Consider the following 72,089-nt stretch of genomic DNA (forward strand, 5'->3'; position numbering starts at 1 on the left):
AATGTGCCTGACACTCTGGAAACCTGCCTGTGAGGTTTTGGTGACGTGTGCACACTGCGCGCCTGTTAGCCAAATTACCACTACACCGCCGAGAATAGACCAGGTTGGAGCTGGTGGGCTTTCAGCGCACCTTCCGCGAAGTGTTTTGGCACAAAATTGTCACTGCACCAAGCTGAATCTGTCGACTCCTCCCCCTGGTGCACCGCCACACCCATCTTGGCGCAGCCCGGTCTACCAAATTGCCAAATTGGCTGCGCACAGTGGTGCGCTGGACGAAATTACCACTGTGCGGGGTGCGCCACGCTCCGCCACCCTGCGCTGCGCCACGAAATTAGAGCCCAAACTGTCAATCTCACCATGTACCAGTTAAGTCCACGTCCATGTTCATTTTCATTCCAAATCTGGTAGCAACAACTACTTCACTTAAATTACCATTTTCAATAATGTAACACTCTATGCCTGTCTGTTGTATTCCTGTTATGAGAGTGAGTAGTCAACCCACATGACTACAAGAAGTCCAGCTGTCATCATACCTCTAAAGCTTTGATGTGTTGCTCTGCTTGATTGAAATCAAAGTTCAAATTTCTGTTGAAAACATCAATGAAACATCATGATGCAGAGCAGGACCCATGACTGAACCTGATGGCTGCACTCTGAGTTAACAGATGATGTTAAATGTGTAACTGTTCAAATGTAACTTTTAAGACACTGCACTGTAAAACAAGATGAGTTGAGGTTACTTGAAAAATATGAAAAGTCATTGTAAACTACACTTGAATTTAGAGTTTATAAAAAATGTTTATTTTGGTATGCAGTACTTATTCTACATGAACTATTTAAGTATTCACTACTAGTTTAAAATAAATTATTTTTAAGAGCTCAAAACTGAGATTCAACTGTTAATTTAAGTTTGCAGGACTTAGGCTAAATCTACTTTGTGCAATACTTAATATTTTTAGCGGACTGTAAACACTGATAAGTTCACAGCACTCAAAACTTCATTGTTAACTGATTACCTTAGAAAGTTAAGAAGTACTCAATGAAAATGTTTTAAAGATATTGTTTCTCCTAAGGTGGACTAACTTGTGCTACTGTTTGTAACACTGGCTATTAGTCATCCACTGAACGAGTAGTTGATATTTCATTAATGTCAGTGTGCCATCCAACATTCAACACTCTGTTTTAGGTCAAGAACAAAAAATCAAAGTGAAATTTACTTACATTTTCAAGCAGATTCAACAAGACTAATCTTTAACTTAATGTTTTCTTTGAAATACATGTGTACATGTTTCCATTAAACTCAGCTTGTAAATATGACTTTCTTTGCAGTATTATAGAGAGCAGCAGATTCTGATGAATGCAGCAGCATTCATCAGAAACACCAGTAGCAATGCTTGTACAGGAAGTATCTACATTTGTTTTCTTGATTTTCCATTATCAGTGAAGTTATCAGAGAATGGTAACATATTTTTACTTCAATCATAAGTCAGACAATCAACTCATTTTCAGGAAGTCCTCTTTTCACTCATGGTGCAGACGTGTTGACCATCAAAATCAACAATAATCCAATAATCCCAGCAGTGATCTCTGTCCATCATTCAACATCTAAACTCACCTGGTCACATTTAAACACATCTAAATACTTAGAAACACTCTGCCCCAGCGCATCATGGGAAAATTCTGCCGACATATCCCCAGATTTGAATCCCACCAATCTGATCTATCATCACTGCCATGTCTTCAGTTAGCAGTTAATCTATTTCTGATTGTTAGAAAAGCCATTTATCGCTCATTTGAAATACCCACAATGCATCACAGGGGCATTTATTCATGGATAATGTAGTTTTTTTGTAGTTTTGAAACACAGAATGAAACTGTGTAAAGGTAACAAAGTCAGGCTTAGTTATTTGGATAAACTTCGGACGATTGGCTTACATTACCTAAATTATTCTAGTTTAGGAAAAAGAATCACAATGTCTTGTATTTTTAACAAAAGAAACTGACTACAAAATGAGATGTACTTATGTCAAGCTAGAAACTTGGATTTTTATTGTTGATATCGAAGATTAAATTTAGTTAAATAAACTTTTGCCCAGATTCATTTTTTCAGTCTAGCCCCAGATCTGTGCCTTAATACAATCCTGTCTTGGAGATCTACAGACAGTTTCTCTGACTTCATGGCTTGGTTTGTGCTCTGACATGTTCTGTCAACTAAGGGACATTATATAGACAGGTGTCCAATCACCTCAGTTTACCACAGGTGTCACCCTGTCCATCAATGTGTAGAAACATCTGAAGGATGATCAGTGATATCAGGATGACCTGAGCTCCATTCTGAGTTTCATGGCAAAGGCTGAATACTTATGTACATGGGATTTAAAAAAAATAAATAAATAAAAAAAGATTTGCAAAAAACATTCAAACTTTTGTGTGGGTTATTGTTTATAGAAGCTGGAGGTGAAAATGAGTTTAATCCATAATGTCATATGGCTGTAATATAAAATGTGAAAAAAGTGAAGCTCTGTGAATGCTTTCTGGATGCTCAGCCCAGCATAAAGTAAAAAGATATATCAAAATTAACACAGCACATTCAAATTTCCTGCAATCAGTTTTAGCAGGATACACTCCTGCGTCTCTTTTTCATGTTCGCCCCCAGGTTATAGGACAGAAGAACAGGATCAGTCTTTTCATGTGAAACTGGTTTAATGACCTCCTCAGCATCTTTGGGTTGTGGTGTTTCCAGGCTGCTCAGTATAGATGCTGTGGTTGAGACAGAAAATCTATCATGTCTTGAGGGTGTGTTAAATGTAGGGATATTTAAGTCTATGTCTGAACTGACACCTCCCCATCTCTTCAGGATCCTTTCAAAAGTATCTGTCTCTGTCCCTCGTAGAGCCTCGTAACAGCGGGGGAAAAAATGGCAGAAGATGATACCGTATGTGGACACCAGAATGGCTGAAGCCTGCACAGGAGTCCTTTTTTCATCATGGGTGATATACACTGGGATGAAACACACCCAGACAAACAGATACATGAGCATGCTGAAGATGATGTAGCCAGTTTCACTGAACTCTTGAGGAACCTTTCTCCCTTTAAAGGCAAGGAGGAAACAAACCAAAGCCAGCAGAGCAATGTAGCTAAGCATCACGCCAAAACCTATGAATGTGGTTCCTTCGCTGCATTGGATTATCTTCACCATGCTGTGCGGGGACGGAGGAGTGTTGTCAACATGGGGAGAGTCAAATAGCAGCCAGAGGAGACAGATGACACCCTGCAGAGACGTGATGATGAGGACAATCACAGGCGGTTTGTAAAGTTCGTGTAGATACCTGTTTGTGATCTGACCAAAGGGAAGGAAAGCCAGGAAGGTGCGGTAAGCTTTGACAAGGATACAGGATACACACAAGGTGAAGCCCATCGCATACATCACCTGACGGGCCTGGCAGAGGTGCATGCTGGGTCTTCCTATGAAGCATATAACACTTGCAAAGCTTACCATCAGACCGGCCATCATCACACAGGACAGTCTCACCTCTGCTTTCTTCATTGGAGGGCAGTCTCTGTGCACTAAGAAGATAACCAAAACTACAAACAGCAGCAGGATACCAAAGGCTGCGGCCACTACCATGCTGATGGGGTGAGCATCACTCCACCGTAGGAACGACTCCCATCTCGGCTTGCACTCACTCCAACCCTCCAGAGACCAGGTTTCATTGGGACACTTTTTACACACATGAAGATCTGTTGGAGAATATGGTGGTAGAGTCTTAAATGCAAAGACTGTATAATGTTGAATGTTGAGGGTTAATGCCCGACGAGGTGTCCAATTATCAGGAATTAATGGACGACGTGGAGGCCTCCGCAAAGTCCATTAATCCCTGATAATTGGACACCTCATCGGGCATTACCCGCTTATACCATGGTCACTTGCAAACAGAAAAAATAAATAAAACTACTAAGTTATGATTTTATATGTTTTGTGCTGAAAATAGAAAATTTTACTAAAACAACAATTTCTTTCCCCTAGTAACACCTGAGGGCTTGACTGGAATAGCCATTCCAATCCCATAACAATCTTAGGGAATGTAAACATTATTTAGTACTCCAGTAAATAGGACGGGCCATAGATACGAAGTTACAACGGAACAAAAAAACTAGTCCGCTCAGTGCACTTTCTGAACAGATTTATCAATGAAAAGACATGAAGATGAGTGAGACTGAGAGTCATCTGTGGCCACACTATAAACCTGTACGTTAACATGAACAGTCATCTGATAGAAAGCTTAGTTTTAGCAGACCAGCTGTTTGAATAAACAGAATAATTCCTCCTTCTGCACTACGAGGTCACAGATGTGAAATGGAGCTGTCCACGCCCTGCAGCTGCTGATTGTCCGACAGACACGTCAATATTTATCAGATATTATCATGACGGTTTATCATAAGTGTTTCCTTTGGCTCTACAAAGAAATAATGGCTTGTTTTCTTTTGTTTATGTTATTTAAATCTTCTGTCGATAGCAGTTAGAACAGGAGGGGAGTGAGTTTTGTGTGACACCTCTCAGAGTTAAGGCGAGCCTGGAAACAAGACGTACATCGGATATAGAAGATAAGAGCGTCTTACGTTACTGGTCTTAAACCTGGAGTCTGTCATTTTTTTTTTATACCAGTTAAGTGACAGTTGATGCCAGTCTGCAGGCTTCTTAGGCTGGCAGCGCTGTACTCCCTGCTCAGAAAATATGACTGTCTCATGTTGCTATAGTTACTCCCAATAGAGTAACGGCTAATGGCTGCTGTGCATTAATTTGGAACAGTAATGATTTTTTGACCGGAACTACATGTGAAGCTCGAACGGTGTCCATATATCAGAAGTTAATGGACACGAGTGGAAGTTCCAGAGCCAATCAGAATCGGGTGTTCACTAAGACCATGGTATAAACGTAGGTATACGTAGGGACAGGACCTCCCAAACAAGAAGAAAAAACATCTATTACATACGAGTGAAATGGTGATATCAAGAAACAGTGACTTCTGAAACAACTAGCTAAGGTAAGCAAAGATCTGCACCTTGTAACATTCCTTTCGTATCTGTAAAAAGTCCTTTTTTCTTTAAGCTAATGCTGTCAATCAATCTACTGTAAGTTCCTCGTTATTAGGATGACATATTTGTTTCTTCATGGATTCAGTATTTGAGTGTGCCGGTACACACCAGTATGCTGGGTTGCCAATTCTAAATTTTACCCCCTGGCTTACCAGGACTTCCAATCACTTGCAGGTACATTCTCCTGTCCTCTCCGCGGCTGGATGTTACATAATAGCATCTACATGAATGCACTGCCATGGCACACCTGTCATTGTCTCATTAGACGGTCCAGTACTAGCATGACAACACTGCCGCTGAACGAGCTGCCATGGCATCAAGGGCAGTATTTTTGTCCCCAGAGTAACTGGCTTATGGCAGACACAAAAAGTTTGGGGTTAATGTGTTAGCTCACAAACATAGCAGGAGCTCAGGGTGTCAGTGAGTGGGGTCCGCTTTGTTGTCTACATTTTGTTTTTGGAGAGGACAGGACACTGGAGCGAAAGTCAGGAATAATGTTTAAGGTTTTTGTGTTGTAAAAAACAAAACTCTCAACAAAAGACAGTTTACAGAAAAATGGTTCAAATCGTTCAAATGGTTAATCTAATGGGGAAATAGCATTGGTCTTATCCAGTGTTGTAGTTGAGTCCCCAAACCATCAGTCCGTGTAGAAGTCCAAAGTCCTCCAAATCAGGTCTCGAGTCTGAGTCGAGCCCGAGTCCTGGACTCGAGTACTACAACAGTGGTCTTATCTGAAGGAAACTAGTATCATGTTTTGGTCCCCACAAACATGTAGTATATTTAATGTCATTTTGCACATCCATGCTGACAGCTGGTTGTTTATGAAATGCCATGGTGAAATTATTTGATCCATGCAAATCTGACTTGTTTTGGGGATTTCATACTATAAAGAACAGCCAAATACAGATTACATTGGCGTAAAAGTCATATTGGTTGGTTCAGGACCAGATTTGCTCTAAACAAGTGTCCTGTGGGCCACAGCAACATCAGTATGACTAAACATGGATAAATAGTTCCATACAATGATCCTAATTAGAAAATGTTTTAAACAGTGTAATCATTTATTTAAATGCATTTCTTTAGCCTATGTTCATGCTGCTGCAGTGCTTAATCCTTCTCTCTCCTTCATTGTGAGCAGCAGCAGGTGTGACACCTATACACCTCTGCTCATCACAGCCCAATAACTCTTCTTTTCACCATTTCTAGATTTTTGTATTTCTCTAAGAAACATCAAAATCATGTTGTATGTAAAAAGCAGCAGAGAAATTGGGTAAAACTTTAGTCAAACAGTCAACCCAAGGGCCCTAAAGCCTAACAGAGTTTATGTTCCAGAGAGGGAAAAAGATCCCTGTGAAAGCTCAGGCTGAACATTTACATGTTACAAATGTGTTAAAATGCCGTTCATCCATACCCGTATCATCAGAGAAGGTCCCTGCCACACATGGAGTGCAGTTGTAACAGCAGGATACGTTCAAGATCTTCTTTACTGAACCTGGCGCACATCGCTGTGAACACCTGGCCTGAGGAGTCTGAACGAGAAATACAAGGGAACAAAAATTGACGTTGACCAATTATCAGCCTGGCCAGTTATTGATGCCAATATAGGACATTCATATTGATCTTATTTGACAGATAATTGATCAAATTCATTCATTAAAAGGTGTGCAACTGCACCGCCACTAACCTAATGTCCTGTACCCAACTATCACACAACTATCAGCCAATCAGCAATAAGGCCTTGATGGCACTAACGCAGGGATTGTCACTTCCTGTTTCCTGTTGCTGTGTTTCTCTGTGCTGTTTTTCTAATCATATTACAGCAGAGCTAGCAGTGTTTCATATTAAAATCAATAATGATTGTAGAGAATTTAAACCACTTGTTACTCATTACTTTTACAGCCAACAGCTGGAGGATGAAGGTTAGAAAACATTGTCAGATGACGTGAGGGGACTGTAAGCATAGCAGCACCCTGGGGGAAAGAAGAGAGCCGCTGCAGAGACACACAAACAGACACAGGCACTGAAATGCACACACACATCATGGCTGACAATCCAGCATGAGCTCTCTGTCTTGGAAATATGAACATAACTTTAAGATAAAGGATGAAAAAGAATAGGAAAGAAAATTCTTCCACTGCCAAGAACAGTTATTCAAACCTCAGAAAGTACCAAGTTAAACACACGCTTCAGCTAAACTAGTTTCCAGAGAACCGGACGCTACAAACACCGCTAACCCAGGTACAGCTCACGTTAGCTCAGCAGACCAAGGAGGAGCCAGTCAATCCGATTGTGGTAGACAGCACTGAGTTGACAGGTTTCTGCTGCTGAATGCAGCCTCTCACTCAGCCCCATTCCCCTCTGCACTCCCTCAGCCAACCTTATAAACGGCACCTGGAGCAGAGTCTAGACCTCTTGCTCCTGCCTGGCATGCTGGTGGTGTTTGCTGCTGTTGGCTTAAAGGTAAGGACAGAGTCCTATCATTTAATTTTAGATTTAGTGAGTTTACCAAACTTCATGCCTTCTGATTCAGTAGTGGCCCTGATAAATGGTTTTGGTTCCCCATCAGAAGCTTTGGTGTTTCACACCACATAGTGCTGAGTAGGGTGGCTGAATGGATTCGACTTTTAAAAGACATTTTCAAATTATGTTCAAATTTATTTTCCTTCTTTGCAGAATGTGTGCTGCTGTTTTTGCCCTCCTTTAGTGTTTCTTTAGAGTCTCATTTTTGCCCCTCAGTTAGATGTTTTTTTGCCCTTTCCTCCATGTTGATTCTTTCACATTGTCCTTTTGTGACTTTGCGTTATGGTTCTCTTTTGCCTTTAGCTTGCCATATTTACTAGTTTGGTTTTATTATTTGAGTAATTTTATTTCCTTGTTTATTTAGTCATTAAAATTATTTTGCCTTTAACCAGCTGGGTTTCATTTGTTTTAGGTTATGCTTTTTGTTTTTTTCCAGAGTTGGTGTCACTTTGTTGGGAGGCTGGGCACCCAGGGTGAGGGCCTCCACCTACGTGTAGAGCACTGGGGCACAAGTAGGCTACACCTTAGTTTGTTTGAAGATTGTTGTGTTGTTGATGTGCTGCACCAAGGGTAAGGTAGCACATCCCCACACCTTCCTCAGTGTAGTCTGCCTTAGGACAGTAGCTGTGTTTTTACTTAACATTTTAGTACTTCATACTGGATCTTTTTAAATAAAGAATACATTTAGTTCACTTTTCTAAAAAAGTTTTACTTGTTTAATGTTTTTTCTCTTTTGCAGCTGCTCCTCTTTATTGCTTTTTTTCATCTGATTGATTAAAACAAAATTTAATATTTTGTTGAACCACGTCTCTTGCCTTGTCATTCCTTACCTGTGTGCCTTCAATTATGGTTTTGGGCAAGGTTAAATAGTAATTATTTCCTGGGGTGTATCCCCAGGTGGCATTGTCGGTATCTCTCTTTACTTTAATCAATCGTCAAAACGCCGCTTTGCCACATCAACAACCAAGACTGGATTTTAAATCACCGCCAGCTGCATAGTGTGTCACTAAGGAAGCACTAAACAGACTGATAGAGTATTGTTAAAGACACACTTCTGACATAAACTGTAGAGTCGCTGCCTGAGAAATAATGAGAAATAATGAGAAATAAACAGGAAAGACATTTAGAGAGCAGCTGGGATTTAATCTGAACTCTTTCAGTAGAGTGCAGCTATTTTAGACTTCTTAAACAGTGAACAAATGCTTTACAGTGTTAAAAGAAACATTTCTACTGAGTTCCAACATGATAATAATGGCTACAATGTTCTATGACATCAGTTATTTCTGCTCACACTGCCACAACAACACAAATGAATGTGATGTGTACAATAATGAGTACTGAAGGAAAAAGTAACACCTGAGTTACTTTTACAAAGCAGTAATTAGTTACTAACTCAGTTACTTTTTGCTAGCAGTAACTGTAGCTAGATCCTTTTTTTCAGTAACTTGGCCAGCACTGGTTATTGATCTCATGCACTACAAATACTCAGTGTGGAAAAAACATGAGTGGTGAACCTAAACCAAAAAGGAAATGATCCATCTGAACAGACATGGATTGCAGATGTTTAATGAAAGCAGCAAAGTAATACAGCTGTGGCAGATGGCTGCCGAACACGCTCTAGGTTTCTGTTACTAAAACTTTGCTTATTGTGGCTTAGTGCTCAGTGGTTAATGTTGGGTCTGTATAAAGCACGGGTGTCAAACTCAATCCCAGCCAGGGCCAGAATCTTGATTTAGGTCTAACCTGAGGGTCAAACAGGGTCAACATTTAACCAAAAACTTTCAACCTCATTTTCACTAGTGATGAATTATGGGAAGTAAAAAACTACTTAGCTCTGATGATAAACATCAATATAAAAAAGTCAAAATGATAAGTTAAAAGGCTCAAAATCTGAAGTTAAAAGGCCAACTTATTAGTTCAAAAGATCAAAAATGTAAAATATGAGACAAAATTAAAAAATTGTGTATTTAAAAGGCCAAAATTATTGATTGAAAAGGTCAAAATATGAAACAAAAATATGAAATCCTAGTTTAAGTTTTGATTGTATGACGCAAAATTGATAATTGGAAATGAAAACATAAATTAATTTTATCTAATTGTTTTTACTCTTGACTCTGAATTTGATGACTTTAGGATATATATATTTTATGATTTATTTTGGGCATTTTTGAGCCTTTATTTGATCGAAGAGGAAAGTGGATTGAGTCAGAAACAGGGACAAGAGCAGGAGGGAGACATGCAGTAAAGGGCCTCAGGCCGGATTCGAACCTGGGCGTCTGTGTTCATGGGGCGCGCCACCTGCACCCCGACTTAAGGATATTTTTAATCATCAAGGTTTAGTTTACATTTTTATACTTGAGGAAATCTGCAGACCTCATACCAGTGGGCCAGTTATAGTTAAAATGTAATATGATCTTGCGGGCCGTGTACCACAGGCCGGATTTGGCCCCCGGGCCTGGTGTTGACACCCCTGGTGTAAAGCGTCTAAACCTGGCCTTTTTGTGTCTACAAACATTTGTTCTGGATTGGCATTAAGACTGATTGGTTGATCTTTGTGTTGACTTGTGGATCTGTTAGTTCTATAGAGTGCATTAAGAATACACGGACTTTTATAGCAACCAGACGGGCTGCTGCAGTAATCACTGTAATCTTACCGTGCTGTTGCCGGTTGAAAGCCAGTTTAAATTTTTCACATGGAGCTCTATGCGTTCACCGGGAATATGATATTTCCCAATCCTTCTTAATCTTCTGTGCTGGCTGCCCTTTTCCCACATCATCAGATCATAACCATTTAAAAAATCGCCGTTTTCATCGAAGTAGAAAACCTGACCATCAAGCTTGAACTTCACATTCTTTAGTTCAACGAGAAGCTGTAAAACAGAGGATGAGATGTTCAGCTTTAGTTTAGCAAGAAACAACCTCACAGATACTTTCCCCAAATGCCCTTAACAGTAATTCTAATCTGAGAATGTTGATTTTACCTTCCATGGGGGGAAGTTAGTGTCTCCTGAACATGAAGAATTGTCGCACTTCAGTAGCTTTTTGAGAGCGTTTGCCACAGCCCACGCTGCTATTCTGTGAGGAAAGGCCTTACTTGTGTCCAGAGCCTTTACAAGATAGTCATCATTTTGTTCCTGGGGGTTGTTGATGTTGCAGGCTTCATTGGATTTGATCTTTAGCAGTTCATTTGATGGGCAGTAAGATGGAGGCATGCTGGAGAAACACTCTGGGGTGCAATTAAATCTGATGTTTTTGTATTTTTCAATGAAGAGGTTGTGTCCTCCTGGGGTTGCTGTAAGATTCTTGAGGTAGCTATCAAACATTTCACTCTTTCCTTCCACAAAGGTAAAACCCAGGATGTCCCCCAGAGTGTTAATACCGTCCATTTGAGCAAGAGCCCAACTACTGGACCAGGAGTCACTGGCAATCCAGATCCGTGAGGTGTTGGTCCTCATCATTTCTCTGAAGAGGAAATTCACCAGCTCTGCTTTGAGGATTAGGAGAACCACTTGTGCACTGGAGGAGCGGATCTTTTCAGCTACCTGCCTGATACGGCGCTCCCTGTCAGAGTGGTCCAGGTAATGAGGCAGCACCTCCTGGAAGGCCAAACACACACCATTCTCCTCAGTGTGCCTGAGGAAGCTCCGGAAAGCTGCTCTGCCATAATCATCATCCCCGTACACGACGCCAACCCAGTTCCAGTCGTAGTGAAGCATAACTTTGGCCAAAGCTTTGGTCTGATGTACATCACTAGGAATGGTGCGCACAAACACCGGGTAGCGCGTCTTGTCACTCAGCTCTGGTGAAGATGACGTGCTGCTCATCTGATAATGACAGAGGATAAAACCAAAATTTGTTAAAATGCACACAAAAAAACAAACAAACACACGAGGCTAAGTGTAAATTAGGATTAAAGGGAACAGACGCTACTGTGTACCTGGCATAAAGTGCAGGTATCTTTCCTGTTTTACACCCAACACAGAATGAAAATTCCCCCAGGTACACTGTAGAGCCACGGCTTTAATATTTGACATGGAAAATAAAATCTATCATTCAATAAATAAATGGAAAAAAACACACAGGCATTGAAAGACTTAATATAAAAAAATTATGAAAATATGAAGTGTAACATAAACAGATGCACTATTAGCTCCTGTCTAACACAGCCATGCAAATGTCAAGCCTGCACAAGCCAGACATCCATACGACATGCTATCTCTCTGCCACAATAGCATCAGTGCTGGGAACCTCAGGTAACAAACTAAACTGTGGAGGAGCAAAGCATGGTCTGAATAAAAAAAATCACACAACAATCTTCCTGCCTGTGCAGAGATCTGAGGAAATACTTCAAAATGCTAACTACAGCTATTTTAACACTGCAGAGAGGGGGTAATGAGAAGAATTCACAATGGTGGTTTTCAGGCACAAACTAATCAATTATTCTTAAAATCAAACTTTCTTTACTTGGGGGGATTCTAAACTACCTAAATACTGTACAATGGAAGGAAAAACTTGCTGCCAGGAGATACAATTAAAAAATTGTCGTGTGATAGAGAGGGAGGTTATAGTTTAGCTGAAGGTAAAGGAGTGTTTGTACAACACTTAAGGCCTTTGCAACAGCCAATTAACAGTCAACCCAAAAATGCAGAACAGCAAAGTGAAAGAACTTGCTCATCTATACTTCAGCAGACATACTGACATGGAGTCTGCTGCCGCCAGGACCCAAGAAAACCTAAATAAGTGCAAGAAAATGGACTCATCCACTGACTATGATTGTACGATGGTCCCATCCCTAGCAAAGACACTGGAAGTGAATGCACCATCAGCCATCTACAACCAGCCTTAATGAGTTGTTTCAAACATTTTGGTCAACATAATTTGGGACATGCTTTTGACTCTACATAATCTGTAGAGTGAGGTTGTGAGCTAAAAGGGGCAAAGAGATGAGATTAAACAAAGGTGTAATCCTTTTTATTATGTTGGCACCCATGATCGCACCTCCCTAGAGACAACAAGCATTTGTCAACAGAAGGTGGTGAAGTACAGAGATGTCATAAGCATAAGAAGCGTGTTAACTGAAAAAGGAAAAGTGCAATGACTAGATTTTACATAAATATGACTCTGCTAGTGTCTACAGCATGTTTGCTGCTGTTCACATGCTGAGTGTGTATGTGACGCTATAATGTCTGTAGGCTGTAGACAAATGGCTACACTGTCTCCAGTGTACCAGAGGTCTCGAGTCATGCAACTTGGACTCGATTCAGGCTCGGGTCACAATTTTGATGACTTTGGACTCGACTTGACAATATCATCAAAGACTTGCAACTCGACTTGGACTTTGACATCAATGACTCGGGACTTGACTCGGACTTTAGTCCGATGACTTGAAAATACTTGAGATTTTCAGTAAGTGTGCCCCCATTCAATGTATTCCACTAACGCAGTGATACTCAACCTGACCAGTTGCGGCTCTTTTAAGGCTAACTTTAAAAATCCTCCCGAAATCCTCTATAAATATAATTCCACACAAAGAAGACTAACTCTAATGTAGCAAGAGTATGTATGAGTAGGAACAGTGTAATGGGTAGGAATTAGAGGACGGACCGGATGTGTGGACATACAATGAAAGGTGTCAATAAAGGTTCAGACAAAGGCTATGCACGTCTCCCGTCCTGCTCTTCATAGAAAGCCAGAATACAACATACTACATGGTGTCAGAAGTGATGAACCCCGTCTTGTATAGAGAACGGAAGAAGTTGTCAGGTGAGAATAAATAAACAAATGACCGTTACGAGCAAGTAACGTCTGTCCCGCTCGGCGAGAAACAGGAGCTAACTGGACTAGTAAGGCTGCAGCTTCGTCCACTAACGCCACGAGAGAGCACGGTGAGGATTGTTTACAGTCAAGATGGAATCCCTGTTCTCTATAAACCCACCTGAAAATTTCGACTTCTCAGACTACTCAAATTTGCCAAACTGGATTCGTCCCTTTGAAAAGTTTCGGATGGCGGCAGGACTGGACAGTAAAGAGGAAGGATACCAGGTTAACGCATTAGTTTACACCATGGGTGATAAAGCTGACGACATTTTGAACACGCTAGGGCTAAGAACAGAGGACAGAAAGAAGTACAAGGCAGTAAAGGAAGCTTTTGATAAATACTTTGTTGGGAGGCACAATGTGATTTATGAAAGAGCTCGTTTTAACAAAAGATGCCAAGAACCAGGAGATTCAGCAGAATCCTTCATATCTGCAGTGTATAAACTAGCAGAGAACTGTCAGTATGGCCCACTGCAGGACGAAATGATAAGAGATAGGCATGAAGAAAGAAAGAAACAGCAACCTGTTGTGTGGGAGATGAGTAGCACTGAACGGAAAGAGGCTAATGTGGATATGCTGAAATTCAAGAAAAAGAATAATAAAGAAAACCAGATTGGGAAAACAGCCTATGGAAAGGGACACAAGGAGTACCAAAAAGGACAGAAACACTGCGACGGTGTGGAAAAGTACCCACACACTCTCTGAATAATTGTGCAGCAAGGGAGGCAGCGTGCAGAAAATGCAAAAAGAGGAGACACTTTGCAGCTGTTTGTAGATCAGGCAGAGTAGGCACAGTGCTTGCACAGGAAGGAGAGGACGACACTCTTTTCCTGGGAGCAGTGTCCACAGGAGAAAGGCCTCAACAGTGGAAAAAGACATTGAAAGTGAATGGTCAAGGCATGACTTTCAAGATTGACACTGGAGCGGATGTGACAGTTATTCCAGCCACTAGCTACTCCACAAAAAATCATGGTCCCCTCACCAGAACCACAAAACCCCTGTGTGGACCCAGCGGTGAACCTCTGAAGGCAACTGGACAGTTCTGTGCAGTCATGGAATACAAAGGTAAAACAACAACACAACCAGTGTATGTGATACAAAAACTGGCTATGCCTTTGCTGGGATTCCCAGCCATTTCTGCACTGGGGTTACTGCACCCAGTGGACAGTGTTAAAGAGCTAGTGTCTGACATGAAACAGATGTACCCCACAGTGTTTACAGGGTTGGGCCTCTTAAAGGGAGAGTACAGGATAAAGCTAAAGGAGGAAGCCAAGCCGTATGCATTAGCACTGCCAAGACGTGTACCTCTCCCATTGTATGACAAAGTTAAAGCTGAACTTGAGAGAATGGTTAAAATGGAAGTGATAGAACCTATTGAAGAACCCACAGATTGGTGTGCAGGAATGGTCGTAGCACCAAAACCCAAAGATAAAGTGAGGATCTGCTCTGACATGACTCACCTAAATGAGTACATCTGTAGAGAAAGACACATTTTGCCTGCTGTGGATGAAACCTTAGCTAAACTAGCAGGAGCATCAGTCTTTACAAAATTGGATGCTACAGCGGGATTTTGGCAAGTACCACTACATCCAGACTCAGTCCCACTGACCACATTTATTACCCCGTTTGGGAGATACTGTTACAAAAGACTCCCGTTTGGGATTTCATCCACACCTGAACATTTTCAAAAGCGATTGACCCAGATGTTGTCAGGACTGGAAGGAACTGTGTGTCATGCAGATGACATTCTTGTGTTGGGATCTACCCGTGAACAACATGACCACAGACTACACCAAGTGCTGGAGCGGCTTAAACAGGAAGGGCTGACTCTTAACAGCGACAAGTGCCACTTTGCGGTAGATAAGGTTATGTTCCTAGGCCACATTGTCAGTGCAAAAGGCATTGAGGCAGACCCAGGAAAAATCAAGGCTATCACAGAAATGCCAGTGCCTAAGGACGTTGCTGATGTGAAACGGTTTGTGGGCATGGTTAACTATGTGGGAAAATTTTCTCCACACATTGCAGAGCTCACATATCCACTGCAAGAACTGCTCAAGGCTGACACAGACTGGGTGTGGGAGAGCACATAGCAGCGGGCCTTCAACCAACTTCGGCAGGAACTTAGCTCACCCACTGTTCTTGCTCAGTATTGCCTGAAAAGAGAGACAAAAGTTGCAGTCGATGCCTCCTCCTTTGGGCTGGGAGGGGTTATGTCTCAGAAGCAACCGTTGGGAGAGGCCCAGTGGCCTTTATTTCATGCAACATGACAGATGTGGAGCGCCGGTACACCCAAATTGAAAAGGAAGCGCTCGCACTGACATGGGCATGTGAGCGTTTTTGGTCTTATCTAGTTGGGAAGGACTTTCTCATACAGACAGATCACAAGCCTCTCATTCCTCTGTTGAGCAGCAGAGCCCTTGATGACTTGCCACTACGCATCCTACGATTCAGGTTGTGACTGCTTAGCTTCACATACAAGATAGAGCATGTGCCAGGCAAGAATTTGATCACGGCGGACACACTCTCCAGGGCACCACTACAAGACCCGCCTACAGCAGATGACATGCAGTTGGCAGAGGATGTGAGTGTGTCAATCAACCACATGGGGTGCTTACCTGTATCAGAGGGGAGGCTGGCACAAATCAGAGCTGCACAGGAAACAGATAACACATGCAAAAGACTGACAAACATGGTGCAAACAGGGTGGCCTGCCAGCACAAAAGCTCTTCCACCAGAACTTCAGCTGTACTGGCAGTATCACCAGGATTTGCTGGTTGCAGAAGGACTACTGATGAAAAGGGGACAACTCATGATACCTGCCACAATGCGGGAGGAGATGCTCGACAGAGTACATGAAGGCCACCAGGGCATGACAAAATGCATTGCCAGAGCAAACCAGTCAATGTGGTGGCCAGGTATGACCAAACAAATAAAACAAAAGGTGGAAGACTGCAGACTCTGTGCACGAGAGGCTCACAATGCACCAGAACCACTACTGACAACACAGTTGCCTGACAGGCCATGGCAGTGTGTTGCAGCAGACCTTTTCCAGAGGAACAGTGCCATGTACCTTGTGGTAGTTGACTACTTCTCGCGCTACATAGAAGTAGCCAACCTCACCTCCACTACCCCGGCCCATGTGACAGAAAAGTTGAAGGCTGTATTCGCACGCCATGGGGTCCCAGAGACTGTTGTCACGGATAACGGCCCTCAGTTCTCAGCGGCAGAGTTTGCAGCCTTTGCCAGAGACTATGACTTCAAACACGTAACCAGCAGCCCCCGCTATCCTCAAAGTAACAGGGAAGCTGAGAGGGCTGTGAGGACTGTAAAATCACTCCTGAAAAAGGGAGAGGATCCACATAAGGCCCTAATGGCTTACAGGGCCACCCCCTTGTCACATGGCTCATCCCCAGCACAGCTGCTGATGGGCCGCAACATCAGGACACCCTTGCCCGTTAGTAAGGGGAAGCTACTGCCAGGATGGCCAGACCTCCAGGCTTTCAGAAGGAAGGATGAGGAATTGAAAGAGAAGCAAGCTTCATGGTTCAACAAAAGACACAACACAAGGAAGAGAGAGGAACTCAAGGCAGGACAGAGAGTCTGGGTGAGGAATGCCAAGGATACAGGGACTGTAAGTGGTCCAGCACACACACCAAGGTCATACAACATTGACCTTCCATCAGGAAGTATACGGAGAAACAGATCACACATCAGGGTCATTCCAGGGACTCCCAGAGTGACTAGGGCAGGGCGGACAGTCCGAACTCCAACAAGAATGGACCTTTAACTACCTGTCATTAGATAGAAAGCTGTGGTAACACAGGGCAGAATAACCCCTGCACAGCTTCGGGGACCTAGGTAGTCGACCCTGACCCCTAGAGAGGAGATGTGTTTATGTTCTAGGTTCTTTGGTTTAAGTAATTTAGATAAGTAGGTGAACACGTTCAATTGTGAAGAAAGTAACAATGTATGGAACGTTAGTTGACTGTTAAGTGCTGCTGTTAACAATTCATGTTTATTGTTTATACTTACCGGCAAGTACGGTAAAAACACAAGTTCTTTCAAGAAAGCCTTACACTATACTAAAGGGGGGAGATGTACTGAGAGTATGTATGAGTAGGAACAGTGTAAGGGGTAGGAATTAGAGGATAGACCGGATGTGTGGATGTACAATGAAAGGTGTCAATAAAGGTTCAGACAAAGGCTATGCACGTCTCCCGTCCTGCTCTTCATAGAAAGCTCGAATACAACATACTACATCTAACTTCCAAATTCAAATGAAAATTTGTATTTTATTACTGTTGGATGTGCGCTGGACGGAGGAACGTGCCCAAAAGAGTGCAGAGGAAGTCCGCTGGTGGCGCTTGTCTTCATTAAGTTAATTCATAGGGGTGTGCTGTCTTGTGTTCCAAGATAAGCTTCTAATGCCCTCGTTTTAACACATTTCTTCAGTCACTCCCTGCCAATGCTCTCCCATACTCTTATTTGATGATGACTTTTACGATGCGCATCATCTTCAATGAGCCAAACACATACGGATCACATTTTGAAATAATGTAAAACTGAGTAAAACTTGTCCAAACATGGGTGTTTTATTTGGTCGTAGACATACTTATGATAAATACTGTCAAAAGGGCAGAAACAGAAAAATGAAAGCAACAAACTGGCAGGACAGAACGATTTGTGAGGGGGAGCTGCAGGTGTGAGGCAGGGCTGGCTTTAGCCATTTGGAGGAAAGACCAATATGGGAAACCTAATGTTGACCAGTCAAACATGTTCACATACATATACACACATTCACCACACAGACACACACTTACATTAGATGAGTTAAAATACAACGTCTTCAGAAGTTTATTTGTTGAAGCACTGATTATATCCTGAATGCTATGTCAGCACTCTTTTTCTGTCTGATTAAGTTCTGTCACACTGGTCTTATTTTATTTAAAAAATAGAACAATGCAAAATGCATTCATTGTATTGTCAAATTTAATAGATTGTTACATTGTTAAAATGGCGTTTTATTTGGTAAACAGTGCTTATGACTTGTAAGGACTCGAAAATTTCAAGCCTATGACTTCGGACTTGACTCAGCTTGTCTTTACTTGAGACTTGACTCGAGACTTGAGATTAAAGACTTGAGACTTACTTAAGACTTGCAAAACAATGACTTTCTCCCACCTCTGGGAGATACTAATTCCTACTGAGATGGGTTTGTAAGGTTCCAAACTTATAAAGACTGACAAGAGACAACTTTTTGGCCTTGGATGGATTTATTTAACATTTTCAGAGTCAGGATGAAATATTGAACAAGGTTGACAAAAGTGAAAGCCAGCAGTGTTGGGATGAGAGCATGTCAGACACACAACTGATTAGATTTTGGGAGTGATTCGGATCACCGTCTGGATCCAGGATTTTTTTTTTTTAAGGAATCTGTACTATTGGGAGATAAGGCTAATGACGGAGGTCTGCGCTCTCTGAGTACTTTTCTAGTTTAATATGTTTCTGGCAGTGTGGTATTAACATTTAAATGAATCTCTTTATAGATTGACTGCCACTGTTTTAGCTGTTTTGTTTTGGGCTTCTTTGTTTTGCCTTATTTTGCTAGTTGATTTTGGCATTTATTTTCTTTATTTAGAATGCTTTATTTAGGTTAACTGTATGATCCGTCCTGCTGAATTGTTTGCTTTGGTTGGTTAGAGTAGTGTTTTGTTTTTACAGGTTAGGTTGTTTCTTCCCTTGCAAAGACATTATTGACATTATTTTGTTTTTCTTCTGTTTTGTCCTGTGTTCGGGAGTATTGCAGGCTGAGTGGTGTTTGTCATCTGAGCGCATTGTGGCTGGCAGTGGGTATAGGCCTCACCACCGGCACCTCACTTCCCCTTAATTGTGTGTGAGTGGGCACGTTTTCTTTCGTCTTTGGTTGCAGTGTGTGAGTGCAGGGTTTGGGCACCAGTGTGTATGGTAAGTAGTCTGCACCCCCATTCCAGTCACTAGCAAGCATTTAAAGCCCTTAGTCTGCAATATTCTCCTTAATTATTTGTTTTGTTTAATCTTTATTTAATCAAAGCAACTTAGTGGTGTCTTTTTAAACTTTTGCATATTTTAAAGAAAGAGCTAAAAAAGAAATCTTATGTTTTTTTTAAAAAGTAATACTGACTTGTTGCTCATTTCAACATTTATCAAAATAAACTGCATTGTTTGAGTGCCAGTCCTGTCTTTGTCTCTGATTTACTTGCTGCCAATTTGCTGTCTCTTAAGGTTTTATGGTAAAATTGTGCTTTTGGGGTAAATTTAAATATGTTAAATTACTCAACATAATTAGAGTAATTTGGCCTAACCTGGAGCACAGCCACACAAGTGTCCTTCAAAGACCTAAATGATGCTAGGTGATATGTTCATGTATTTGTGAACATGCAGTGTGAGTGACTCACCAGAGGGACCATGAAGACATTGAGCAGTCTGGCTATTGCGATAGAAACCTCGGAGTACAGCCCTCCTAAGATAATCTTGACAGTTGGTATGGAGTTTGTGTAATCACACATTACACTCAGAGACTTGTTGACTGCAAGCATGTGCTCAACGTTCTGCAGAGCTTTGCTGGCGTATGAACATGTGTCACACATCAAATATCCAAGACGAACTCCAGGGAGGAAAGCAGCTGCATTTATCACCTCAATTTCATGAATGATAGCCAAAGACAACATGAAGGACTCCAGATCGAAACTGAAAATAAATAAATGAAGAGAGATGAATATAACAGCAAACTGTTATGGGAAAAAGGCAACCAGAAACCCTTAAGCAGCAAAGGCAGTCTACTTAAACTCAGTTTAGTTTACTTTACAAGTCTACGTTCACTCAGTTTAGTTTACTCTACAAGTCTACTTTAACTCAGTTTAGTTTACTCTCCAAGTCTATGTTAACCCAGTTTCGTTTACTTTACAAGTCTACTTTAACTCAATTTGGTTTACTTTACAAGTCAGTGTTGGCTCAGTTTGGTTTACTTTACAAGTCTACGTTAACTCAGTTTAGTTTACTCTCCAAGTCTTCTTTAACCCAGTTTAGTTTACTCTCCAAGTCTACTTCAACTCAATTTGGTTTACTTTTCAAGTCTACTTTAACTCAGTTTAGTTTACCTCACAAGTCTACTTTAACTGAGTCTAGTTTACATCACAAGTCTTCTTTAACTCAGTTTAGTTTACAAGTTTAATTTAACTCAGTTTAGTTTCCTTCACATGTCTTCTGTAACTCAGTTAAGTTTACTTTACAAGTCTACTTTAACTTAGTTAGTTTACATTACAAGTCTTCTTTAACTCTGTTTAGTTTGCTTTACAAGTCTCCTTTAACTCTGTTTAGTTTACGTCACAAGTCTACTTTAACTCAGTTTGGTTTACTTTACAAGTCTACTTTAACTTAGTTTAGTTTTCTGCACAAGTCTACTTTAACTTAGTTTAGTTTTCTTCACAAGTCTACTTTAACTCAGTTTGGTTTACTTTACAGGTCTACTTTAACTCAGTTTAGTTTACGTCACATCTACTTTAACTCAGTTTAGTTTGCTTTGAAAGTCTAACTCTGTTTAGTTTAGGTCACAAGTCTACTTTAAGGCAGTTAAGTTTACTTTACAAGTCTACTTTAACTCAGTTTAGTTTGCTTTACAAGTCTACTTTAACTCTGTTTAGTTTACGTCACAAGTCTACTTTAACTCAGTTTGGTTTACTTTACAAGTCTACTTTAACTTAGTTTAGTTTACTCTCCAAGTCTATGTTAACCCAGTTTCGTTTACTTTACAAGTCTACTTTAACTCAATTTGGTTTACTTTACAAGTCAGTGTTGGCTCAGTTTGGTTTACTTTACAAGTCTACGTTAACTCAGTTTAGTTTACTCTCCAAGTCTTCTTAAACCCAGTTTAGTTTACTCTCCAAGTCTACTTCAACTCAATTTGGTTTACTTTTCAAGTCTACTTTAACTCAGTTTAGTTTACCTCACAAGTCTACTTTAACTGAGTCTAGTTTACATCACAAGTCTTCTTTAACTCAGTTTAGTTTACAAGTTTAATTTAACTCAGTTTAGTTTCCTTCACATGTCTTCTGTAACTCAGTTAAGTTTACTTTACAAGTCTACTTTAACTTAGTAAGTTTACATTACAAGTCTTCTTTAACTCTGTTTAGTTTAGGTCACAAGTCTACTTTAAGGCAGTTATGTTTACTTTACAAGTCTACTTTAACTCTGTTTAGTTTACGTCACAAGTCTACTTTAACTCAGTTTGGTTTACTTTACAAGTCTACTTTAACTCAGTTTGGTTTACTTTACAAGTCTACTTTAACTCAGTTTGGTTTACTTTACAAGTCTACTTTAACTCAGTTTAGTTTACGTCACATCTACTTTAACTCAGTTTAGTTTGCTTTGAAAGTCTAACTCTGTTTAGTTTAGGTCACAAGTCTACTTTAAGGCAGTTAAGTTTACTTTACAAGTCTACTTTAACTCAGTTTAGTTTGCTTTACAAGTCTACTTTAACTCTGTTTAGTTTACGTCACAAGTCTACTTTAACTCAGTTTGGTTTACTTTACAAGTCTACTTTAACTTAGTTTAGTTTACGTCACAAGTCTACTTTAACTCAGTTTGGTTTACTTTACAAGTCTACTTTAACTCAGTTTAGTTTACGTCACATCTACTTTAACTCAGTTTAGTTTGCTTTGAAAGTCTACTTTAACTCTGTTTAGTTTACGTCACAAGTCTACTTTAAGGCAGTTAAGTTAACTTCACATGTCTTCTTTAACTCAGTTTAGTTTACGTCACATCTACTTTAACTCAGTTTAGTTTGCTTTGAAAGTCTACTGTAACTCTGTTTAGATTGCTTTACAAGTCTACTTTAACTCTGTTTAGTTTACGTCACAAGTCTACTTTAACTCAGTTTGGTTTACTTTACAAGTCTACTTTAACTTAGTTTAGTTTACGTCACAAGTCTACTTTAACTCAGTTTAGTTTACGTCAAATCTACTTTAACTCAGTTTAGTTTGCTTTGAAAGTCTACTTTAACTTAGTTTAGTTTACGTCACAAGTCTACTTTAACGGAGTTAAGTTTACTTTACAGGTCTATTTTAACTCAGTTTAGTTTACGTCACATCTACTTTAACTCAGTTTAGTTTGCTTTGAAAGTCTACTGTAACTCTGTTTAGTTTATGTCACAAGTCTTCTTTAACCCAGTTTGGTTTACTCTACAAGTCTACTTTAACTCAGTTTAGTTTATTCTACAAGTACATGTTAGCTCAGTTTAGTTTATGCTAAAAGTACATGTTAGCTCAGTTTAGTTTACGCTAAAAGTCCATGTTAGCTCAGTTAAGTTTACTCTATAAGTCTTCTTTAACTCAGTTTAGTTTACTTCACAAGTCTACTTTAACTCAGTTTATTTTACTCTACAAGTCTACGTTAGCTTAGTTTAGTTTACTCTACGAGTCTACTTTAACTCAGTTTAGTTTACTCTTCAAGTTTACTTTAACTCAGTATGCCAAGGCCCGCAGACCCAAACGGCTGATCAGATCATCTGAGGTAGAACAGCATGTGGCTGAAGCTTGCACTTAATAGTTTCAAACACAATGGTGTTCTGGGTGAAAAAATGAAATGGTACAATATGCCAGCTATGGCATACATTTGAGCCAGCTTTTTTTTTTTATTTGGCCCATTTTTACCCTTAAACTTGCTTAATTAGTCAGATAAACTATACCCATGTACAGCTTAGCTTCTCACAGCCATTTATTATTTAAGGGGAAACACACACTGAAATCTCTGGAGGCTAATGGCACACCAAGTACCTCGCCCAAACCCAACTTCAAAAAATCCGAAATATCCCTTTAAGTGTGGGAAAGTTTCCACAGTGCAGTTAAACTTATAAAAGTAAAGTTGATATAAAAGTGGCATAAATATATGAGTAACTTAAAAAAAAATGATTTCCACTTCTTAAGAAAATTGACATAATCAGTTTCTCCAAAATTTTGAGCGGTTTCAGCTTCTTCGGTTTTACAGTGTGGACTGGTCGCCAGTCAGTGGCAGGTCTGACATCCAGAGACAAACCAGGCACACCCACATTCACGTCGACAGCCAATCATCGAGTCACCACTTAACCTAACGAGCAAGTCTGTGGTGGTGAGAGAAGGCCAGAGTAACTGGAGGCAATGCAATCTTTAACTCAACAACCAGCTCTCCAGCTCTCACTCCATCACATCTCAATACAGTGATGCAGAATTTATATATGTGGAACAAGCATGATCATTCCATAAACAGCTCACTTGTCTCTGCATGTGAAAATAATTCAAAGTAGAGTGAACTTATTTTTATTACGTAGTTTGAGCAAAGCTTATCTTATACTTAATTTTTTTTTGTATTGAACTAAAAGTTAAACCAACTTGACTTTTTAGTGTTGATCAAACAAAACCAGGGTGGGTCTGAAGAAAACTCAGGGAAAGGTGGAAACCAACTAATGCATAGTTTCTGACAATGTCATTATAATTTTTTTCTAATCATGCATACGGTTATCCATTTTTACAAATGAATACATTAAATAGGTCGATTATTAACTGCTGAATTAAGGACAGTCAATAAAATAAAGTAGGTTTATTGTTACTGCTGAAACAAAACAAAAACATGGCATAGAAATAACCCCAGCTAGTCATTATAAAGTTAAAAAAAGTGCACTTTGACTTGGTCTTCTTTAAAGGTGCAGTGTGTAATATTTCGCCTAGTTGCATTTAGCTGAACAAACTTGGTAAAATAAAGCAAAACATTTCTAAGACGGTCCATCTAAATTAAAGCTGCAGGCAGCATTGGACGGGTCCTCGGTCTGTCGCACGTCCCTCATGCCTGTTTGACCTACACTTTGAGGGTTTCATCCCTTTTTGACCCTTTGACCTGCTCAAATTTAAGCTGAGGTGTGTACCTGCAGCTCTTTCAGGAGCCTCAGACTTTAGAAAGGGTGTGTATTACACAATTCCATTTTCCCTGCCTTCATTGAGTCACATGACCAGCTGCACGGTAAGCTTATTGTAATGTTAAAAAAACCTGCGTCTGTAAGACACACAAACACACACTCATGCGCGCTTCATGCGCTAACACACACACAAATGCACCATCTCTCCCATTCACTTCATATGGGATATATGTGTGACTGTCTTTGGCGACTGACGTCGCCGAAGACTTTATGGGGGACTGTATGTTGATGAGAGTCCCACCATCCCATTGCAGCATTGCTTAAATGGGCTTCTTTATTGGAACAGCTCCATGTGTGTGCGTGATCAGAGCTAATTAAGGGGCTTCCCCTGGTTGCCATGGTAACTAATGCCTGCATTCCAGGTGCTTTCATCTGTCAATCAATGAGTGACATCATCACTAACTGCTCTCTTGTTCAGGAGTGAAATTGACTGAAATCTTTTTGAATCTCACCTCACAGATGCCACAATTTTGACTAAATCTCTCTAAAAATAAGATATTTTTGTAGTAAATTTTGTCAGGAATCCATCCATGTCATTTTTAAAGCTGTAGGACCTTTGGTTTTTTGTGTAGAGGCCCAACTGCTGCAGCTTATGTGGATCAGATTTTGTCTCATCCCATTCATTTGAATGGGGGCAGCAGGGAGGGCTTCCTTGGGGTTGACCAACTTTGAGGGCTTGGTTTTTGGAAACCGCTCAGAACTTTTGATCAGCATGGTCTAGTGTGTCTTCTCTGCAATTTTCAAGCTGATACGATTTACGGCCTAGGGGAAGATACATTTTGTTCGGAGCCCTTTTTTTTGGAAAATTTTATTTTGAAAGGCAAATTGCTGGCTTCCTGTTTGAGATAGGTTAAGGGTGTCAGTGCGTGATTTGTGGGTCTCGATGAGACGAGCGTTTCAACGTTGGTTTGATCTCTCTACAACATTCCTACTGGCCGTGAGGGCCGTTTTAGTGTGCCTAGGTGGTGCTAGAGAGCACATTTTGGCATGTTTGGGATTAATTTTTTTATTTTATCAAATTTTTCACCAAATCCGAGGTGTTTGCCAATTTTGGTGAGTTTTTGAGCGTGTTTAGGGGGTTAAATTAAGGTTCAAAGAGGTGTGGGAATAATAAGAGGAAAGAAACGGACCAGATACATAATAAATGTTTAGTCATCTAAATTCAAAAATAGCTATTTTGGAAAAAACAACTCAGAATAAACCTTTAATTCATACATAGGGAGGGTCCCCTCCATGGATGCCGCCATCTTGGATTTTTATATTTTTCCATGGTAACATAGAGGAAAAAAGGATAAATAAAGTCATTGTATTGTATTGTATTCACATTACAGATACACATTAAATTCAACTGGTTGCCACAGTTTCCAGCGGAGAAATGCAATCTAGAACCCACTTCTAGATGTTTATATTCAGTTTTGCACACTGCACCTTTAAGTCAAGCTCAGATTTATAGATGCATAAAATATTTCATGTTAAGAGGAAGCACTTCCACCATCACTGCCACCACTTCCATTCATCTGTCATCACTTACCTACAGCACAGCGAGTGCACAGAACACCACAGGGTGAAGCAAAAGAGATTTCTGGAAAATTCCTGTGAACAAACAGTAAATGCTGGGTGTGCACTCCTAAAAGGCTGCTTCATAACCGGTTCTGTTTGCCAGATGGTGCTTTCCAACTGTTACTGATACCATGCATATGTTGAACAATTAATATGAGTAAAATACGTTTCTGCAGTGCAGTGTTAATTTTGGCAGCTATTTTTAATTTTAGTCCTTAAATGAAAGGCATTTTAGTTTTTGTTGTAGTAATTTCTATCCTTTTTAGTTTTAGTCTAGTTTTAGTCTACAAAAACTCAAAACATTTTAGTTTAGTTTTAGTCCATTAAAAAGTCCTCAAATTTTAGTCTTCACTTTTAGTCCAAGCATTTATTTTCTTGCCTAAATCTGGTACCAAATCATGGTAGTGTGTTCTCTGCACTCTGCCAAACCTGGGGTCCCTGCTTTCTACAGCTGGACTTGTTGCGGCAGAATAGATACAAATGCATTCTTTTCTGACAGATTTACCCACAGTGGAGAAATATCACAGATTTTGAATGTCTGACGAAAAATACTTTACATTTTAGTCTAGTTTTAGTCATCTTGACAAAAACTAAACTTAATTTTAGTCAGTTTTAGTCATCAAAGATCTTTTTTTTGTTAGTCTAAGTCTAGTTTTTGAAATTAACACTGCTGCAGTGACAGACTGCCACTGGGTCTGCCATGTTCACATAATCTTTTCAGCTTTTCAAGAGAGGGGATCTTCACACAAATAAGGCTGTAATTATTATAAGGGTAACCAGGATTTGAAGAGAAAAAAAAGTATTTTTACAATGAGTTCATCTTGAGAAGTGCTTATGTGAGAAAAAGAAAGTATCAAACAAACTTTAAGGTTAGATGCCACTTAAAGCAATCTTCAACCTAAAACATCAGTTGTCTTACTCACTCTGAGCAGTGGAAGCCCTCTGGTGTGATCCGTTCATGTAGCGCAGACACCTTCTGATGACACGGTAACATGATACCGATCGTCACGTCTCCTTCAGCTGCAGCACCGCAGACGGGCTGAGATAAGTCACATCCATGCACACCTGTGAGGATGAAGGTGAGCACGACCAGGGCGGAGAGAAGGCTGTTAGACACTCGACACTTCTCCATCATGAAGGAAAAATCAGTACAAGGATGTGCGAAACCCTTTTAACATCTCACATGGGATATGGGAGGTGCTAAGAATGTGTGAAAGAAACCAGTTTCAAACAGGAACTTTTTATCCCATGACTGGTATTAGGATCCATCCTCTCCAGAGAGGGAATGTAGCTTGGACAAAGAAGAAAGAGACTGTTGCATCAGTAGACAAAGGTGAGCTAATGGGTTTCAGGATGTAGTTCTAAAGGTGTGAATCAAATAATTAAATATTGGTCTAAAATTACAAATAAGGGGCAAAGAATGAATAAAAAAAGCATCAAACTACATTTAGATTTTTTTGGCCCTGCCAGTTTGAAAGACAACACATGTTTCTGTGTGAATGTTCAGTTAAAGTTAAAGAAAGGCCATGGCAGACTGCAACAGTTCTCTCTGTAAAAAGGCCAGTGACTGTGAACTGACAACATTTTAGAGGAGAACTGTTAATCATTTTGCTTTAATATATACTAAGGAGTAACAAAAGAAAGATAGTTTAATCTCTTCTGAAAGGGAATAAGCTCTGACAATAACAATGATACACAGAAAAACAGGATTTTTTAACAAAGCCATGTTTGTCTTCTGTGGTCTCAAAACAGTCAATAAGTTTGTCATAGATTCAGTCTGGTTCTAACCTGCAGCAGAGACTGAATGGTGCTGAGACAAACCAGAGCAAACATGTAAACAGGAAACATGAAATCTGTGGGTACAATCACATTCTTCCTTATCTTATCTACACTGTCAGCCATACCAGGACATCCCAAACATCCGTAGTCATGACTGGTCTGTTGAACGGATGATAGTAATAAACTGTATGTAGTATGTGCTTACTGTTGTGCTGTTTTACTCACTTCTGCTGTATCTGGATATACATTACATTACCAAAAGTATTAGCTTACCTGCCTTGACTCACATATGAACTTAAGTGACATCCCATTCTTAATCCATAGGGTTTAATATGAAGTCGGTTCACCCTCTGCAGCTAGATCAGCTTAAACTCCTCTGGGAAGGCTTTCCACAAGGTTTAGGAGTGTGTTTATGGGAATTTTTGACCATTCTTCCAGAACCGTATTTGTGAGGTCACACATTGATGCTGGATGAGAAGGCCTGGCTCCCAGTCTCCGCTCTAATTCATCCCAAAGGTGTTCTATGGGGTTGAGGTATGGGGCCAGTCATGTTCATCCACACCAAACTCTCTCATCCATGTCTTTATGGACCTTGCTTTGTGCACTGGTGCACAGTCATGTTGGAACAGGAAGGGGCCATCCCCAAACTGTTCCCACAAAGTTGGGAGCATGGAATTGTCCAAAATCTCTTGGTATGCTGAAGCATTCAGAGCCCCTTTCACTGGAACTAAGGGGCCAAGCCCAGCTCCTGAAAAACAAGCCCAACAATCCCCCCTCCACCAAACTTTGCACTTGGCACAGTGCAGTCAGACAAGTACCGTTTTCCTGGCAACTGCCAAACCCAGACTCATCCATCAGATTGCCAGATGGAGAAGCGTGATTGGTCACTCCAGAGAAGGCGTCTCCACTGCTCTAGAGTCCAGTGACGGCATGCGTTACACCACTGCATCCGACGCTTTGCATTGCACTTGGTGATGTATAGCTTGGATGCATCTGCTTGGCCACGAAAACCCATTCCATGAAGCTCTCTATGCACTGTTCCTGAGCTAATCTGAAGGCCACATGAAGTTTGAGGTCTGTAGCCATTGACTCTGTAGAAAGTTTGCGACCTCTGTGCACTATGTGCCTCAGCATCTGCTGACCCCGCTCTGTCATTTTACGTGGCCTACCACTTCATGGCTGAGTTGCTGTCATTCCCAATGGCTTCCACTTTGTTATAATACCACTGAAAGTTGACTGTGGAATATTTCTGAGTGAGGAAATTTCACCACTGGACTTGTTGCACAGGTGGCACAGTACGACGCTGGAATTCACTGAGCTCCATTCTTTCACAAATGTTTGTAGAAACAGTCTGCATGACTAGGTGTTTAATTTTATACACCTGTGGCAATGGAAGTGATTGGAACACCTGATTTCAATGATTTGGATGGGTGAATGAATACTTTTGGCAATATAGTGTACATACATACATGCATGTTTCTGATTCATAAACATGCAAATGAGTGAGGAGTCACAAGAACAAGAGCAAAAAACAAACTGAAATCTAAAAGGGCTTATGTTCTTTACCTGTTTCATTTTTACATTTTGATCATCTTTAATTTCTTCATTTTTTAGCTATCTTTAAAGAAATTCAACGACAGTTATTAAACAAGTATCTCTCATGTTTTAGCAGATGGAGTCAGTGCTTCAAGAGCCAGATCCAGGACATGGACTACAGCTGTGTAAAGCCACTCTTGAACCACAGGCAGCGTGAGGTCCAGTTTGAAGTTTCCAGTCAGTGGTTGTTTGGGGAGCCATGTCATCTGCTGGAGCTGGGCCACTGTGTTCTATCAGGTCAAAGGTCAGAGCAGCCTTCTGCCAGGAAGTTTTAGAGCCCTTTATGCTTCCCTCTGCTGACCAGCTTTATGGAGATGCTGATTTCATTTTCCAGCAGGACTTGGCACCTGGACACACTGCCAAAAGTACCAAAACCTGGTCTAAGGACTTGATTGGCCAGCAAACTGGTCTGACGTATACCCCTTAGAGCAGGGAAGTCAGACTCAATCACAGCAGAGGCTGAATTCTGGATTTGGGTCCAACCTGAGGGCCTAACTGAGTAGAAATTTCCCATAAACTGTCTACCTCATCTTCACCAGTAAGGAATTATGAGGAAAAAACGCAACATTGATGATAAATGATTTTGAGATTTAAAAAAGGTCAACAGTTAAAATCATGATCTTTAACAGTTAAAGTATTAAGACAATCTGAATCATGAGTTTTAAAGGTCAAAAGGTGAGATACAAAATTTTAAATTTTGAATTGAAAAGGCCAATATTTGGGATAAAAAATTATATTAGGAGTTGAAAATATCAAGATATGAGAAAAAATTTAAACTGAAGAGTTATAAAAGTCAAAATTTAAGATAAAAATCTAAATAATATGTTGTTAATGTCAAAATATGAAATAAAATTAAAAATATTGAGTCAGAAAGGTCCAAAGATGAACTAAAAATTTAAGATTTTAATTAGAAAAGCTTAATATTTGCCATTAAAATTCAAAGTTAGTTGAAAATGTCAAAATGTAAGATAAAATTCAATTTCATCAATTTAAATTGTAAATATGACTTAAAAATTAAAATCATGAATGTAAATGTTCAAAATATGAGATAAAAATCAGAATTATAATTTGAAAAGGTCAAAATGAGATAGAAAATGTCAAAACCATAACTTTAAGTCATAATTGTGAGATGATAATTAGTAAATACAAAATGAAAACACTTTCATTTCTTTTCCCACATTCCTGACTTTTTATCAAATTATTGTAACTCTTTACTTTTTGTAATTCTTATGACTTAACAAGAATATTTTCGATTGTCCAGGTTAAGTTTACATACTGGAGGGAATCTGCTGACTGGTGGGCCAGTTATAATAAAAATATGATATGATCTGGTGGTATAACTGTACCACGGGCCGGATTTGGCCCCCAGGCCTTGAGTTTGACACCCTTGCCAAAGAGGATCTCTGGGAGTTACTCCCAGGTAAGAGGAAGATGAGGGACACCAGACTCCATAATGCAGGAAAGCTGAAGGCCACTATCAGAGCACCCTGGCTTTATAACACCTCAGCAGTGGCACAGGCTGATCGCCTCCATGTTGAGTGCTGCACAATTTCATACTCATCAGTAGTCATTTCTTTGTTAAAACATCATTTTGATTGGGTTTTAAGGAATATTCTAATTTTCTGAGAGAGAGTGAATTTTGTTTTCATCAGCTGTAAGCCAAAATCATCAAAATTAAAGAAATAATCACTAGAAATATATCGGTCTGTGTGGAATAAATCTATAGACTATACAAGTTTACCTTTCTTAACTGAATTACTGAAATAAATCAATGTTTTGAGGACATTCTAATTTACTGAGATGCACCTACAGCTCCCGGTGGCAGTCACCATGGCTGAACAGATAAAGTTCAGTGGTGGATCAAGAAGAAGGGCTGGGTGGTTTCTGTGGTAATGTGACAGGTAGAACTGTAGTAGTTATGAAGCAAAAAACCAGCTCTGAACAGTTCAAATAAAGGTCACCCTGACAGGAAGTGTCATTGCATGATGATAATCCAGGAAACCAGATGACACTGATAATAAACAGATGGGTCAAAATGATAAGAAAAGAGGAACAGTCTGTGGCAATCTTCAGTTTGGCTTTGTTCTTGTTTATTTGATTTATTACAGTTCTAACACAATGCTAAATAAATATTTTAATCAATTAGGAAGAGTAAATGTATGTGCAGCAGTAAGGTGAGAAGGTGGGAAGTACTAAGGTAACGCTTAAGTTTTTTAGTAGAAAGGCTGAGAGATATTTGGAAAAAAATGTTAGAAAATACTGCCCTCTGCTGGAAAGTCATAGATCAAATTTGATGCTACAAAGGAAAAAGAGTCAACTTTAACTTTTCAAGGACCTTATATCTTCTTCTTCCTGCTACAGGGATGTTCTGCCTTTTAAATTGACTAAAATAATTCACAAAATCAGTAGTAAAATACTGGTCTATGAATCCCTCATTCAAAGTTCATCCAAAGTAAGTTAGTATTACTCAACAGTCACAGTGAAAACAAAATCACAAAATAGAACTCTCATATAACAAGCACCTTAGCTCTCAATGTAAAATATCCTGACCAGTGTAGAGTAGTCGCTACTGTATCTCTACTGTCAGAAAGCTGTGGTAAAAGCCTCACTTCATATTTACTCATTTCACTCATCAGAAGAAGGCCCAGCAGAGGTTGTACTTCCTGCGTCAGCTCAGGAAGTTCAACCTGCCTTGGGAGCTGCTGATCACTTTCTACACTGCAATAATCCAGTCTGTCCTGATCTCATCCATCACAGTCTGGTTTGGATCTGCCTCCAGACATGACAGGGACAGACTGCAGAGAACAATCAGGTCTGCAGAGAAGATTATTGGCACCGCCCTTCCCTCCATCCAGGACCTGTACCAGTCCAGGGTCAGGAAGCGGGCCGCCAAAATCTCCACAGACCCCTCACACCCCGGACACAACCTGTTTAGACTCCTCCCCTCTGGCCAGCGTTACAGAGCATTGTACGCCAAAACCACCCGCCACAGAGACAGTTTCTTCCCCTGGGCTGTCGCTCTGACGAACTCTGGGTGGTCACAGAGTTAGACCATCACTTGAACAAGAACAATAATAATAACTCTGCACTATTGTATATACTCAATGTACATACTCCTGTAACGTTGTATATATGTGCTCTTACTTTCAGTTTGCAATTTCTCTTTGCTTGTTAAAGCCTAATTTATGTTAATGCCTAATGTATGTTGTATATATGTATATATCTTTGTTTCACGCTTATTTAAGTTCTGTGTTTTTTGTACAAGAGAGCAAAAGTTACCGGAGTCAAATTCCTTGTATGTGCACACATACTTGGCCAATAAAGCTGATTCTGATTCTGATTCTGATTCAGTCTCTTTACTGTCTTAAACCACTGCGGTAACATGACTCATCTCATATTAGCACTAATTGATCTATTTACCTTTCTAATTACCACTTTAATCTATTTACCGTAACTAAGTCATCTATTCACTGTAACTCTAAGACTGTAGGAAGGCTCTCTGTGGTAATATACACATTTACACTGATTAACTATCTTAAATCGTCTGATCTTCCTCGTGTAAATCTTCATATTGTCTACTTCTGATCATGTCTAGTCAGTATTCTTGCAAACTGCACATCTTGCAACCACAAATTCAATGCAGTATTCTTATGAGCCACTCTACTGACACATTGCAGTCCCATACTGAAGAACACATTTGAAAAAAAAAAAAACAATTAATCACACCCTTGATATTTATTGATATCATGTTATGATCGGTTCAATCCAAAAGCATTTGTTCGGACAGCATTAAATTAAATTTTAAAAAGTCCTCCTTTTTATGTGACCTTGTGTTGGGAAGTGGCTGTCCCAAACCCTAACACCTAAATTTCAATGAAAAAAATATTATTTAAATGATGTTCATCTTATTTCCCAAATGGCTTTACTAAAATATCTTTTTGATTTCTCTGAAAGGAAATTTGAAATATTCAAAATGATTTTGTAGTTTTGTGATGAATTCAAGAAATATACGTCGAGAAAACTGTTTTCATATAACTGCCAAAATAGGATATGTTAAGGTCCATAAGGGGCGCTGTTTTCAGCCACAAACACCAAAACTTAACCAACAATAAAAAAAGACCTCCTCTCTCTAAAGCGAAGAAGTGTTTACAGAAAAAATCAAATGTTTTTTTTAAAGATATGGTAAAGTCTGTTATAATACTAATGATTAACACTGGTCTATTAAAATAGGGTATAGTCTGTTATATTATTAATGATTAACACTGGTCTATTATCATAGAGTATAGTCTATTATAACATTAATTATTAACACTGGCCTATTATTATACAGTATAGGCTATTGTAATATTAATGATTAACACTGGTCTATTACTATACAGTATAGACTATTATAATAATAAAGATTAACACTGGTCTATTATTATAGATTATGGACTATTATAATATAAATGATTAACACTGGTCTATTATAATAGAGTATAGATTTATATAATAATAAAGATTAACACTGGTCTATTATTATAGAGTAAGTCTGTTATAATAAGAAAGATTAACACTGGTCTATTATAATAGAGTAAGTCTGTTATAATATTAATGAATAACACTGGTCTATTATTATAGAGTAAGTCTGTTATAATAAGAAAGATTAACACTGGTCTATTATAATAGAGTAAGTCTGTTATAATATTAATGATTAACACTGGTCTATTATTATAGAGTATAGACTATTGTAATATCAATGATTAACACTGGTCTATTACTATACAGTATAGACAATTATAATAATAAAGATTAACACTGGTCTATTATAATAGAGTATAGACTTATATAATAATAAAGATTAACACCGGTCTATTATAACAGAGTATAGTCTATAGTCTGTTATAATATTAATGAATAACACTGGTCTATTATTATAGAGTATAGACTATTATTATATTGTTGATTAACACTGGTCTATTATAATAGAGTATAGTCTGTTATAATATAAATGATTAACGCTGGTCTACCATTATAGAGTACAGACTATTATAATATTAATGATTAAAACTGGTCTAATATTATAGAGTATAGACTATTATGATATTAATCATTAACACTGGTCTAATATTATAGAGTATAGTCTGTTATAATATTAATGATTAACACTGGTCTAATATTATAGAGTAAGTCTGTTATAATAAGAAAGATTAACACTGGTCTATTATAATAGAGTAAGTCTGTTATAATATTAATGAATAACACTGGTCTATTATTATAGAGTAAGTCTGTTATAATAAGAAAGATTAACACTGGTCTATTATAATAGAGTAAGTCTGTTATAATATTAATGATTAACACTGGTCTATTATTATAGAGTATAGACTATTGTAATATCAATGATTAACACTGGTCTATTACTATACAGTATAGACAATTATAATAATAAAGATTAACACTGGTCTATTATAATAGAGTATAGACTTATATAATAATAAAGATTAACACCGGTCTATTATAACAGAGTATAGTCTATAGTCTGTTATAATATTAATGAATAACACTGGTCTATTATTATAGAGTATAGACTATTATTATATTGTTGATTAACACTGGTCTATTATAATAGAGTATAGTCTGTTATAATATAAATGATTAACGCTGGTCTACCATTATAGAGTACAGACTATTATAATATTAATGATTAAAACTGGTCTAATATTATAGAGTATAGACTATTATGATATTAATCATTAACACTGGTCTAATATTATAGAGTATAGTCTGTTATAATATTAATGATTAACACTGGTCTAATATTATAGAGTAAGTCTGTTATAATAAGAAAGATTAACACTGGTCTATTATAATAGAGTAAGTCTGTTATAATATTAATGATTAACACTGGTCTATTATTATGGAGTATAGTCTGTTTTAATAAGAAAGATTAACACTGGTCTATTATAATAGAGTAAGTCTGTTATAATATTAATGATTAACACTGGTCTATTATTATAGAGTATAGTCTGTTTTAATAAGAAAGATTAACACTGGTCTATTATAATAGAGTATAGTCTGTTATAATATTAACACTGGTCTACCATTATAGAGTACAGACTATTATAATATTAATAATTAACACTGGTCTATTATTATTGAGTATAGACTATTATGATATTAATCATTAACACTGGTCTAATATTATAGAGTAAGTCTGTTATAATAAGAAAGATTAACACTGGTCTATTATAATAGAGTAAGTCTGTTATAATATTAATGATTAACACTGTTCTATTAAAATAGGGTGTAGTCTGTTATGTTATTTATAATTAACACTGGGATTATTATTATACAGTATAGTCTATCATAATATTAATGATTAACACTGGTCTATTATTATAGAGTAAATACTATTTTAATATCATAATATATACAAAACTTTCCCCAAATTAAATAAAAGCAAAATTACTGATTTACTCTGATTAAGACCTGAGTGGGTCAGCTTTATGTCATGGTCTCCTGACACTAAAACAGGACATTTGCCTCCATTTTTACATTGCAGCAGTTACAGCTTTACAAAATATCTCATGAGGCGATTCTTTAACCTTTACCCATTTGTCATTTCAACCCAAACATGTGTCAAAGGGAGTATAAGAAAATAATCCTCCTTTTCCTCCCTCACACTTACCAGACTGTCTCTGTGGTTGGTTTCCTCCATTGTGGATAATAAAGCTGAACAATACTGAAAAAAGAGGACACTGCCATGTCTTTTCTGCCTGTGATCTATTCTGCAATTTGAAAATGTAAACAAATGTTCCAAATAGAAACAGGAAGTATCTGTAGGCCTAAATAAATAAATCATATGGTCATTATTAAATTACTTTGGACTTTGGCCCACACTGTGTGAATGTACAGTCTTTTATTTATGATACATGATATCTGATGAAGCTTAGCGCATTCATAAGCTATTATTCACTCACCTATCTCCAGGATCAGCTGGTATGGGCGTCGACTCAAGTCTCTTAAAGCCAATCATCCTGCAGACTCATTTTTTAAAACTGCTCTCCTTTCTCTACACTCAGAAGTTTCAGTGTGACCACTACAACAGGCACACATTTTTCTGCATTTCCTCTCATCCTTGCTGGGATCACAGAGGAGAACTTTCTCTTCTTCTTCTTGCTCTTGGCTCATCATCATTGACAACACCAGGATCCATCAACAGGAATGGTAAAAGGGGGCTTAGACTATAAGATATGTAAACTTCCCTGTTGTAGAGAATGGCTCTAAATAAAACAAAACACTTTATAACATTAAAGTAAATGATGCACTACACATAGTCAGCTCTTTAGTTTTCATTTCATTTCATTTCATTTCATTTATTTGTTCTAGTCATGGCAAAATCCACATTCCCTCACAAAAAGACATTCAACCTCACTCCACTCCATGGCTAGAAAGGAGCAGGGAGAAGAAAAATTCTTATTTTGCCTGCCCCACACTCAAAACACAAATGTTCAACAGTTAGTCTGCCAAATTTACAATAACTGAGAGAATATTATTACAGCAACATTCAAGAAAGATACAGTAACATTTTCAAGACTCTAACAACACCTGTCCTCAGCAGTAAAATAGGAAAACAAAACACCATGTTCATAATGTCTTATGAGTCTCTAAACATTTTCTTGAACTCAAATATATTCAGGCAGCTCTTCATATCACTCTGTAAGGAATTACACATTTTAACTCCAACCACAGAAATGCACATATGTTTTAAAGTCGTCCATGCAAGTTGATGCTTGAAATTAAATTTCCGTTTTAAAGCACAGTCAGGGTTAAATATTTTAAAGTTCTGGATAATGGGTAAATAACCCCACACAGCTTTAAAATATATTAAATACTGTGAAGGTGAGTCTGAAAAGTAAAGTTCATTAGCCTTAGGGGAGCAGAATGTATGCTAGAAGAAAACAGGATAATTTTAAAGTAAATTATTTGTGCTACAAAATGAAGTACTTTTAAATTTACACATTCACTTGCACCAGGTCTTTTATAAAGCTCTGTTTCCCTGTTATTTGACCTTTACAGACCAATCAGAGGAGAATGAGACAGTGATGTCATCAGGCAGGTAAATATAAATAAATAAATATAATAAAATAACATAAAGGCGGCTTTATTTCTGTGTATTCAGTGCAGAGTATGTCAAAGCATTCAAACGCAGGTTTAATTACTGGAAAAAGACAGTGAGTTGACTGTATCAGTCAAATCCTGTTAATGATGTTTGCTTCATTAATACCACTATATTTCAGTTCCAGGTAAATAAATATCAATATTTCTTTAAGATTCTGGTGTCCATTCATTGAGATGTTTCCGGAATAACCCAGTCACTGAGGCATTTTGATTTCAGGCTTTCTGGAAGCGAGTGTTTTCATTGTTAACATGTAACTTTTGTCATTAACCAGAGAAACAGTAAATCAGGCTCCTTGTGTGCTCCGATGTTTTGATCATTGGCATCCATGCTCTTATTAAACATCATAGTTATGTTATCACATTTACACATCAATCCTCATTTTTAGTTCATTGCACACATTCGTTGCACTTCACAGCACATTAATGCTGTTTTCTGATGATGTCTCTGACCAACGTTCAGTTTTCGTTCAAAAGGAACCCTGCATGATCAGACTAGTTCATCTTTTTGGACAGATTTTTTTTATATCTAGTATGTATATTGAACTAAAAAAACTCACAAGATATCTGCATTTTGAGTAAATTTAAGTTCATAAACTCATCAGGATGCCGTCATGTTTTGGTCTGCGCTGGCGGTGTGACGTCACAGTTCCGTAGTGCTCCTTGCCGTAGCTATAGTAACCCTATTTCAGACCAGCAGCAAGTGTTAGGGCTGCATCTCAGGAATGCAGCAGCTCTCACAAACGGAGATTTCTAAAATTTGAGGTCTCCTCTATTTTTTATTTGCAGCATGAGTTATCTGTGATATGAGTTATATTATGAGTTATCATTCCAGAACCTGGGCCTCTGAAAGTGGCTGCAAAGTTTGGTGTCTCTTAACTGTTTTCAATTTTTGCTATATTTTTTCATATTTTTGTCATGTTTTGTAGGCTGCTGATGGAGGTTTCTGCTGGGAGAAGAGTTTATCCAAGAGAGGAGCTTTTTCGTTGAGACAGAACAAATCTGGACAACAACATCCAATTCCAGTGGACATCTTGAGGTGTTTTCGTGGTTGCCGTGCTGGTGCAAAGGTGAAGGCTAGGAAATGGAGATATAAGCCCTTTCTTCCATCAGTCATCATGGGAAACATCAACTTTTTGCCCAACAAAAGCGACGAGCTGGAGACATTGGTGAAGACTGACAAAACATACCGTGAATGCAGTCTCCTGTTACTGAAACCTGGTTGAATCAAAACAACTCAGACTCAACTGTGGATCTACCTGTCTTCACTCTCATAAGGTCAGACAGAGATGCTAAAGCTAGTGGCAAGAAGAAAGGAGGGGGTCTGGCTTTATTTGTTAACCAGAGATAGTGTAACTCCTCACACATAACTGTTAAGGAGAAGTTGTGTTGTCTAGATATTGAACTGTTGGCAGTTTGCCCTTCGGCCATATTATGTTCCAAGGGAGTCCAGTCATATCATAACAATACTTGTATACATTACACCCAAGGCAACTGATTTGGTTCTGTGTGATGTTTTGCATGATACTGTTGCTAGGATACAGACTCAACATCCTGAGGCACTTGTAATAATATCAGGAGATTTCAACCATGTCAGCCTCTCCTCTCACCTGACTGGATTTACACAGTTTGTTAACTGCCCTACCAGAGAAAACAAAACCCTAGACCTGCTGTATGCCAATGTCAAAGAAGCTTACAGAGCTACTGCCTTACCACCACTGGGCAGGTCAGATCATAACTTGGTTTATCTGCAGACCTGTTACAAACCTTGTGTGCTGAGGCAGCCTGCAACTAAAGTCAAAATCAGAAGATGGACTCCTCAAGCTAGTGAAGCTCTAAGGGACTGCTTTGAATCAACAGACTGGAATGTGCTGCTGGAAACAGATGAGGACAGTATGAACATTGACAGACAGGTTGATTGTTTTACTGAGTACATCAACTTCTGTAGAGACACAGTCATACCTACAAAGACTGTTCGCTGTTTCCCCAATAACAAACCCTGGATTACAAGTGACATAAAGGCAATCCTTTGTGGTGTTTTACTTTGTACATTTTGCTTTATTGTGGTAACTTCCGGTTTCTGGAGTCATTTCTGCTGGCCGCTAACTTTACTTTGTGTTCCCTGAGGCAATCATCCCTCCCCCCTGGTGCTGTGGAGAGATCACACCTGCAGCGAGTTCTCATCAGGAGGGACTACTTAAGATCAGCTGCAGCTCTCCACCAGCGCCTGAGTTTTGACTACCTTCCCTAGCGGTAAACTTCTGCTCCAGGCTCACACGCTCTCTCGAGAAATCTTCAGAGAAGTCTTCAGAGTTTTCGATAGCCATTTTGAGTTATTACCAGTGCTTGTGTTTTGTGGACCTGCTCTAACGTGTCTCCTCCTTTTCTTCCAGTGCCTCACTCCCCGCTCACCACAGCCAGCTTCAGCACCCCCCCCCCCCGGACTCTGGACTCATATTCCCTGACTTACCTGTGTGTACCCAAGATGGAAAAAACTCACAACTGGATGAGATTAATGAAAAGGAAAGAGAATACTTATTTTCTTTAAACTGTATGTGTTAGAACAGCAAAGTTTTAAATGTCCTCCTGCACTTGAAAGCATCGCTTTGTTTTCGTGACCCCACGTAAAGAAGAGTGCCTAAGCTCAACAGCCAATCAGGAGCCACGCAGGCCCCGTTCAGCCTGTCCGCCCAGAGGTGAGCGCATGCGTGTTTTCCTTCCGCTCTGTCTGACTGCAGCCGCGAGTGTGAGAGCAGCTACCTGCTAAGAGGACGAGGAAAAGAGGAGAAAATCTGGTTAAAAGAGGAAAATAAAGCCAGCTAACTTACCTGCTGTGAGTCTGGAGCCGAACAACTCAGTGATAGGAAACGAGTTACGTCGGTAAGATGAGTCGGATACCTATTAAAAGAAAAGCTTATTAATACTTACCATCATTGTCTATGCTAATATTAGCTGGGTGTTTCACAGGCTAGCTCCTTACCTTCCATGTGGTGAGACGTTATAAGCCCCGAAGTTGATGTGCTCAGCTTTGAACACACAGAACAACGGTGAGAAATGTGTCCCTCTTAGCTGCTCTAAAGTTATTTGTCTGTGTGCTCGGTATGCTAAAGAAAGCTATAGTGGTATTAAAGCCTATAAGAGTGAACTGAGGTGAATAATGGTGCAATGTTTTGAATGTGTGACCGCAGTCAGCACTAAGCATTTTATTTATTATTTCATGCCGATGCATGTATTTAAAAAGGGACGTTTTATTTGTTTTGCTACTGCCAATTTAAAGTAAGGAAATAATTTGAGACCTCATATGATCAGCGTAACATTGTATTTTATTTTGTAAATGCAAATTACTGGAGGAATTTAATTCACTTCATTTTTGAGTTTAAAGTAATTCAGAGAGTAATTTTTGGTGCAGCTTTTCTATTGTACTAGGAGGCCTATAGTGCAGGAGAAGTGATTAAGCACACTTCCTTAATATCTCTGAAATTAATGCAATATGATTACTTACTGTTATTTTATTTGCACTTTTATGTAACTCCAGTTATGATAAGTCAGTTATGATAAGCTATCATAATATTATCTTAGAAGTGATAATCCCTTACCGTGGTGGGTATTATTGAAACACTGTTCACATGAACAGTAGGATGTGTGAGTTCTTGAATGTTTAGTCTTTATGTTGAACCTTGATATTTTGAATGTTGTACAACTAAAAGATGAGGTTGATCAGATTGAAGTGTTATGTATGATATTGAATGCAATACTCATATTCTGACAACAAAACCTTTAAGGATGCATCAGAGAAAAGAGTGTAATAGATATATGTGACCTTGTCTATAGGTCAGGTTTTTTGAGTGGACAAGAATCCAAGGACCGGGACAGAATCCCGATCATGTCAGATGGCGAGCTAAAGAACCCTGGAGAAGAACCACCGAAGGAGATACACACGTACTCTCTCACACATACATTCGCATTACATGAACTTTTGAAACACAGGTGCACCTACAAAGACTTTCTTAGTTTATACGGGCCCCAACGGACAATCTTAGGTAATTTTATATATGTGTGCGCACTTTTCTTTCGTTTGGGGTAATTTTAAGTTGTATAATTATATGTTCTTGTACAAATTGGCTATTGTTCTAAATCTTTGTAACAATACAGGAGTTGCTACTCGAACCTTATTTCTGTGTTGATTCGTTGTTGCTCAACTACTTGGCTCTAGTCGAATCTGGATTCTTCTGGTTCTAGCCCTTTGCCTTATTATTAGCCTACACTGTTATTACACTGTAATCCATTCTCATACCACTAAATTGGTTACATGTGCAATAAAAACTGTTAAAACTGCTCCTCTGCCTCCGCATCCTGGGTTCTACACCACTACTCACACAACATCCTTAACCAGAAAAAGAAAGCTTTTAGAGACAGTGACAAAGAAAGGCTCAAAGAAGTGCAACATGAGTTGAAGAGGAGACTGAAGATGGCAAAGCTGGAATACAAAAAGCTCCTCCTTCTCCTTCTCCGTCTCCTACACATGTCTCCACAGCTGCAGCCACTTCCCTTCCAGCACCTGTACCCTTCTCTGTCACAGAGACAGGGGTGAGGTTGGGAGACTTTGCTCTGGGAAGGCAGCTGGCCCAGATGGTGTGTGTCCAAGGCTGCTTAAAGATTGTGCTGCGCAACTGTGTCAACCTCTCCACAGGATCTTCAACCTGAGTCCACTGCTGGGGCAGGTGCCTGCTCTATGGAAAACATCCTGCATTGTACCAGGACCAAAAATAAAATGTCTGGCTGAACTAAATGACTACAGACCAAGTGCCCTTACCTCACACATCATGAAAACTCTGGAGCGGCTGATTCTACGTCTACAGAGGCTTCCCTGCAGTTTGCATACAAAGAACACATTGGAGTGGATGATGCCATCCTCTTCATGCTTCACCGTGCCCTGTCTCGTCTGGAGGAACCTGGCGTTTATGTGAGAATCATGTTCTTTGATTTTTTTCAATCGCATTCAACTCCATCCAACCCACCATACTCAAAGACAAGCTCACGGAGATGCGAGTGGATCCTTCCTGTGTTTCTTGGATCACAGATTACCTGACAGGAAGGCCACAGTTTGTCAGGCTGAGGAACTGTGTTTCTGGGACATTAATGAGCAGTACAGGGGCTCCACAAGGAACAGTCCTGGCTCTATTCCTGTTCACACTGTATACATCAGACTTCAAATACAGCACTGAGTCTTGCCACACTGCTATGACACGACGCGATGACACTGCTATTGTGGCATGTATCAGAAATGGACAAGAAGCAGAATACAGGGATCTGATAAGTGCCTTCAGTGACTGGAGTCACAAAAACTGCCTCCTACTCAACACCTCAAAGACAAAGGAAATGATCATAGATTTCCGCAGATCCAAACCTCCTCTTTGGCCAGTGAACACTTGTGGCATGGACATCGAGGTGGTGACATCATATAAATATTTAGGTGTACACCTGGATAATAAGTTGGACTGGTCTAAAAACGTAGACTTCATCTACAAAAAGGGGCAGAGCCGCCTCTTTTGCCTCAGAAGACTCCGATCAATAGACAACAGTAAGATGCTGCAGATGTTTTATCAGTCTGTAGTGGCAAGTGTTCTGTTTTATGCTGCAGTCTGCTGGGGAGGCAGTGTAAAACACAAGGATGCAAGGCGTCTGAACAAACTGGTTAAAAAAGCTGGCTCCGTGGTTGGAATCAAATTGAACTCACTGGAGGATGAGGTGGACAGAGCAGGTGGAGGCCATTCTGAGAAACATGGATCATCCACTTCATATCGCCCTCAGTGAGCAAAGAAACAATGGTGGTGGACGGCTCCTATCCCTGCGCTGCAGGACAGAAAGATTTAGAAAATCTTTCATACCATCAGCAATTAGACTTTATAATTCTACAGTAAACAGATGAGTATCCCAGACAACTGAATTTCCCTTCGGGGATAAATAAAGTTCTTGTATTGTATCTGTTATCTAGACAAGAAAATGATAAACACAGAGCCAAATTTACCTTGTTGTAGCAAATATTTGCGTCCACATTGGTAGAATATGTTTGAAATCTGTTTCTTGATGAACCAGATGAAGACCACGAGCTAAAATTCATCTGTAAAATAAAGTTTTTCCCCAAACTTCTACTCTTTATAAAGCTTTCCATTTCCACACGGTTCAGGTAAAGGTAAACAGTACAAAAGCACTTCTGGTTTGCGCTTTTTCAAAGTAAAGGTCCCCTTTAGCATTTCTTTGGAGAAACCATAGACATAATATACATAGTCGCCTCATTGACTGTGTTTGCCCACTGCCACGATACGTCAACGTGTCTGCCATGTTTCCAGAGGCAAGACGTTCCATAAACAAACGCAAGTATATCAGGGATGAAGAGTTTTCTGATCAATAAACACAGGTTAACATTTAAGTGATAGTAATGAGTTATTTGTATATACTATACAGTTTATGTATAACAATAACAATAATAATAATACAAATAATAATAATAAAGATAACAATAATAATAATCTATATCTATACAGTTACATTGTTTATTTGGATACTTTCTCCTTTTTCTATCATACGTTTTACATCGAATCTTATTTTACTACAGCGATCGAGTCATCCTCCTCTCCTGGAGACAAAATAACCTTTAGGCAAAATGTTGTTAAAAAGCTAGCTGAACCACAGATACTAATCCACTCAACAACGTTAGGGAAATTAGCTCTGAACGTGTTATTATTCTAGCCAAATATGACAAAAAAACTGTTTAACTTACCCATGAAATCTTATTCCACGTGATCTTGTCTTTTCTATGCATCTATTAGTGCAGCCCCACGCAGCACAGGAGTGAGGCATCTTACCCAGGAATGCCACTGGCAAAATGGCGGCAGTGTTGATTCATGGCCCACTGGCCAATGCGGCGTCTGTGTATGTTATGGGAGAAACTCCCTTCATAAGTACATAATGCTTTTATTTTGAAAAGCTCCCGCCACACTTCCACTATAGACTGAATCCAGTCACTTGTAGGGAGGTTTACTGAGGTAAAACTTAGGAGGAATGACAGAGCTTTGACAGCAGGGACACAAAGCCAACGCACAAAACTGGTGTCTGGTATGAAAGCTGTTACGGCAGCAACAGCTGCAAGCAGAAAATCGCCTGAAATAGTGGTTACTGCATAGGAACGGTGAGGAGCGCTGCAGAACTGTGACATCACAGTTGGCTTCCTGGTGAGTTTATGAGCTCAAATTTACTCAAAATGCAGATATCTAGTGAGTTTTTTTTTAGTTCAATATACATATGAGAGATACATATATCTAAGATGAACTTGTCTGATCATGCAGGGTTCCTTTTAAGTTTTCTGCTCTTGATTGATTGAACCATTCTGATCCTGACTGATATGCTCAGCATATCCCACAAACTAAACTATCTGACACACAGGCATATAAGTGGTGGTGGCAGTCTAAAGTCAAGCTGACACTTTCAAGCATGAGGAGAGTCTAAGGATCATTTCAACTGTTTATTTCACAATCCAGACATGAGGTGTACACACTTTACAAACTTCGTGATTGATTCTTCCCTACATTTTAGTCATGCAGGCCACGTCATGCTATCCAGACCCAGATGCGCTAGGCTATAGGACTCTAGAGTCAGCAGGTCCTGCAAGGCCACACGTCAGGTCTAACAGACCCCAGACAAGTAGGTTGCCTGCCTCACCATCACCGCCACCCAGGGGCATAGCACAGGGGGTAAAAGGGTACTGATTACCCGGGCCCACAGTAGGGAAGGGCCCTTGAGGAGCCTGCAATTAAAAGTGTGTATCAAATAGAGTAAAATAAATACTGGAGGGCCTCAACTCCTCCCTTAAAAATGTCCAAATGGTATAGCCCAGCCCTGGAAAATAATGCAAGTAAATTCGATTTGACCATAGTAAAAATTTTGCTCATAAATGGAGAAATTATGCTTCAAAATACATTAACATATTTGTAAAAAAATGATGCAACATTTATTGCTTGGCTAGCCAGTTAAGGGGGAGGGCTATGTAATATTCTTTCTGGGGGTCCAAAATCCCTAGCTACGCCCCTGCCGCCACCATCAGTGTCTGGACTCCTATCTTGCTAACTGCCAAAGACTCAGTCTCAACCATTTCCAAATCATTGCCAAACTCGTGTTATTGAAACATTAGAGGAAGCATGTTAGCCTCAGCTGTATCGTCTCTCCTGAATCCAAATTCTGCATTTTTCTACTAAATTTGCAACATTACTTTGAGGTAGTGCTGGACCAGAAAACTGAATCCCTAATTTTTTTCACAACAAACTCGATTTATGATTTGAAGTGATTTTCTGTTCTGCTAAAAACAAACAAACAAACAAACAAACAAAAAAAACAACTAAAAGGTTGTTTAAGGTAAATTCAGACCTTTGTGATGCGCTTACTGCAGATGTTCAATTCTCACTAACAATAAAATTGCAAATCATGTAGCCTGGTGGATACGTTTCTATTTGGTGCAGGTAACAAGCATAAAGCAACAGAGACCATGACTTAGACTCCTATTTATTTCAAATAATCAGCCATCCAAAGTCACCCATTTTAAAATGATCTACAAGATCTCTTTGTTCAATGCTACTGTTAAATACAAGCAAAATAAATAAAATTCACAGGCTGTCATCAGTGTTTCTACTTGTCTGATAAAGTGCATTCAATAGCAGTAGTAAATGTTAGTAACAATGAGGTCAGATGAATAAACAGATCTATTCTGTCTGGATTAGTGTATTTATGGCTCATTGTTCTTGCCTCCTCTTCTTGTCAGTTCAGTCAAACTGGGAGATTAAACTCACCCCCCCCCCCCCCCCCCCCACACACACACACACCATGCTAAAATCAGGGGTGGAAATATTAAATCTGAGTCCTTTAGTGTTTTTGTTTTTAAAGATTTTTTGGGCATTTTTGTGCATTTACTTGATAGAGGAGGATAGTGGATAGAGTCGGAAACAGGGACAAGAGCAGGGGAGAGACATGCGGGCCGGATTCGAACCCAGGCCGTCCACGTACATGGGGCGCGCGTGCCTTAACCACCGGCCACCTGCGCCCCAGTCCTTTAGTGTTTTAAGAGTCATTTTGCTATTTCTGTCTTTTAGGGAAGAACTGTACTTTGATACAATTCACATAGCACCTATTACTGAAAAAAACAGCAAAAAGAGGAGGTCCAGGATGTCTATGAGCGGACCTCTTGTTTCACTTATGAGACCACACCAGAAGCATTAATTGGAAGACAGAAATGGACAAGTCAGACCAAAAAAGTTTGCATGCAACTCTCAACTTGAAAAAGTGTTTTTTTACTAGTTTATCAGGTACCTTGTTGTGATGTGGTTCAACCATTAGACAGAACATTGACATATAGGAAACACGGACAGCCCTAGCATTTCACCTTCACTTTCTTTTGGTTAAATTATAATGATCAAATCATTCCTCTATCTCTATGATAACCAAAGACAGAGGACGCTTATGCTATACTTTGACTTCCAGGGTAGCGAATGTGAATCATGCGTAGCACACCTAGTCTAATCTGTTCTAGCCAGGGGACTACTTTGATTCCTTATGATTCAATTAGATTTGATTTGATTCAGAATCATGTTTCAATCCAAATCAATTCCTAAATCACACTGAACTGCTGTTTGTTAAAAAGATGATTGTTAAAATGTTTTAGCATCTACTTCTGTCTGCTGTGCTGTGGACCTGTATTTTGTCATATGGCATTAAATGCTACATAAATCTGTTCAAGATAATGTAGTTAACCTGGATTTGTAGCATTTAGATCAGCTGATAACAATAAAGTAACAGAGGAAAACCTGAAACAGAAATAACATTTATTTGAATATGAATAAATGCGCTAGTTTTAGCCAGATAACCAAGTATTTATCAGAAACTAGTGAAAAAATGATGCTTCCATTAAGTCTTGACAACACAGTGGGAAACAATGATGGAGTTTTTTTTTTTTTCTTCTGATCAGCATTGGCAGCAGACCCCTGCACTGATGGCGTGTGATGTGAGCTCAGGCTTTGGACTCTTAAGTTTTTTTACTTTTCCTTTGCAGACTTGACACAGACTAAGTCCATTCATTCTTCATCTTAGTCAGAGGCACTGTAGAATGGACAGTGCATTTCAAATATTGTCTGAAGTTAAAAAAAAAAACAGGACAGACTGAGTGTCTAACAGCTCCTTAGATACCAGTATGTCAGGGCTGGCCATGTAAACACTGAAGACACTGAGAGCTAGTGCTGCTGTGTCAGGGAAACTGAGGACAGGAGGAACAAAACAGCAGGTGTTGTTGATCTAACTTGACCATATTTTGTGTTATTTTGTACTTTGTAGTTTTAAATGATTAATCAGCACGCTAATAATCAATAACACAGTGCTCAGGGTGGCTGCTGCTGAAAATGCATTTAGGACAAAATAAAGAAATGTCAATTTTTTTACATTTTCAATCAATTCAGAGTCAGATAAGTAAATATTTATAATTCTCATATGAATCTCGTCTGATGCATTATCAAGGTGTGTTGGTCCTTTAAGAAAATTAGATTTAGTCCAGTTTCAACTGACTAACACGTTTATCAGCATTTTAAAGTCCAGTTTTGTTGAACAAACACGGAAGGCTGATTCCATTCAGTTTGAAGGCACTGTGATGTTTGGCCTTCGCTATGAACGTCATTGAGCCGTTATGGGAGAAATACTTGATCCCCTCTTGATGCTGGCTTCTGAGGTAGTAAGAGAAGTGTTGTAGAGTCCAAATGGGATCAGCAGAGAGGTGCAGAGTTGTTCGTTCTGACTGTGTGTGCATGTGGAGCTCCCACTGTGCTTTGCAGTAATTCCACAACAAACTGTGACAGATGGTTTATGGAGGACCAGAATTAAAAACAGTATCAAAATGAATGCGCTGTTGTGGAAATGCACTGTGAAAACCTGAAATTCAAATTTTTCTAAATTTACATGGATGTTCTCTGTAGGTAGCACATCTGAAACCTGTTCGCTTGCCACTATCAAACAAAAAAAACAGGAAACATTATCGTCAGGCTGTAGCTGTTGACACAGCTGAACAAAAGGAAAAACGACACGCTGGAGAATGGTTTCAACCTTCTCTCCTTTGGAGAAAAACGTAAGGCTGAAAACTGGGGTGACTTATTCTGGATTTTATGGTAAATATATGAAGTTTCAAAACTATTAAACAGTTATCTCAGCTCTGGGATGCTCTATACACAAAGAATTGCTGCCTGTGTTTTTTATGTGCAAGCAATTCTGAACCAATTGCCCTTTGCCCAAATGAAGTCATTTGAATCGAATTGTTGTAGCTGTTAAACTGTACTCAACCCACGCCCTGGAAAGACAAGCCTCTTTAGACATGGAAAAGCTGCAACTGAAATTCTTCCCATCAAGGGAGATTGATCTTGCTGAAAAAAGGCATCAACAGCCAATCGAATGCTTCCTGTAATGAAGAAACTTGTAATAATTTGTGATCCACTGAATGAACTAAAGCTCTGATATTGTCAAGCACTGGAGAGGAGGGATTACACTTAGGGAGTACACTTTTTTCAGCATAGCTGTACTTTTACTTGAGAACCATATTAAACTGGCTCCACCCCTGCACACACGCACACTATCACACATCATGCAGACACAGACCACAAAGAGCATGCATCGCGCCCCTCTGGTGCTACAGCACCCGATGTCTGTCCCGCTGGCTCAGAGGCAGACCAGTAGGCTTCAGGGAGGAGGGGATGGGCAGCTCATGCAGACAGTCTGGGAAGCTGGCTGGGCTCAGCTGCTTCAGAACAGTCTGCATGGCACTGAGGACCAGGGAGGCAGGGCTACGTTTGGACAGGTACATATAGGTGTCCTCTCCCAGCAGCTTGGTCCAGCGCTCTGGCTCTCTGCTTAGAGTTGCCTCCATCTTAAAGTGCACTTTGGGCATGAATAGGAGTAGGTTGTCCAGACACTGTCGCCTGTCCTGGCCACTCCCTGCTACCTCACAGTCCCATAGCTTCTCCAGGATCACATCCAGGGGCGTCAGGCCATTGTGGTCCTTGGCATGTGGGGAGCATCCACTCCCCAGCAGCAGCACCACTGCCTCCGGCCGCTGCAGCTCACAGGCAAGATGGAGAGGCGTCCTCCCGTCTTCCATGTGAAAACAGCCTGTCTGGTCTGTGTAGGGGGGCGTGCTGGGGACCCTGTGCAATAAATGAAATTTAAATTTAATATATGATTTTGGCTTCTCATGATCATGAAAACAAGACAACTGCAACTAAATGATTACAGTGCCACATGCTGTTCTACCATAATAAAAATGTCATTTTAACCTAATATCTATTGCTGAGCTTCATGGACCAAAAATCATGTGTTACTTAGATAAAATACTGCTAAAATATCCAGATGTCAGGGAGGTGGCTGAAACTGAGGGAGTGAGTTCAGAGGAGCAAACTGTGGCATGAAACTGTGTGTTGTGTTTCTGCCACAGTTCATGAGGTGACCATGGTAATGCCTGTCTCTAAGCAGTAAAATGCCCTTCTCTCTCTTCTCTTTAATAACTTGGCCATTATCTCTCTCAGTAGTGTTCTCCGGCTCCACGGCCCTTAGCTCAGAGTTTTGTGTCTGCAGTGATGTGCACCCTGCTCCTCTATGGCGATGTTCACACATCTGTAAGACAGAGATCTTTCTCATGATCGCATGATTTGAACAGAAGGCGAAATGGAGCCCAGATGACTTTAATGTTTGGTATTTGTCAATGACAAAAAACTCTGAACATGAAAAAGAAATACTGGCATTAAAACACTTGTTTTGTACAAAGATTTGATGAAAAAGTTTTGCTAAAGAATAAAACACAGGAATCCAAAGTCCAATTCTATTTATCATATTTGTGTATTATCATTACTACTATTTAAAGGGAGTGAAGGAAAACATTGCGTTGCATGAAACATCAGCACAGTAGAATTCTGCGCAGGCACAACTGCAGCAGAATCATGCAGCAGAAACCCTGAGCATCTCTTCAGGAGAGAGACGCTGAAGCGGCATAAAGCTTTCAGTGTTGTGCTAGTTTTAATAAAGAAATGTCCAGTTTTGACAAAAGTGCTGCTGTCACTAATTCTGAGCTAAACGCTCCAATCGCAGCAAATGTATTCAAGCATTCACACAAGAAAGCCTTTCCCCCCTAACTATCACATGCTGAGAGTTAATCAGCTATCATGCTAAAGCAGGTCAGCAGAAGACTGTAAAAAAATCTTTTCCAACTAGAATGGCCGTCTGAGGCGGCAGACCCACGCCTAAGCAGCGCCACCGAGGAACTCACGCTCCCATTGATTACTACGGTGTTCAAAATTCGAAGTGCGAGAAAAACCAAATGGGTGCGTGGTTCATCACTAAAATCTAATCGATTCTTCCCTGTCACTATCCCAATATTCCCTGAAAGTTTGGTGAAGATCTGACTTTCTGTTATCTTGTACACACTCACGTCTCTGCACACAGGTGAGAGCTTGTATTCATGTACGCGCTCTGGAGAAGTACACACAAACACAGGCGGGTAGGGAGAGATGGAGACACAGGCTGTCCTTTAATCAATCCTGGGTGGCTCCTACCTTCAATGGAATAAGACCTGAAATGTATGGCTAGTTTTTTAAATCTACTTTACTAGCCAGGATGGATGGTTGTTGAAAATAGTGATGTATGATGTCAACAGGATTTATTTGATGTTTTTTTATCACATTATTTTGGTGTAATTAATTAATTAATCCAAATCAACATTTTGTCAGCACTAAAATGATAAATGCCCAAAGACATGATATAGTCCAGTGTGAAGATTAATAAATGCATGTGATGCAGAGATTGTAAAATCAGTGAGTTGGAGCTGTTGATATGTTGAGTGTTGATCATATATATATACATATATATGGTATATTTTCTAATGAGATAATACAGTTACATCATTTAGATGGTAATGTTGATTTAAAGAAAAAGATAGTGGGCCTAATACTCAAGAGAACATTGTTTTAGCAAGAACCACTGAGAGTAATATGGTTACCGATCACAAGATAATCTATTTGAAATGTTCAGTCTTACTGTGGAATTGTCTTTTTAAATTTTTCTGTCAGAGTCTTTTAATATGATTTGTAAAAATCTAAGGATTTTGATCGATGTTTGATACTATATCAACAAAAACTGAAGTTTTAGACATAGACTATTTGGAAATGTAATTTTTTTTATTTAGGGATATCCTGGTCAGCATTTTTGGCCTCCAATCCCAATCTGATTTTTTAAATATTGAGTAGCTACCAAGTCCCAATCTGATCCTCATATTTAGAGTTTCAATGGTTTGTGTTTACAAAAATAACTTAAGTAAAAAAAATAACTTCTAAATCTCTCACACTGATTCTATAAGCCTTAGTGCAGTTATCCCTGTTGTAAAACACTTCAAATCAAATGTCTACTCAGAATGGTGTCATAGCTCTATTTTACTTTCATAAATAGTCAAAAAATAAAATTACATAATCACTAGGTATAGTGTTTGAATTAAAGAGAATTCAGACTAGAATTAAAAAAAACAGCTGACAGGCCTGAGCAGTCCAAAAACATGAATCCAAAAAGTGGTGTAAAAAGCCTCAATAGTCACATTAACAAATAAATTCAATAAATGAATCTGAAATTTTACAATCCCACTTAGAGGTGGCATCATTTGCTTGACTACATCAGTCACAAAAACTAAACTAAAGAAATGAATTCAAAACATCCCAACTCCACTTTAAAGATTTGCTAAAGGTTTACATTGAATAGGATCAAAAATAAATGAATCCTTCAGATTCAAAACAACAATCCCTGTTAAATGGAGCAGCTTAATCTGAGACATGGAGACAAACGCACACACACAACAGTAAAACCCGAATATCAGATAGAAGGATCTCTATTATCACAGCGATAATGATGAATGTTCTACTGGAGCTGCTCCAGAGTCTCACTCTCATTTCTTTGCCCACTGTTACCTTAGAATGAAGTGAAGGAAAACCCATCATCTCCATCACCTTTTTGGCTTATCACTGTCTCCAGGGTATTTATCTTTCCTCTCAAAGTCTGGAGTTTGTTGCCTCAGTGGAGCAGACTTCTCCTCTGCTGCTATAGTGAAGTCTCTGCATTCTGTTCCATGTTTAGCTCAGAAATGTTGGATCAAACTGGTGATATTAAACCCTGCCCTGCTGCTACTGCCAAATCAGTCATGTTACAGATGCAAGTGGCCATTGGACTGTTGCATCTTGAAGAATTTCCATACAGCTGTCTTTTAAAGCTAATGCTACTACTGCTGCTCTGTTGACTTTAGGCCTGCCACAAATTGTCATACATGCACAACAGCTGATATAAATGATTGACTGGGCTGATCTGATCAAATTGTCGATCTCCGATCAATGATTGAATGCCTTCAGCATTCACAGCAACAATGCACAGTCAAACTGAGAGACACCCTGAATCTGCTGAAAGTCACACTATACACCTGGCTTTTAACTTCATCGAATCTGTGATATCAACAAAAATAAAAGTTCCTAAATGTACATAAATACATCTAACCTGGCACACAGGTACATCTAACCTCTCATACACACCATTTGGGGAAAGACAGAGCCACTGAATAAAAACTCGGAGGGTGATTGGATGAACATTCTGTCTGTCACATCTTTACAGGCCAATCAGAGCAACAAAACAGCCGCTACCGAGGAGTAAACTCCATAGAGAACTGCATAATGCACACCATGGTGACTGTAGACATGTCAGTACTCGACTTTTGTCGTTTATGAAAAGAAAACAACTCACTGCTGTTCTTTGTTCTTTTTATGAAGAAATGCCGTCAAGTTCTCATAAAACTGGCACTTTAGCAGCATCCACACTACTGTCTTCCACCATAATTGCACTTGCCTCTTGTTGCTGTTTGCATACGTCATGACTCTGCAGCGCCTCGTTGCCGATTGGTCCTGTCACTTTCTAACTGGGCCCAAACAGTTCAAATGGGAGCTTTGCAAGATGGTTTCACCAGTGAGAAACACAGAAACGGGAAAATCCATCTGCTTTGCAAGGTAAAAATACATCTACTTTAGAAATCTAATTATATTAGTTAACAACACTGTGAAGTATTTTCCTGAAGGCCACTCAGGACATGGCAGTGATGGTGGAAGGGCTTCCTAAACAGTATATAGTTCATCTTACTTCTGAATTTGATTTAACTAAAGAGGGCCTGATTTTAACTTCATAATGACTGACTGGGGTCATTTTATGCCATGTATCTTGGACTTCCTTTTCTGTTTCCATGGAATCAAAAAGGTTCTAATATGTTTTTTTTTTTTTTTTTTAACTTTTTTTCACCAGAAAATCGTGTTGATTAAAAATGTTGTTTTCAAGAGTTGACAAGGTTTCTGACAAGAGTAGAAGCTGTATGTAAACATAGATATTAATACATTAATAAATCTAAATAATTGGAAACAGAAAAGAGCCTATTTACTAGATTCATACCAACGTTTGTAATCCTGGTATTATCTGCCACTATGATAACCTGGTGTTATTTCTTTATCTTTCTTAAATACTGAGATACTCATTTATGCTGTGCTGTATTATATTCCATTCTATTTGGCTACATATAGTATTCTATCCTACATACTGTACCCATTTAGCTATGAAATGAGGTAATGAAACAGCCCATTGTTTAATAGTCGAAGCATGAATCAAACTGATCGTGTTTGTGATTTCCGATATGGTCGAGCAGCCCTACCGATGAGTCTCCTGGAGGATGAGGCCAAGGATGTGTCGCCGATCGTAGCGGACAGCCATTGAGAGGTGAGGGGCGGAGGACGGGCAGCAGCAGAAGCGCTCCCCGGGCCGAGCTAACGCCTCCTCGGTGTAGCGGTTCAGCAGGTACTGGGCGTACGCCTGGTGGTCATGCACTATGGCGTAGAGAAGAGCCTCGGAGGGGGTGTAGGTCCTCTTATTTGAGTCTTCTTCAGGATAAAACGTCTCCATGGTCCGTATGTCCTCCAGCAGCCAGACCGGCTTCAGGTCCCGTACGGCCCGGTAGAAGAGCAGAGAAAAGGATCGCCGAGGCTTCTCGAAGCTCCGTGCCGCGGAGCTGACGGTCACAGAGGCCATGACGACGTCCAAAAAGCCGAGAAACCCGAGCTACCCGTGTCCTCGGCGGGTCAGACTGCCTTTCGTCGTCCAGGAGACATTACTAAAAGCTTAACGACCAAACACGGAGGCATAAGATCGAGTTTTACGCCGAGTTACCGTTACAGGCTCTGTTTACTGCCTCTAGTCACACACAACCACATTCCTACACTCTGCTGACAACTGCTGCGGGACTGCTCGCCGCAGTACAGCCACAGTGCGCATGCGCAAACATCTCGACGTTGTACACTGGATCAGATTCGACCTCATCGTGCTTTATCAGTGCATAATAATACGTATAAAATAGCTTCTAACAAGTTTTTGTGACCCCTTTTGCGGGCGAGTAGCTCCATTTTTAAATTACTGATCTAAAATTAGACCTGTCAATCAATTATACTGTCCCACGATTTCTGGTTCGTTAAACTCTAAATAGAGGATTTTTCTCGATAGTTCCTTTGGGCTTTCATGCCAGAAATAAACACTGGAGAAGAGCGAGAATAGAGCTGGAAATTGGGGAGTTACTTTTGAGTTGTAAGCAGGGGTGTAGCTAGGGATTCTGGGCCCTCAGAAAGAATATTACACAGGGCCCCCCTTAACCGCTAGCCAAGCAACAAATGTGTCATTTTTACAAATATCTATGCATTTTAATGTATTTTAAAGCCGTAATATCCCCGTTTATGAGCAATATTTTTTTTTACTGTGGTTAAATTAAATTTACTTGCATTATTTCACAGTGCTGGTCTACAAAATTTGAACATTTTTAAATTCTATTTGATGCAAATTTCCATCTGTTGACTGATTTATTAGTCATAGTTGCTTTTGATTCAATAATGACAATAATTACTAAGAAAAAAATAAAGTAAAACACACTTTTCATTGCAGGCTTTCACTGGCCCCTCCCTTACTGTGGGCCTGGGTAATCAGTAGGGGAGAGTGGGGTGAGTTGTGCCAGTTTTTACTCTAGAGGCGTGTTTCCATCAGGGGGTCTGGTTTGATTCAGTTCGGTTTGGTATGGTTTGGTACGCTAAACCCCAAAATAGTTTGCATTTCCACAGACACCCGTGCTCTCACCTGGGTGGGCGGGGCTGTAAAAGCATGCATGTGAAGTCACAGACAGCGTTACAATGTTACAATGTTACAATGTCATTTAGCAGACGCTTTTCTCCAAAGCGACGTACATTTGAGAGCGTGAGTCAGCTGTTCCAGCTACAGAGTTATAGAAAGTGACAGTGACAGAAATCAGTCGGGAATAAGCACTAAACAGCTTTATTTCAGCTGAAAATGCTTTAAAAAAACAACAAAAAAAACTACATCTTAATAATGTTAACCACTGTCAGTACAGATCCTCAGCAGATGGAATACGTGTACAGAGACGGTTTGAGATGTAATGCGACATTAATGTGTGAAAATATCTAGTCTAGAACAGTTTATTCGACAAAATATGAAAGTTTAGAGCTGTACTGTGAGAATTTGCCACATTAAAAATAAAGCAAAAGTTCAGCTGGTGTTAAAATCAAGCTAGATTAAATCAGAAATCCAGGGTGTGCTGATCTCGTTTTAAAATAGTCTGCAGCCTGAAGTTTTACGAGCCCGTTCAACAACCACAGAGTGATGTTTTCACAGGTTACCTAACAGTAGAAGTAGATTAATAATTAGTTACAGATGGAAATGAACTGTTCAAAGGCTTCATACTCACTAAACTTCTGCATTAATTTAGTTTCTCATCCATCGCAGATGGATCAGGCTGATGTGAGCCTTTGAGCTCTGCTTTGTGTACTTAAAATCATCCAGATAAATGTCAGGAAACTTGATTTGCGGCCAAATATCAATATCCACAGACTAGGAAACAGTTTGGATCTCCGTTAAGTCCAAATATTTCCCATTTAGGCAGATATTTTTCTCCCATTTTCACCTGCTTCTCACAGCGCAGACTTCCGTGTTTGAAGCCCAGAGGCGAGCAGCTGAGTCGCGCACTGACATGACGTCAGTGCAGCCCCTATTGTTGTGTGTGTAGCTCCACCTTTTTGGTACGGTTAGGTAAGATTGGCACCCCTACGGAAGGGTGCCGAAAAGTGGGACGGTATGGGTCGGTTTTTTGGGACCCTTTCTCTATGGAAACACCAAAAAAAGTGTGCCGTACTGCACTGAACTGAGCCGGACCACTCGGTGGAAACGACCTAAAAGTGATTTTAAAGTGAGGCCATTACAGTAATACCTCCAACTTAAGTACAAACACATATTTCAGGATGTGGTGCATCCCTGGGAACAATAACTTTGTATCTGAAATAAACTGTTTAAGAAATATAGTTTTCAGAAAAAAAGTGGTCTTGTGGCACAACTTGCCCCCGGTGAGTGGTAAGTTGTGCCAGTGATTATTGAAGTAAAACAGAACATTTTAATCTCATAAACTGTAATGCTATAAAAGCACGACAAATTCAATACAGAATTACTCTTTTAAGTTTTATTTAGATATCGTCACCCTATTAAACTAATGGCATAAGTCATATTTTCTAGTTTTTTGGGAAAACACAAAAACCCTAAATGCATATTATATATTTGTGAATCATTTCATACATAGAACGCTATCTGTCAATTAAGTAACATATACAAATAATGTGATTTAGGCCAATTTCTGAACATCCCATTGGAACTTAGGCCACTTAAAAACTGAATAAAACTGCTCTTTAATAACGGTGCAAACTCAAAGCTGAAATCAGTGTTAGCTAAATTAAACAAATGGCAGGTAAATCAAACACTGATGAGGCATGCCCATCTCCTCACTTCTCCAGCTGTTCTTGACCCTTCTTTACTGGGTTCTAGGTGTGTAGGTCTTGGTGTGTGGTTGTGTGGATTTGTTGTGTTTGTGTGTCTGGGTGTGTGGGTCTGGGTGAGAGGGTGTGTGGGTTAGGGTCTAGACCCTAACCCACACTGTTGGTCTGGGATTTGTGTCTGTGTGTGTGTGGGTCTGCATGTGTGGGTCTGGATTTGTGGGTATTTGGGTCTGGTTGTGTGGGCGTCAGGGTTCGGGTGTGTCTGCGGGTCTGGGTTTGTGGGTGTGCCGCTGGCACAACATAACCAGGCCCTTTGGCACAAATCATCCCAGCCCCACTATTTTAAAAAACTAGCATGATCCAGCAGTTTAGAGCTAACATCATGCTAACTGTAGACCCCACTCTCCCCTACCCTTTTGCCCCCTGTGCTACACCCATGGTTGTAAGCAGGGGCCACGGGCCTTGACCCCAGGATTTACTGTGCTTAACAAATTTATTAGACCACCACCGAAAGTAAGGTTTATGCCACAGCTGCCCTAAATTAACAGCATTGGTAATTACCAAAATCATTTTTTATGTTTCTGCAGTGGTTAATACACCAATATGCAGAGGCTCTTTAACCAAAATGATATTCCTAATATATTTTAATATAATTATAATATTATTGTTATCCATGAATTTTCAAATTTACTGATTTACAAAAAACCCCTGAAAAATAGTAAAGCACATTATTTTTTCTTGATTAATATGTCAAATTATATTCCTGAACAGAAAAATGAGTTTTAGTGGTTGAATGTTATGCTGGATTAATTTCTGACTTCTCAGAGAAGCCCAGTGAGCCAAATTTGGGTATAAAAAGGTGAATTCAGTTTGAAATTCCTCATTCCTGTTCAAAATGGTAAATTGTGGAGAGCTCACTGAAAATGAAAGAGTCCACATTAAAGCACTTCATGATGCTGGATGGTCTCTGAGACAAATAGGGAAAGACATAAAGTGTTTTCACAGTGTGGTCAAGTATGCTTTGGAGTCAATTGCTGAGACTGGTACTTACAAAATGTGCCAAGAAGAGGCAGGAAACCAAAGTTAACTGAAGCACATGTCAGACACCTCAAGATTTGAAGTACTAGAGACAGAAGGAAGACCACTGCTGATCTTCAGGCAGAGATGAATGCTGCTAGATCAGAGTCTGAGAAAGTCTCCAGAATGACCATAAGCAGACAACTGACGGAACAAGGCTTGAAGGGAAGAATAGCTACTAAGAAGCCATTACTGAGGCCTGCATACATTCAGAAACACCTCAGATTTTCCAGGGAGCACAAACACTAGACTGTTGATGACTGGAAGAAGGTACTCTGGACAGACCAGTCCAAGTTTGAACTCTTAGGTCAGCATCGTCATGTTTATGTCCGCAGAAAAGCTGGAGAAGGTTTTGATGCCAGATGCATTGCACCCACAGTGAAACACGGTGGAGATTCCATTATGGTGTGGGGTTCCATTTGTGGATACGGCGTGGGCAAATTAGTGAAAATGGACGGTATCATGAACAATAACATCTGCCACAACATCATAGTGCATCATGGAATCCCTTCTGGACTGAATCTGATTGGTCGTGGGTTCATATACCAACAAGACAATGACCCCAAGCATACTTCAAAACTGTGAAGAGACTATTTGACCAAGAAAAAGGAATCTGGAGTACTGGAACTGATGGACTGAACAAGTCAATGTCTGGGTTTGAATCCTATTGAACAAATTTGGGATGTAGTAGATTCAAAAATTAATCGCTCAAAAGTTTCTTATAAAACAAGTCTGTTGGAACAGCTAGAAACTATTTGGAACTCAATAACAAAAGAGACTGAGCAATGCAGCTGTTAGCTTAAGAGCTTCAGAAAACTTTCCATGCAAGACAGGGAAACATGTACAGCAGATCACTGATTCTTGGGAATTTGTATAAAACATGTCACACTAAGAAAAGTGCTAATTCTGTTGGAAATTAAAAACATTTTCATAAATAAAAAGAATCAAGGTTATAATCAGGGGATCCTTTGCACATATGTAACGTTCTTTTATAGGTTTATTTTTATTTTTTATTAATTTAATGATTATATGCTGGCCCATTGCCTACAAAACCTGTTGTCCTCGGATAGGAGATAATCATTTCAACTTGATTTAAAAAACAAAAAGTAATTATTGAATTGAATAATATCTTTACTACATGCAAGAGTAAATTATAATATGTATTAAAAACTAAAAACAGTGAGTTTTTAACAATATTTACTATTATTTTGTGGTTGCTCAAAATGTGTCCCACATATTGGTCACCACCGTCAGATATTTATAAAAAGCAATAAAATCAGGCAACTACAAGGACAACTACATTCCTGAGGACCCCATTTTCAAACCTTCAGCTCTACTGCATGCTTCAAGATCACTCAAGCTCCTTTAAGTTTGCTATTTTCTCTTAAACTTGTTCATATTTTTGGACAATGCTACTGTCACAACCATAACATGTCAACACCGTCTCTTCTGTATAAAAAATATTTGAATAGATTATGAGATAAATGTTTACTTTTAAGAAGAGGTCTGAAGTAGCTAGCAACAGAGGGAAAACAAGATGGCTAATGTGAACAACTCATGCATATCATGTGAAAGAGTAGGTTTTTTGTCACCCAACGTCAGATGTCACCTCTGTCAGGTTTTCTGTCTGACGGTGGTGACAAAAACCTCTAAATGGTCCTAAATGGAGGCTAGAATATAATTGTTGATCACAATAAATACCAATATGATCTGTAATGTTTCATTAACGTCTTTTTATCTTTATTTATGTAATTCCTCCTATATTTCTTCCATATCGTCCACCCTAGGGGATGAGGTGTGCCTTCCCTCTCTCATTTCACTATTATGCCATGTTCATTTGGCTTACGTCATTTGGGATGCACATAGTGCACCTACTACCTACCTACATAGCACATAGTATACAATATCCCTTTTAGGCTATGCAACAACAACATTTAACCAAATCTAACATTCACTGTAAGTTTACAGAAGAATATAGTGTATTATTTTATGAGTAGGGGGCACTAGATGACAGTTTAAGATGATATCAGTGGTGCATTGTACATTATTCCTACTGGTAATGACTTGATTTTTTACAATGATGATTTGATATTTGATTATATGGGGATGGAGTACTTAATAATGATATTGCTTCATTGTACCTTGTATTGCTTGAAAAATGTTTATCACAGTGCTCAGGATTGTTACTTTTTGGACCAAATAGTTAAATAAAGTTGTTCAGCAAGAAGCCATTGACTTGAGTGGTATACATTTCAGAATTGTATGTTGTAATGAGGCCACTGTCATCACAGTCAGATTAGTGTCACCACCGTCAGTTCTAAAGTCACCACCGTCAGAGGGAGTTTTATTTGTTTTAAATGAATATGCTTACAATAGGTTTCTTCAGTGCTATTGAGTTATTAAAGTAATAGTCTCTTTTAATACTAAAATATGTTTGTTAAATAAAAAAAGAATTACTTTTTCTATTTAGACTAAAAGTAAATGTTGCATGATGTTAGATCTTTTAAAGTAGTACACGTGAAACAGTATAAAAAATGAACAAAAGTGAATATTCAACATTTAACAGCATATATGTGTACTAGGAATCCCAGATAATGATTTAAAAACTCTAAATACATATTAGACCAAATAAATAAAAAATAATTAGCTTTTTGTTGTGTCTGACGGTGTTGACAAAAACAAAGTAATAACTGGAAAAATGCCTATTTTATAAAAAAATTACAAAATCAGGAGGTTGCACCGATACATTGCTTCACAGCCAAGACCTTCGTCTATAATGATATACCTTCAGATTTTGTAATTTGACTTACTTTTTATTTTCAAAATTAAAACCTGTTTTATCCAAATTCTCAAGAATCAGTGAGATATTATGGAGACATCAAAGGGGACATGTGGGCCATATTCTCGGATATTTGGGAGTTTGAATAACTAATATACTCCCTGATGTTACAGAGTTGTTCCAGTAGCTTTCTACAGCCTGCAGTGTCAAAGTATGTCAATGTGTTGGAATTCAAGTTGATGTTTGGCACCCTCTAAAGCAGTGGTTTCTTAACTGGTCCAGCCGACCCACCACCACCTTCAAAAATTAAAATAGTGACGCAGATTTCCAAAAACGTTTAACTCCTCAGGTTTATTTAATAAACAAGTTGTGGTGTTTTACTTTGTTGAGTCGTTTTATTTTTGTGAAACTTCCGGTTTCCGGAGGCTGTGACTGGCTGCTAACTTTACTTTGCTCTTCCTGAGGCTTCCTCCCCTTCCCCCCGGTGCTGTGGAGAGTTCACACCTGCAGCGAATCACTCATCATGAGCACTACTTAAGACCTGCTGCGGCTCTCTACAGCGCCTGAGTCTCGCCTAACTTACCTCACGGTAATCGTCAGCTCCAGGCTCCTTCTCTCACGAGATTCCTCCAGAGAAGTTTCAACAGTGTTTCTTCTATTGAGATTTTTGAGTATTTTCTAGTGCTTGTTTATTCTTGTGCTCACCTCTAACGTGCCTCTCCATTCCCTTCCAGTGCCTCCTGCCCAGATCACCGCAGCCAGCCCCCGCACTCTCTCACCTTCTCGGACTCTTGGATTCACCCCTTCTGTTCCCCCTTACCTGCACAATAAACCTGTTCAAAACTACTATCCGTCTCCGCATCCTGGGTTCAGCCATTACACTAACATAACACAAGTTGCACTTTGGGCTTTAGATTTAAAAAAAAAAACATGACTGAACAAATAGACTGGCTTTGACTGACTGTTCATCAGTAAAACAGAAATGTTGGTTGTTTTCTGAAGGTCTCAAGAAATCCTGACATAGTAAAACCAACTCTCTTCAAAAGTCTTCCAAGGTACCAAGGTAGATCTGTTGGAATATGGTTGCTGTAAACATGTGAAAACATCTAAATGTTGGATATAAACCATTAGAAGGTTTTTCCACCTCTTTCCTGGCTGGGTTTCATTTGGACGGGGCTAATATGTGGATTGGATATGTAACTGGCCCACAATGGGGAGTTACCCCGTCCCTCTAATACTGCCATATAAAATCTCAGAACAGTTCATCTCAGTCCAGTCTGTTGTTAGCTGATGTTTGTCTTTATTGAAAGTTAACAGTCAGTTAAATGCTGGTTTTTTTTGTTCATTGTGAGGAAAATTTGCCAAATCTATCAGCCACAGTGGTCTATGGATCATTCAAAGATTTGAGGCGGAAAACACATACAGACTTTGTCTCTTCTCTGGCACAGAGCCAGGCAGCTGCTGCGATACAGGGAAGGGTTAAAGGGCGGGGCTAATAGCATGACAGCTTCCCTCCAATCAGAATGTAGCATTTTTAAATCTGGGAGTATCTTATTTCTCCTGAGTGGGTGTGGCCTCAGCTCAATCAACAGACACCACCATCCTGGAGCAGATTTACTGCTTCATTTTTCATGATTTTGAAGCTTCATTTCATAAACTTAGAGACGTGTTATCTGGCTGAAATTTGACCTGGGGGTTCATAACACAGTGACCTGTCATACAACAAACCTAATTACAGATTTATTATCACTTTACACAGTCTTTAAAATACAGAACGATTCCATCCGATCAGATACGATTTGATCCATTACAAACTGATTATGGAAACCAAATAACTTTTTGCTTTAACAGAAAGTGGAAAAGGGGGAAAAAATTATGATAGTCCAGGGGTTTATGTTAAAAGGGCTTTAATCCCAGGCCTCCTGTGCAAACATCCTGATATTATGTTTAAGAACTGAAGTTGTCATCGCAGATATGCCAAAGTGTCTCACTTTAGACTTCTGTGGGGCTGCTAGTACAGGAGAATAATGAGTTAAAATGATATTTGAAAACATTAGAATAGAAACAGCTTCATATTAAATTTTCTCCCTTCATAATTCGTCTTTATATTTAGTCTACATGTACTTCAGATTTGGTTTTCTACACTTTTTCTGTATCTGGTTTATTTCTGAAACAGGTAAAAGAGTCCGCACACCAGAAGCTGCTCCAAGGGCTATTTAATCGAGATTATCACCACATGTGACGTTTCGGGCCTAAGCCCTTCATCAGACAATGAGATACAGGGGATACACCTCCATATATGTATGATCTGGATCACCTGACAAGTCATGTGACAAAATAATGTCGGTGAAAGGAAAAGCATGGTTTATTTCTGACCTCCAGCTTGGTGTACCACTCTATTTAATATCACCTTAGTGGGCTTGGATCAGTCACTCTCAACGGTAAGTTATTGTTGTAAACCCTAGGAATAAAGCGGGCTGTGGATACCATGATGAATGAAGACTTTTCCTTGAGTCTGAATTCTGAAAAAGTGTTTATGTTTGGGTCTGTTTGTGCTACGCTTGGTGTTAGCATCTTAGTTAATCTTTAGCACCGCCGTCTCAACAGTTAAGATTTATGAGCTGCCGTTGAAACTGTTAACTTTTTTCAAAAGCAGGCAAACATTTAGAAAGGCAGGCAATCATTTAGAAAGTCATTCTTCCTTCATGTTAAGTTCACATGACCTGATTTCCGAGGTGGAGAAGTTCAACTGCGACAGCAATGATCAGTAAAACATCCAGCTACCTAGCCAGCAGTTACGGCTGGTGTAACTCCCGTGTAAGGTAAAAGGTCAATGCGAATCGTGTGAGATTTAAGATGCTGAGCCAAATCACAACGGAGCGAGCTGTGAAAACAAAGCAGGGCTGTGGTGAACCGATCGCTTATGTTAGAACCGGTCCATAGACCATTTCATGCAACCCAGTCTCACAAAAATACGTGAAATACTACGTGAATTTCTGCTTTTTCTCGTGTTGTGCAGCATGAAACTAAATCCCATTCATTTGAATAGGCAGCATCTTTCGTGCTGACATCACGTTTTCTTCAAGAGCAGGAAAGAAGCTATATTGGGTTTTTAATCCGCTCATAAAGCGTAATAACTTGGTATGCATTAACGATAATTCATCGGGTTGTTTTTGTTTTTAATTATGCTTTCATTACATCGTCATACGATCATACTATGATTGTGTAATATAATAATATATAATATATAATATCATAATAATAATATATAATAATAATAATATATAATATAATATGATGATCATATTATGATTTCAGAATTTATAATCGTTTTTTAACATGTCAATGGTTGTTCGTTCTGTAAGATTTCATTGAAACTCTCTCCACTTTTTCCTGTCATCTTGTGTTATTTTTAGACTTATTTTCCAGGAAAATTGCCTTTATTTGCAATTTTTAGCTTCCCTTTAAACTGTAAATACGGTAATCATCACCTCCCATAATTCTCAGTGAGTGTTACGATGAGAACGGAGCACAGAGGTCTGCTTCTCCGTCAGCTTCCTGTCTCTGCAGGGCGTAGGTATCATGGTTGTTATGATTCTGCATGTTATTTTAAATGTTTACATGAACGCCTTTCTGTGCTTCACTAGCGTGGTTTAAGTACCAGGGCAGTAGAAAAAAGTCAGGCTAATGAGATCACTATTATCATCCGAAAGAGTAAAAAGAGTATATGCATAGCCATTTTTCTATCAATACAAGCTAAGAAACTCTGTTGATACAGACTGAGTGTAAAGTGGAGTATTACTAATGACCATGAATACTGTCCATTAGTTTTTCACTAATTAAACATTTAAATGTCCACTGGTCGGACCCCCATGTGTGCCCGGACACTTTATTGTGACGGACGCTGCATTTCATTTAAATGTCCTCAAATATACGTAAAACCACCACTGCAAAATCTGCATCAAGGAATTCTATTACATCATCAGTTCCTTCAGTCTGGGAATTCTTGATATCCTTAATTTTAAAATTGAGCATGAAGATGGCTGAAGAGGAGAACCTTGGAACATTTAGGCTAGAGGCAAACATCTATGCAAAAACTCTATGCAGGTGTTACAAGGTTATTAAGGACACAGATGAATAGATTCTGAGTGAATTTTTAAATTATGGTGAAAGGCTCATTTCAGCAACAGCCATGTTTGTCATACAGGGATTGGTATCTTACATAAAAGCACACCTCTTTTAAAAAATACTGGTAATGTTGATTAAGTTCTTCTTACTACAATCTTTAAGATTATATAAAGATTATATAAATGACCAGTGGAGTTTCAGAGACCTAAGTGGTCATTTGTTACTTTTCCTTTATTTCTCATCAGTTTTAACAAGTCAGCCTCACAAGATTTTTCTCTTCAAAACAGAGAGCAGCTGAGGACGGAAAGGAACAAATCCTGGAGAAAACCCTTCACAGGACTCCAAGGGGGCTGGATTCATGTGGTGGAGGTAAGGTTTACTGTTAATATGCACAAACAATCAGCATATCAGATAAATAATTAATTTGGTTATTCAGAATTAGCTGAATTGGCCAAGTATGCCTACACAACAAGGAATGTGACTGTTTAATTTTGCTCTCAATGTACAGGAATTAAACATTGAAGATAAAAAAAAAAAAAAAAAACGCCAAAGGTATAAAAAAAATAAGATTTAGATATATACAAGCTTTTGCTGGTATTATTTCTACAATAAACAAGTCCATGAGTATTGTTGGTGTGGTTGCAAGATTCACAGAAGTTGCAAGGATGCTGACTAGACATGATCAGAATATATAAACAGTTGTATTAAAAAATATTTTTTGTAAATATTAACCTACTTCAAACCATTTTCTTAGTTAAGTTTTTGTCTTCCAGAACCAGATGTGTTTGGATGGCTTTCAGGGCTCCCCTCCAGACCACTGGCCATCAAACTTTAACATCATAGCAGAGAGCCCTGCTCATATCTCTAGTTGAGTGGGTAATCACTGAGAATCAAAGGTAAGAGAAAAACACTGAATGGGTGTAACTTGATTTCTCCCTAACAAAGTGAATCTTTTTTAAATTATGAGTTGACATGGGTTCGGGACCTGATTTGATGTTTTTGGCTAGTGTTTGGCTGAAGTTATTGTAGCATGACTGCCCAGTCTGTTTAAAAGAAAGTGGTAATATACTTCATGCATTAAGTTTTTTCTTTGACAGGGATTGATGTTCTAACAACACACCCCCTTTTACTGGAGTTAAACACATTTTTTCTGTATTAATGTGCTTTAAAATGTGATGCAAAGTTTTATGTGTATTTTTTTCAATCCAGTGAAATATATGAATGGCAGAAAGTCCTAATCGGGGGGAAATAATGTTCATGCTGGCAAGGACACTCTGGGGCAGACGGAGGACTTTAGCTGTAAAATGAGAGAGGTCAGCAGTGAAATGATCCAAAGCAACTTGTGGATGACAACAGTATTAGCATAACAGTCTGTTTATATTTAGATTTTTACCTCATTCTAATGAATCAATCCAAGATAAATGTTACATTAAACATTAGAATCAATTAGCCAATCTTTGTATTGCCACTTCATAACTGGAGTGACACTTCACAAAGAGGGCAGGTCTAGACTGTACTCTCTGTTGTGGTTTATTATAAATGTAGAGGATGTACTAAATTAGGTCATGCTGTAACTGCAACACTCAAACATATGGTTGATATACAAATAATCAGAAATTGTTAAAAGTAGAAAGAAAAAAATAGGAGTGGCATGGTGGCAAGTCTCTTCTTTAGAAAAACTGTTTGATCAAGTATTAACATGGCTGTGGACCTACGCTCTACACCTGTAATGAAGGTCAACTAATTTCCCACTTCTAGGGCTCAATAAATACATCAGTTGTCAAATATAACTCTGACCCCTATCTTACAGAATATCATGCTTCATGTGAAGACAGATAATCTAAATTTAATGTAATTAGCATTTTTTCCTGTTTTTACATGTGACTACACTGTAATCACAGATTTCTTTCTTTATTTTATGTTTGATTTTAAATGTATGTTTTTTCTTTTTATGTATGATTCATTTCAGATCTTTCTGAGGGAAAATTTTGAAGGTGTTTATGTTTGAGACCTTTAGGTATAGAAAAGACTTTTTTCGTCTTGCCAGATGTCTAGTTAAGGGATGTACTCTGTCGCAAAAGAACCGCTGACTTCCCTAAGAGTAGAAGCACATAAGCACACAGAAGTTTTCGTAGTGCTATCTTAAATGAATTTCTCTGAATCAGAGGTAGGAAAAGTATCAGACTGTTGTACTCAAGTAAAAGTACAGTCTACAGTTACTCTGTTTATAGCTTGCTTGAGTAGAAGTAAAAGTACTGGTCTATAAATCTACTCAAGTAAAAGTAAAAAGGAAGTCATTTAAAACTTACTCTAAGTACTGAGTGGCTACTTGTGATACCCACAGGGCTTTCACATTGAAATCTGACCTCTCCTTAATGTGCAACAACAACAACAAAATATGGACCTCCAACTAGGTTGTTTATTATAAGGTTGACCTAACCTAAAGTACAATGCAGGAGCTGTTTAGGGAGGAAATATTGAATCATTCTCTGCTATGTGCATGTACTGACCATCATGTGTTGTGAAAGCTAAACTGGTAATTTTCATGTTGTTGGCAGAAAGCTTGGAACTCCTGGTTGTGGCGTTTAGTGTAATTTTTTTTTTTTACTTAGCACACAATGCTTTTTCAAATGTAATTAAGCAAAATACTTCAACGAAATATACTTCAGTAAGTAAAAGTAGTAATTTTAAGGATATTACTCCTATTTTCATAACTATTGCGGTCATGTGGTGATTTCATAATCATCAGTTGTGTTCTCTGTATTTTTTTGGCTGTGTAAAGCACTTTGACTGCTGTCTGTGAAAATTGCTGTACAAATAAACTTTACTTAATTACTTTAAAAATGACTCAAAAAAGTACACAAAAAAGCTACTCGGTTACAGTACTGTGTGTAAATGTAATCAGTTACTCTTCACCACTGCTCTGAAATGATCTGATGTATGTTCATACATTTACAGCCAGTCCCTCTGCTGAAAGGCTGACTACCATACAGTGAATCAGTACTATGACAAAAAAAAAAAAAAAAAAAAATAGGACCTGACTGCCTGTTTGTCAACATCAAACTTAGCAATTGTTTCAACACCAAACCAGTATAAAGAAATTAATAAGAGTTTGGTAATTTAACAGTACTAAGACATAAGTAATACAGTTGCAGTTATCCAAAGCTTGATCCAAAAGAGGCAACAGGACGTTGTTAAAGTTCTTTAAAGAGCCTGAGCCTAGTCCAGTTTTCTCTTTTTGATCAAGCTTTGGATGACCATGGTCTGGATAAATGAGATCCTACATAGACATAGTCACAGCATCTTTATTTCCAAATATCAATATATATGTTCTGTGGAGAGTATAAATAACACATTAACCAAATGATGAACACTGGGCTACTGCAAACATTCAGAGTAGACTGTCGTCACTATGATGAGCTTTAGCATTTTTTTGTATCTTTGTCCTGCTCTACAATCAGTTGAGTAGTAGTTTGTGAATCAATGAGCTGATACTGATTCTGTCTTCCAGGTGGGCCTGGCTTCCCTTCCTTTCAGACAGACTTCCATCAGTCTAGAGCCACCATCATCTAACCAAAACAGGTGGGTCTAAGATGATGACTGGCACATGAGTGAGTTTAAGACATGGGTTCTCAAAGTGCTGCCCAGTGGCGGCCTGCAATTGTTAAGACAGGAAGCAAGGCACACTGAGACTGACTGTTTGTTCTAAATAAGTTTTTACATATATTCTGAAATGGACTGCACACAGGACTATTATATCCCAAATTTGACTGTAGAGGGCAGAAAACCCCAGGGATTTTGTGTGCATTACAATGTTTCTCAAGGTTTTCTCAATTTTTGGCAGGTTTAGCCTCATTTATTAACTAAAATGTGTTTATTGCACATTACTGGATGCAGACCAATAAATGTCAACTGTAGAGATGCAACCTGGTCATTAAAATGATTACAAATGGGATTTTCTTTTCTGTTTTTTCTATTTTTTACCCTTCAGAGGCCCTCAGTCTAATGTTGGGTTCCTAAATTGGCCCTCAGCTATCAAAACTTCGAGAACCCCTGGTTTAAGACTTAATAATTGATGCTGATTGGCTGTTTCATTTCTTGACCAAAACGGAACCACACATTCACAGAACTGTTGAAGCTTCAATATCCCAGCTCTTTTCTCCATTCTGTCCGTTTCTTATTGCTCAGTGCTGCATCACACATTTTTTTGATCTGATTGGCTGTTGCATTGTCCATCACCATTGGTAATACACTGTGGGAACAGAGAATCAGCAACAATGCTGGAGCTATGCTCATACCTGGCAGTGCAAGGCTAACCCTACAATAATTTTTCAGTTTCATAATGCAAATGAGTCCAGCCATGTTAGGCCAGTTTAATAATAAACTTCATTTCTATTATTTCTGTGAATTGTGAACCTTTATAACACTACTGTGCTGTTTTTCCATCAGTGAAATGGAAGTGTCAATATTTTCTTTGCTTTCATGCAACACTGATGTCACCTCACTGACACGACAGAGGGGACTTTAGCGTACCCCTGCTAAGTTTCCTTTATTATGTCCTTAATGAATAATCAGCCTTATTATGACCATTTCACTTATTATCACCTTGTAAAAACAGCATAACCCACACTTTCACACTTTTTAATTTCCTCTAATAATGAGGTCCAGCACACAACATCCAGGCAAAGTCAGTGAATTAATTGAATTAATGTCTAAAAATGGCAGTTCTTGTAATTTTCCTACATGTAAAAGCCAGTCCCTTTAACTCTTTGATTATTGCAAAAAATAATTTAAGTTTAATTTCTGAGAACTCCGTTACTTTCCTCTGAACTAGTCAACAAGTAAACTTGTTTGAAAATTATTTCAGATTTAATAAAAAGCAATCAAGTTTGTATAAGTATGTGTATATAAGCATAAATCTATATAAATATATATTTGATAAAGGAAATAAAATTGTTAATGAATTTCTAATTCTGATGATAGCAAATTAACGAATTAGGGAGAAGGGGTGGCATTAATTAAGTGTTTACTTCCTCCCACTTCTTTTTGGATGTAGAAATCAAATAGTTACATGTGACATTTGAAATGCACTGTATTTTTTATTTTATTTCTTTTTTTTTTTTCATCTAAGAGCATTATTTGCTTTCAATTTATGACCACTTTGCACTCTGTTTTACACATTCAAAATAAATATGTATCTATGGAGAATTTAAAAAAAGTATGCTGACCACCTGTACTTTACATTTATCTGTTGAAGTTTAGACAGCCAATACTGTTTTGTCTATTTCTAATCTTGCCTTTACTGTATCCATTAACAGAATAAAATCTGTAAAATTTAACATTATCACTCTTTGTATTAAGACGCCTGTTAAGAGTCATATATATATATACACACACACACATGCTTACACACACACGTAAATTTCACCCAGCCTGCTCTAAGATGTATTATCTTGTTATCCTTCACAGATGGAGATTGTTCATGCTGTATCGTCCTCTTCACTTTTGATGACAAGAAGAAGAGCTCAGAAGGAAGTGGCAAAAGTTGGGACTGTGAAACAAATTTACAAATTGAGGTCGCATGGTCCAGTGGAATGTTTTTCAGACATATGACTTCACTGCATGTCTGAAAGCATCCTGAAAACATCTAGAACTTTAAAAATGCTTGAAAACATGTTACACTTTCTGTACTTGGAGCTTAATTGTCATTACGGTTTAATGTCTTCCCAAACCCAGACACTCTCTGAAACATTGAAAGTCTTCTACAAAGTTTTGTAGTTCATTGTTGTTATGACATGAGGGATCTTCTCTTGGGTGTTAGGGCTACAGCCATGGTTACAGCTTGAACTTTAGCACAACATATAACTTTGTTTTAATATCTTCTTTTTCTTAGGTTTGACTTATTTTTGCTAAATGATGATGAGCCATAATTCACATGCTGAGTTTTAAATTAACTTTTGACAGTCATCAGAATGTTCTAGTCAGTAGAATTAGGACAATCTGCGTGTCTGAAAGGACTGGATATGTACTGTGCATTTCATGAGTGATATTAACATGATAAGATGCAATAAAACATAAAACACAAGTTTAACTGTGCAGAATGTTCTTTTAATTTCAGAAAAATATCCAGAAATACAGTATATGCTACTGAATTACACTGCTCCTGAAAAGATAAAAAAATAAGTCAGAGATGGAAAATAGTGGTTTAAATTAAACAAAAAATATGTGTAAGCAAAGACTGGCAACCCACCGGAGGAAGAAGAAAGAAGAAATATTGGCAGCTTAGAAAAAATACAGGACGAAATAGATATGCACCTGTTATAGAAGTATTTCTATGTTTTAGCTGCTAAGAATCTATGCACATTTTTTAAACAATTTTTCATACTGTTAAGCATACAGACCACGTATGTGAGGAGTAGTGAGATGATTGATGAAGAAGGAAGAACACATGGGTCTGATGCTCACTTACATCTCCATGTCTTTGAGTTTATCTCTTTCTGTTGACTTTAAGTTTAATGGGAACACTGTACTGGGTGGGGCTGAATACAGCAGGACCTGTATTATTTTAGAAAGATTTCATAGGCCTAATCAGTTGAAACCTACGTGTTTTATCTGTAAGACTGACTTACAAAAGAAAAAGCTT

General features: G+C 38.9%; 2 protein-coding genes and 2 long non-coding RNA genes across 4 annotated transcripts; 2 read left to right on the forward strand and 2 right to left on the reverse strand.

The window, feature by feature from the left end:
- Window positions 1-2,611: 2,611 nt before the first annotated feature.
- LOC121521753 (G-protein coupled receptor family C group 6 member A) lies at window positions 2,612-27,110 on the reverse strand. Its single transcript, XM_041805913.1, has 7 exons — window positions 26,899-27,110; window positions 19,869-20,160; window positions 10,599-11,441; window positions 10,272-10,487; window positions 6,509-6,626; window positions 2,842-3,741; window positions 2,612-2,760 (listed from the first exon to the last, which is right to left on the reverse strand). Exons 1-7 carry the CDS (start codon window positions 27,108-27,110, stop codon window positions 2,612-2,614), a joined length of 2,730 nt encoding a protein of 909 aa, XP_041661847.1.
- A 12,890-nt stretch (window positions 27,111-40,000) lies between these two features.
- LOC121521931 lies at window positions 40,001-41,581 on the forward strand. Its single transcript, XR_005992899.1, has 3 exons — window positions 40,001-40,387; window positions 40,475-40,554; window positions 41,339-41,581. It is a non-coding gene; the product is annotated as an uncharacterized LOC121521931 (long non-coding RNA).
- Window positions 41,582-46,390: 4,809 nt separating this feature from the next.
- On the reverse strand, window positions 46,391-54,889 carry zgc:112001 (uncharacterized protein LOC550384 homolog). The gene is made up of 2 exons (XM_041806135.1): window positions 54,300-54,889; window positions 46,391-49,731 (listed from the first exon to the last, which is right to left on the reverse strand). The coding sequence occupies exons 1-2, from the start codon at window positions 54,671-54,673 to the stop codon at window positions 49,218-49,220; spliced, it is 888 nt and encodes a 295-aa protein (XP_041662069.1). The 5' UTR covers window positions 54,674-54,889; the 3' UTR covers window positions 46,391-49,217.
- An 8,771-nt stretch (window positions 54,890-63,660) lies between these two features.
- On the forward strand, window positions 63,661-71,481 carry LOC121521833. Its single transcript, XR_005992890.1, has 5 exons — window positions 63,661-63,759; window positions 65,734-65,815; window positions 66,201-66,342; window positions 68,958-69,028; window positions 70,916-71,481. It is a non-coding gene; the product is annotated as an uncharacterized LOC121521833 (long non-coding RNA).
- Window positions 71,482-72,089: the final 608 nt, after the last annotated feature.

Source organism: Cheilinus undulatus, linkage group 14 (assembly GCF_018320785.1).
Source record: "Cheilinus undulatus linkage group 14, ASM1832078v1, whole genome shotgun sequence".
In the NCBI taxonomy this organism is placed as follows: domain Eukaryota; kingdom Metazoa; phylum Chordata; class Actinopteri; order Labriformes; family Labridae; genus Cheilinus; species Cheilinus undulatus.

Excerpts from the sequence above, each read along its gene's own strand:
- LOC121521753 (XM_041805913.1), bottom strand. The coding sequence starts at position 27,110 with ATGATGGAGAAGTGTCGAGTGTCTAACAGCCTTCTCTCCGCCCTGGTC. Across the intron at positions 11,442-19,868 it reads ATGTCTTCATGGTCCCTCTG|ATGAGCAGCACGTCATCTTC; the intron begins GTGAGTCACTCA and ends TGTCATTATCAG. Across the intron at positions 2,761-2,841 it reads GATCCTGAAGAGATGGGGAG|CATCTATACTGAGCAGCCTG; the intron begins GTGTCAGTTCAG and ends TCTCAACCACAG.
- zgc:112001 (XM_041806135.1), bottom strand. The coding sequence starts at position 54,673 with ATGGCCTCTGTGACCGTCAGCTCCGCGGCACGGAGCTTCGAGAAGCCT. Across the intron at positions 49,732-54,299 it reads ATCCTCCAGGAGACTCATCG|GGTCCCCAGCACGCCCCCCT; the intron begins GTAGGGCTGCTC and ends TTTATTGCACAG.